Source organism: Ascaphus truei, chromosome 1 (assembly GCF_040206685.1).
Source record: "Ascaphus truei isolate aAscTru1 chromosome 1, aAscTru1.hap1, whole genome shotgun sequence".
NCBI classification, from domain to species: Eukaryota; Metazoa; Chordata; class Amphibia; order Anura; family Ascaphidae; genus Ascaphus; species Ascaphus truei.
The window spans coordinates 441,764,071-441,836,159 of record NC_134483.1 but is presented as its reverse complement, the minus strand read 5'-3'; the positions used below and the strand labels follow the sequence as shown (position 1 = coordinate 441,836,159).

Sequence of the window (72,089 nt, the reverse complement as noted above, 5' to 3'; positions counted from 1 at the left end):
CCCACGGCAAAATCGGACGATCAGCCAATGAGCGAACAAAATACGTGTGACGTCATGTTAAGGCACCGTGAAATGCACGCAAAGACCCCTCCCACTGAATGAACATTGGCCTCCAGCGCTGTGCACGCACCGCCCCACCGACGCGAGCACATGACACACTGCACTGACCGTAACAATAAGCTACGGGCATAGCCAATACTGTTTCACACGGGCACGTCGGTTGGGGGTGGGGCTTGCATCGGTAACCTTTTTAAGAACGCCTTGGGACATGACCACGTTCCCACGTCATATGTGGGCGACACTTTGTTTTTATATGTTGAATGCTAAACAATGAGGTGTGTGTGTTACAGTTAATGTAACATGTTGAAATGATACTTTAAAAGCGATAATAATCTATGATTTAGGACTCCGTCACCAATGTGTAGTAATGGTTCGTCATGTAGTATATTGTTATAGGAAAGAATGTCTTTGTGCACGTTACATGTATGGCTGTCTGCAATGTTAAGCTGTATCCACTCATTTGGCTAACAAATGCTGTATATTATTAATGTACACATATATAATGTGAGTAAAGGCATAACGAAATTTGTATTTACCATTCTTGTAGAAGTCAAAACTGATTTGGCTGCAACAGCTCGCTCCAGGAAGGCACAACAGTATCATCCATGGTTGAGGCAACCGTTGAATCCTGAATCACACACATCTCCATGAGGCCGTCATATCGATCTGCAGTGGCTTCTTCAAACAAGACGTCCGGAGGTACGTGCAGTTGTTGGTTGTTTGCACATCCACATTGGTATTGGCCATATAAGTTTTGATACATATCATAGTAGTTATGTCCATCTTGCATCTGGTCTTGATGAATGGAGGGTGCCGGTATATCAGCAGACGCGACAGTCTGTGCGGCTTCAATGTAACTGGTATTGGGCAAAAATATGCTATTTAACAGAAGATAGGTTCCATGTTCCATGGTAAGTTTAAATGATGGCGCAACATGCCAGCATCCATATCGTTGATCTTGCCGATCATGGACACGGTCAAAACATTCATTTGCGGATAAAGTGAATCGTACAGAAGTTTTAAAATTTCGTTGTTTGTCAGGTTCTTGGTAGTATGGATATTTGTTTTGGATCAAGTCATAGATTTGCCCCACGGTTGCCCTTTTCTCTGGCGTTGACTCGATTGCTTCATAAATCAAAAATTTGTATGATTTACGTGGATGGCTGTGCAATGTGGAAGCTTCTGCCATTTCTTCTCTCTTCAAGTGTACAGTGTCGAAGTTGAACGCATACGGATGTCTGCTGAATGTGTGAATAGTTACATGTTATCTTCGCGGTTTGTTCCAAGGTTATAATACAACCTAACTGTTATACGCCTAAGTTTTCTCCCACAAGAAATTTGTTACAATAATTGGCTGAAATTCTTTGTCTAAGATACCCTCTTTTCACAGGAATCGAAACTTTACTTTCTGCTTAGGCAATCAACATGTGCAAAACAAGTTTACTGTTTTAATTACAATAACAATGTGTGTGAAATCATCTACAGTGCTATGATGAACAGATTTCTGCTTACACTTAGCTAAAATTAACCATACACACATCTCTCTCTTTGTCTGTTTTTCTTTTTTTTTTCTCTCTCTGTTTCTCTCTCTGTTTCTCTCTCTCTCTTTGACTCTCTCTGTTTGTCTCTCTTGATATATACATAGATATAGATATATATATAAAAAATATATATATTTAGATAAATATATATGTTGATATATATTTATATATATCTATACTGTATATATTTAACTATATATTGTGTGTGTGTGTGTGTGTGTGTGTGTGTGTGTGTGTGTGTGTGTGTGTGTGTGTGTGTGTGTGTGTGTGTGTGTGTGTGTGTGTGTGTGTGTGTGTGTGTGTGTGTGTGTTTGTGTATATATGAGATGCAAATGAACATACAGTAATATTTACATTTGCTATATATATATATATATAGTATATGTAGAGGTATCAGTACCGTGTTAGCCGAGCTTCAATAATCAAAAAATAAATAGATGATACCGTTCTGTGGCTAAAGAAATGCTTTTATTTGTGCGAGCTTTCGAGATACACTGATCCTTTTGCTTCATTCATTGTAACATCGCCGGAAGAAGAGATCAGTGTATCTCGAAAGCTCGCACAAATAAAAGCATTTCGTTAGCCACAGAACGGTATCATCTATTTATTTTTTGATTATATATATATATATATATATAAATATATATAGAGATCTTGCTACATTGAAGGCCTTGTTGTGTGCAAACAGGCCTTGTTGTAATTATCTTAACTGTTCATTACAGTTTATAACATTACTGGGTGAGTATGTTTGAGGGCCTAATTGAGTTAGCTGTGTAGAAGTTGTATTTAACAGCAAACAAGGCCTCTTTGCAGCCATGAAGGCCTGTACTGTTCATTCTGATTATATATATATATTATATATAGAGTGCTAGACTAAAGGCATTGATGTGTGTAAGCAGGCCTTGTTATAATCATATTCAAAGTTAAATACAGCTGAGTGAATTAGGGGCTCACTCATACTGATACCATAATTGTAGCAAGTGTCCTAACATTTATATCTCATTAACACAAGGCCTGTTTGCTGACAACAGTGGCAGATATATATATATATTTAATATATATATATATATATATATATATATATATATATATATATATAGTGCTTGACAAATCACCCAAAAATCTACTCGCCGAACCAAAAAATCTACTCGCCAACTGACATATGACTGACTGGGTGGGGGGTGGGATGACTGACTGGGTGACTGCGTGGGGGGGTGGGATGGGTGACTGCGTGGGGGGGTGGGATGGGTGACTGGGTGGGGGGGGTGGGATGGGTGACTGGGTGGGGGGTGGGATGGGTGACTGGGTGGGGGGGGTGGGATGGGTGACTGGGTGGGGGGATGGGTGACTGGATGGGTGACTGGGTGGGGGGGTGGGGTGACTGGGTGGTTACCTCTGGTGTCCTGCACACACACATTCTCTCTCTCATACACACACACACTCAATCTCTCTCTCCCATATACACACAAACACTCAATCTCTCTCTCTCTCTCACACACACACACACACACACACATTCAATCTCTCTCTCCCATATACACACAAACACTCAATCTCTCTCTCACACACACACACACACACACACAATCTCTCTCTCCCATATACACACACACAAACAAACACTCAATCTCTGTCTCATACACACACACTCAATCTCTCTCTCCCATACACACACAAACACTCAATCTCACTCTCATACCCACCCACACACACACACACGGGAAGGGACGTGCGCGGAGGGGAGAGAGGAGAAACACCCTGCTACTTCCTGCAGACCCGCGCGGGTAGCGGTAGCACCGGAGGGAGGGGGGAGGGAGAGAGAAAAGCCCCGGCTACTGCAACATCTTCAGACCCGCGCGGGCAGCGGTAGCACCGGAGGGAGGGGGGGGAGAGAGAAAAGCCCTGGCTACTGCAACATTTTCAGACCCGCGCGGGCAGCGGTAGCACCGGAGGGAGGGGGGGGGAGAGAGAAAAGCCCCGGCTACCGCAACATCTTCAGACCCGCGCGGGCATCGGTAGCACCGGAGGGAGGGGGGGGTGAGAGAGAAAAGCCCCGGCTACTGCAACATCTTCAGACCCGCGCGGGCAGCGGTAGCACCGGAGGGAGGGGGGGGAGAGAGAAAAGCCCCGGCTACTGCAACATCTTCAGACCCGCGCGGGCAGCGATAGCACCGGAGGGAGGGGGGGAGAGAGAAAAGCCCCGGCTACTGCAACATCTTCAGACCCACGCGGGCAGCGATAGCACCGGAGGGAGGGGGGGGAGAGAGAAAAGCCCCGGCTACTGCAACATCTTCAGACCCGCGCGGGCAGCGGTAGCACCGGAGGGAGGGGGGGGGAGAGAGAAAAGCCCCGGCTACTGCAACATCTTCAGACCCGCGTGGGCAGCGGTAGCACCGGAGGGAGGGGGGGGAGAGAGAAAAGCCCCGGCTACTGCAACATCTTCAGACCCGCGCGGGTAGCGGTAGCACCGGAGGGAGGGGGGGGAGAGAGAAAAGCCCCGGCTACTGCAACATCTTCAGACCCGCGCGGGCAGCGGTAGCACCGGAGGGAGGGGGGGGAGAGAAAAGCCCCGGCTACTGCAACATCTTCAGACCCACGCGGGCAGCGATAGCACTGGAGGGAGGGGGGGGGAGAGAGAAAAGCCCCGGCTACTGCAACATCTTCAGACCCGCGCGGGCAGCGGTAGCACCGGAGGGAGGGGGGGGGAGAGAAGCACCCCGGCCTATTAGAGTATGTTAGGTCCCGTGCGGGCAGCGGGAGCGCCGGAGAGAGGGGGAAAGATGTACCAGTGTATATATAAATATTTAAAGTGTATTAAATTCCCCCCACCTCAAGCATCTGTACAAACTCCTCCATGGCCGGATCAGTGCAGGTCTTGTAAGGAGCTGACACAATTATACAAGAGGATACTATGGAGGAGGAGGAGACACGCACGAGGAGGCACGCACCCCCCCCCCCCACCCCCCCATTACTTACCCATGCAGAAAGGGCGGTTTGAAATCCTGGCAACTCCATCCCGCGTCACAGCCAATCAGCTCTGATATTTTTTTTTCCCGATTTTTTTTTTTTTTTTTTCTTCGAGCAGGGGATTTTTTTTTTAGAGAGCAGGGGAAAGGTTACTGGCCACGAGCCAATATCCGATCGCAGCTGGCGAGTTGGCGACCGGGTTTGTCGAGCACTGTATATATATATATATATATATATTTATCAGTTAATATATATATATATACACACACAGACACTGTGTGTGTGTGTGTGTGTGTCTTTATTTATATAGCGCCATTAATGTACATAGCGCATCACAGTAGTAATACATGTGGTAATCAAATAAATAACAGATAATATAAATAACAGATCATGGGAATAAGTGCTTTAGACATAAAAGTAACATTTCGGAAGAGGAGTCCCTGCCCCGAGGAGCTTACAGTCTAATTGGTAGGCAGGTAGAACGTACAGAGACAGTAGGAGGGAGTTCTGGTAAGTGCGTCTGCAGGGGGCCAAGCTTTATGTATCGTGTTCAGAATATCCACAGTGCTATTCATATGCTTCTTTAAGCAAGTGTGTCTTAAGGTGGGTCTTAAAGGTGGATAGAGAGGGTGCTAGTCGGGTACTGAGGGGAAGGGCATTCCAGAAGTGTGGGGCAGTCAGTGAAAAAGGTTTAAGGCGGGAGAGGGCTTTAGATACAAAGGGGGTAGAAAGAAGACATCCTTGAGAAGAACGCAAGAGTCTGGATGGTGCATAACGAGAAATTAGGGATGAGATGTAAGGAGGGGCAGAAGAATGTAAAGCTTTAAAAGTGAGGAGAAGAATGGAGTGTGAGATGCGGGATTTGATTGGAAGCCAGGAGAGGGATTTCATGAGGGGAGATGCTGAGACAGATCTAGGAAAGAGTAGAGTGATTCTGGCAGCAGCATTTAGGATAGATTGTAGGGGAGACAGGTTAGAGGCAGGAAGGCCAGACAGCAGGAGATTACAGTAATCAAGACGGGAGAGAATGAGGGCCTGAGTCAGAGTTTTAGCAGTCGAGCAACAGAGGAAAGGGCGTATCTTTGTTATATTGCGGAGGAAAAAGCGTCAAGTTTTAGAAATGTTTTGAATGTGAGGGGCGAATGTGAAAGAGGAATCGTGTGTGACCCCTAGGCAGCGTGCTACTGGGTGAATGATTGTAGTTCCAACAGTAATGTGGAAGGAGGTAGTAGGGCCAGGTTTGGGAGGAAGTATGAGGAGCTCTGTTTTAGCCATGTTGAGTTTAAGGCGTCGGAGGGCCATCCAGGATGATATAGCAGAGAGACATTCAGAAACTTTAGTTTGTACAGCAGGTGTAAGGTCAGGTGTTGAAAAGTTTATTTGTGTGTCGTCGGCATTGAGGTGATAATTAAACCCAAAAGATGTTATTAGGTCACCTAGAGAGAGTGTGTACAGAGAAAAGAGAAGAGGTCCCAGGACAGAGCCCTGGGGTACCCCCACAGAGAGATCAATAGAGGAGGAGGAGGTGTTAGCGGAAGAGACACTGAAAGTACGATGGGAGAGGTAGGATGAGATCCAGGATAGAGCTTTGTTCCGAATACCTAGAATATGGAGAATGTGGAGGAGAAGAGGGTGGTCCACTGTGTCAAATGCTGCAGAGAGGTCGAGTAATATGAGCAGAGTGTAATGACCTCTGTCTTTGGCAGCATGGAGGTCATCAGTTATTTTAGTGAGGGCTGTTTCGGTGGAGTGAGCAGTGCGGAAGCCAGATTGTAGAGGGTCTAGGAGAGAGTATGTGTTGAGAAAATGGAGCAAGCAAGAGAATACAAGATGTTCAAGGAGTTTAGAGGCAAAAGGCAGGAGGGAGACAGGTCGATAGTTAGAAAGACAGGTAGGGTCAAGCTTGCTGTTTTTGAGTAATGGTATGACTGTTGCATGTTTGAAGGAGGATGGAAAGGTTCCAGAGCAGAGGGAGGAGTTAAAAATGTGTGTGAGTGTAGGGATTATAGTAGGAGCAAGAGGTTTTAGGAGATGGGAGGGAATGGGGTCGAGAGGGCAAGTGGTAGAGGGAGAAGAGGCGATCAACAGCGACACATCCTCCTCTGAGACAGTGGAAAAAGAGTCAAGGAAGGCAGGAGGAGAGTTAGGAAGAGGTGTAGGATGGGAGGAAGAAACAGAGGGGATGTTCTGCCGTATGGATTCCACCTTTTCCTTAAAATAGTCAGCAAAGTCCTGAGTGGAGATGGAAGAAGGAGAGGCAGCTGAGGGTGGTTTGAGTAGAGTATCAAAGACAGAGAACAGTCGGCGTGGGTTAGACTTGTGCATGTTGATTAGTGAAGAAAAGTAGGCTTGTTTAGCTTGCGAGAGGGCAGAGTTGAAACAGGATAGCATAAATTTGTAGTGAAGGAAGTCAGCGAGAGTGTGAGACTTCCTCCAGAGGCGTTCAGAGGAACGAGTGGAGGAACGCAGCATGCGCGTGTGGGAATTTAGCCAGGGTCTAGGGTTAGAAGGGCGAGTGCGGCAGAGAGAAAGCGGGGCATGTAGATCAAGAGACGAGGACAAGGCAGAGTTGTAGTTCCTGACCAGGTTGTCAGGGTCTGTAGCAGAGCTGAGAGAGGAGAGGGAGGAGTGTAAAGTGGACTCAAAGTCAGGTAAGTGAATAGAGCGTAGGTTTCTGCAGAACCGGGGGGTAGATGGAGGTGGAGAAGGGGAGAAGCGAGATAGAGAGAATGAGATGAGGTGATGGTCAGAGAGAGGAAAAGGGGAAATGGAGAAATCAGAGAGAGAGAAGTTTTTAGTGAAAACCAGGTCTAAGTAGTGGCCATCCTTATGGGTGCTGGCTGCAGTCCACTGTTGAAGGCCAAAAGAAGAGTTTAGAGAAAGAAAGCGGGAAGCCCAAGGGAGAGAGGCGTCATCAATGTGGCAATTGAAGTCCCCAAGGAGAAGAACAGGGGAGTCTGAGGAGAGAAAGAAAGAGAGCCAGGATTCAAAGTGAGAGAGAAAGGCAGAAGGGGGATGAGTAGAGGTAGGTGGGCGATAAATGACCACCACATGGACAGGGAGAGGAGAAAAGATCTGGACAGTGTGAACCTCAAAGGAGGGAAAAGCAAGAGAGGGGGGAATAGGAAGGGTTCGGTAACGGCAGAGAGAGGAGAGCAGGAGCCCCACGCCTCCACCCCTGCCATCAGGGCGCAGAGTGTGGGAGAAGGAAAGGCCACCGTAGGAGAGGGCAGCTTCCAGAGCAGAGTCAGACTGAGTGAGCCAGGTCTCAGTTATAGCAAAGAGAAGCGGGGAGTGAGAGAGAAAGAAGTCATGTACAGAGAGGAACTTGTTAGAGAGGGAGCGAGCATTCCAAAGGGCACAGGAGAAAGGCAGAGAGGAGGGAGGGTGGCAGGGGATGGGTATGAGGTTGGAGGGGTTGACACCAGAAGGAGTAGAAGTTGCATGTGGGAGGCAAGGACGAGAGCAAGTTGAAATAAGACAGAGACCAGGATTGGGAGAGATATCCCCAGAAGCAAGGAGGAGAAGCATGGATAGAAAGAGGATGTGTGAGGATGATTTGTAGGGGTGTTTTTTAGTGCAGGGTATATAGCTGTGTGGTGTCAGAGGATGCAGGTAAGAAAGGAGTTCATGTGAACTGAGGAGTGGTGAAGGAAGGAGAGATGGAGATATATGAATAGAGTTTGAGACATACTGAGGCTGGTAAAAAGAAGTGCATAATTTGAGAAGAAGTGAAGTCACAGCAAATATAAATGGTAAAGGCAGCATCACAGCAGTAATGATGCAGTCTGGTATTAATGATATCCTCCTTTCCAGCGTAGTTCAAATGCAGGAATCAGGGCCAGTTGGGGTATCCACTTCTTCTTCACTTCTTTTGAACTTCCTTTTAAACTTCAGTTGTTCAGTAGTCTTGCCACTTATAATGTGCCACTTGGATATGTGCTGCAGTGTGTGTGTGTGTGTGTGTGTGTGTGTGTGTGTGTGTGTGTGTGTGTGTGTATACATATATAGATAGAGATACAGAGAGACTACAGATATATTCATACAGGTTTACAGATTTGTTATTGTAACCAAAAATCATACATGATCACATGCCAACATTATGAACTATGAAAGAAGATTAAGGTAAGTAATGTCTTACAGAGTTAAGACACCATAAAACATAACATTAAAATGTATGCTGTATTATGGGTACTTACTTAAAGTTGTATGTTATTAATATTAGCATGAAATGACTATCTGCATTACCAAAATAACCCACATACATCTCATCTTGAACAAGAGCTAAGTGAATGTCATCTTCTATTAACATGCCAAGTGTGTAATAATGTTGTACCATGAATCAATTGATTCATACGCGTTTTGTGACACGTGGTCACTTCGTCAGGGGTTCCCTTCGTCCCCTGACGAAGTGACCACGTGTCACGAAAGGCGTAGGGAGGAGGAGTCTAGTCTTTTGAGCCATCCCAGCAACCATAGCCTTTGCAAGGAGAGTTCCCAGCAGCGGTGACGTCACACGCTCAGTCTACCAGCGTGTCTGCATGCAGGGAATCTCTGCATCCTACGGGCAGAATTGCAAGCTGCGGACGGCATTTTGAGCAATACCAATCGTTATTGCACCATGTGAGTGTATTTTACTGTGTTTATTTAGTGTTTTTAGCTAATTAAAAGTGTTTCAAACTACACCATATTGTGCCCATTCCTTCCCTCTTCGGTGGGGGTTTCGTAACGGAGCCACCCCTGACGCCATTGTGGATTGAGGCCACCTCCAGTAAGCTGCCTGCACGTGGGGTTGTGAGAGGAGCTGAAAGAAGGGGAACAAGCACAGATTCTCTCCACTGAATACATTGGCGTTCATCATGTGAGTAGGAATCTTCACTGTCTTAGATAGGGATCTGATTGCTAGAAAACGCTGCGCAATCAGGTGTGCCTCTCATCTGTATTTCAGACGTGCATCCATCTATTCCAAGGACACATCCCATCTGGAACATTTTCAACAGAGCCCAGCTATCATCTTTAAGATCAGAGACTATCTGAAGATCACGGTATCTTGGACTTTAGCGCTGGGGACTTTAATATTGTTTGTGCACTTTTTGTATCAGGTTTGGAATAACCTGACATTATTGTCACCTAGCTGCTTGCTCTTACAGCAATTGTTAGAGTATTTGTTGTTTTAGCATATTATCGTTTAGCACTTTATTCATCACACCTTTAATTTAGTGTAGGTAAGCGCTTTTGGAGGGGTTATTCTCTTTGTTTTATATAGGGCAAAGATGTTGAATGCTTTGTAAGGTAGAAGGTTGCAGTGTGTGTTATTTGGAAGATCATTACACATAATCCCTTCATGCAGGTCAAGTTGTGTATGTTTACTCATAATGATGTCATCCACGATAGCTGAGCCAATACATGTTTACAAACACACATATATATATATATATATATGTATATATATATATATATATATGTATATATATATATATATATAATTGTTTTAGTTTTTTTTAGGACAACTATATATAAATATATATATAGATAGATAGATAGATAGATATATAGATAGATATATAGAGAGAGAAAGAAACATATATACAGATATATATGTAGGTATGCTTATATTGGGAAAAACTATAAGTTTCAGCGGAAATATAGATAAGAACTGTAACATACGACACGCGTAGTACAGTAACATTTGTTACCTGGTGGAAATTGAGCCGAATATATTCCGATATCTCTGTCCCCTGCCAAACCCTCCACGACGATAGGAAGAAATTTTTCCCGCATCTGCTCCTCCAATTGAGTTAACATTAGAGCTTGTGCTGGCGGGCCACCTCCAGTGGCAGAAGCATGCATCCGTTGTGCTTGGATTTTTTTCTTTAAGTTTGCCCTGATATTATCGAATCTCCTCCGACAATTTCCCGGTCCCTGACATGATTCCCACACGCAGACACAGCCAATGTTATTTGATCCCACATTTCTTTTTTTGATGCTGAACTTGTCCGCCCTTGAAATACATACAAAATATATGACGTTAATTATTATTAGAAAAACGAGCAGTTTCCTAAACTGCTACCTGTTCCAAGAGATACCAAACATGCTGGTTTAGGTTGAATATGTGTAGCACATGAGCATTTACGTGGAAACATACAAATCTAAGGAAGCTTGCATGAATATTGTATGAACTTTGGCAAACTTTTTAGACTGATTGTTATGGTCGTTATAAAGCATGAAGGATTATGTGTGTAACAATTAACTTTAATTGATAGATATTAGAGAATTATAGCTTGATATTAAGACATCTCACATGACCTAGGATAACATGTCTTTGAACAATCAATGCAAAGATAGACTTACCTAGTAAATGCCCATACAGAGAGTCATAGTGCTCCAAAATCCGCGTGACAAGAACTCTGTTTTCCTCTTTATTGAAACGAGGATTACGTGGCCGCTCCACACGTTTCCTCCGAACACGTGCAGCCCCAGAGCTTGGCTGCTGCTGACTGGACTCTCCTTCCAATGGAAGAGACTCCAAAAGCAGCCCACCACCAGACACCCCAGCAGCAGCAGACACCCCAGCAGCACAAGCAGCAGGCACCCCACCAGCACCAGCAACAGACACCCCACCAGCACCAGCAACAGACACCCCAGCAGCACCAGCAACAGACACCCCAGCAGCACCAGCAACAGAGCCACCAGCAGTACTCACACTCCCAGCAACACCAGTCGCACTCCCAGCAACACCAGTCGCACTCGCAGCAACAGCACTACCCTGAATCCTACGTTCACTCAGATGCGTACTCACACGACTACCAGTACCACTCACACCAGCATCACTCTTCCCACGCCTTTCGGCAATACCTATAGCACTCACAAAGAACAGAAAATAAATTTAAAGACAATCGCACTGAACACTTACAAAGTGAAAACAAGACAAAGATGTTAACAAAACAACACAGGACAAACCTCTCACAATACACAACAACTCCCTCAGTCAATATGAAATATGTAAATCGCCCAGCTCTGTGTGTGTGTCTCTCTCTCCCAACAACACAGAGAATGAATAAAAATACACGCTGCCTTTAAATGGGCCACTCAATCAAAAACATGCTTGCTTCGGCAGATTCAGCAAGAAGTTTCATTGGCGAACCTAACACCACCCCGCCATGCACGCCGATACACCTGTGTGTGATCGGCAAATCATCGGCAGAGTGGGAACAAATGTTTTCGGCTTGATTCGGAAGGGATTCGGCACTTATTGCATACGGCGAGGGAAAATCGGCAAAATCATGCCGATAAGGAACACTTGGCGAGAGGACTTTTTCGGCGCTTACTGCATAGAGCCCTTAGTTAGGTAAGTGGGAGGGTATATTAGATCTTTGTGGTGGTTTCATGCTGTATTAAATACTCTCTTTTGGAAGACCGAGTGCCTGGATTATTTCCTTATCTATATGACACAAGATACATGCACCATACACAAACGCACGCACCATACACAGACACCATACACAGACACACACACAGCAGATACATGCACTATACACAGACACATACACACTCTATACACAGACACACACACCAGATACGCGCACCATAAAGACGCACGCACCAGATACATGCACCATACACAGACACACACACTACACACACACACACCATACACAGATATACACACCTGAGGCATGCACCATACAGAAACACACGTACCATATACAGATGCACACACCATGCACACACCATACACTGATGCATGACCACACCATAAACAGACACACACACACCAGATACCCACAGCATACACAGACACACACCAGATACATGCACCATACACAGACACATGCACACCAGATAAATGCATTTTAGAAGAAAAAACAAATATTCTCATTCTGTTCTTTGTATTTTCCTCTTGTCAATGATTTCTTTTCTTCCACTGTCAAGACCGTATCATTCATTTAAGTGCCACCCAAAACTAATGTGAATTTAGCAATGCCTCTTGGATTAAAGAAAAGACAACACATTGGGAACAGAACAGCAGAGGGCAAGATAACAAAGAAAACAATAATTATGCAACCAGTTTCTTTGGTTAGTTAAGCACATGTACAGTATGTATGTCTTTATTTGTATAGCGCCATTCATCTACATAGCGCTTCACAGCAGTAATAGTTACAATCATATACATAAAAAGATATAAATAACAAATAATAAGATATAAATAACAAAAAGGGAAGAAGTGCTTCAGACTTAAAAGTAACATTTAGGAAATGGAGTCCCTGCTCCGAAGAGCTTACATATCTCCTGTATTCAGGCTAATTATAAATACTGAAAGCAGCATATACCTAGTTATATGCTTTGTCGCCAGATACCACAGAGACTTCAGCCGTGCAGAGGCTGAGGGAAAGCGGGTGCTTTCCCAGGCCTTAGACTGCGCGCCGTCCGGGGGCGTGTCGGGGGGGGGGGGAGTGGGCGAACCGCTCACGTGACCGGCCCTGCGCTCCGGTGAGCACAGAAACTAAAAATTTCTTAAGACACATGCTTCCGCACGCTTGCGGAAGCGTGCGCGAGCCCCTGCTAAAGCCGCTCTCATTGCGGCTGCAGGGGCTCACTGCCGAGCAGCAGCGCGCCTCAGCACAAGTCAGCGCCTAAGCGCTTACCATGCCCGAGGCCTTAGAAACCTTGTCAGATACTGTCTCTCGTACAATACCTATGATACCGTAGTGCAGGGGGGCGCAAACTTTTTTCCCTGCGCCCCCCTGCCGGCTGTCCCCTCACTCCCGCGCCCCCCCCAACCCCAACTTACCCTCGCACCGGCGTAATGACGTCACGTTGCCATAGCAACGTGACGTCACATGACCTCGCAGCGTCATTTTGACGCCGCGTTGCCATGGCGACGCCGGGAGGAAGCCGCCGGAGCCACGGGTAAGTATGGTTTACAGAGGCCCTGCAGCTCCCCCGGCACTTAATTTAAGTGCCTTCGGGAAGCGCGCGGGGCCTCTGTAAACCCCGCGCCCCCCGTCGGCAGTCTCGCGCCCCCCCTGGGGGTCGCGCCCCACAGATTGCGCACCGCTGCCGTAGTGAATGAAGTAGTGAAGAAAATCTCCCTGGAGTATCCCTCTCCGCCTTTTCTTTCTCACAAAACGAGGAACTATAAATGTCTTTAATTAGTCAAAGACAAACAGATGAGCAAGTACCTCTTTCTGTCAGGCATCACAAACTTATAAATGATTACCCCTTAAACCCAAACAAACAGAAAAACAAGCTAATTCAGTTTAACTGCAATGTAAGAGTTTAAGGGCCTAATGCAGAGAGCTGCGAGAAGCCCTATCTCGCCAGTTATTTGCCAAATATGCCTACAGCAATTTAGTAAATGGCGAAAAACTGGCTAGATGAGGAAAATTCGCCAGTTTCTTGAAAAAAAACCTCGCTGCGCGGGTGGCGAGAAGCAATATCTCGCCAGTTTTAAAACATACCGTATTCAGGTAGCTCCGATCAGCATCTCGGCGCTGATCTCGCCAATAAAATGGAGAGTTTTGCTCCAAATCGCCCCGCCAACAAAAGTTGGCAAAAAGCTGGAGTCGAGTGGCGGTAGCTGACATTAAAAAAAAAGCAGGCCTTTTCCTAGCTCGGATTGATGCAGGGGCTCCAGAGCTGATATCCAGGAATATCAGCACCGGAGCCCCCCGGCATGCATCCGAGGCAGAAAAAATGTATGTACAGCCCACTTCATTACCTTAGCGGCTAACCGCAAAGGCAATGAAGGGGTTAACCCACCGTGCCAGCTTTATTGTCGGTAGCGGGGGTGGGTGAAGGGGGTATTTAGCCCTTGTTGTGAGTTTAGGGTTTGCGGGGGGGTTGCGGGTACACTTAACCCCTTCACGACGGTAGCAGTTAATACCGCTACGGTCATGAAGGGGTTAACCCCTTCTGCTACCCCCCGCAAGCCCTAAACAACCACCGTTGGGGCTAATACCCCCTTCACCCACCCCCGCTACCCACAGTAAAAAAAAAAACACACACAGCAGCCCCACAATAAATTAATAAATCTAAATACATAAATAAATAAATGCATAAAAATAAAAAAATATATATATATATATAAATAAATAAAACAACCCCTATACCCCCCTATCATACACTTATATGCACATCAATGATACTATAGGCCGGCGGGGGCCCTCGGGTGTTACCCGCAGGCCTGCAGTACCAATTATGTGCCCCCCCCCCATAAATTAATGAATAAACACATACATACTTTTAAAGAAATAACCCCCCCCCCCCTTAACACATACAATATAGTAATGGCCACAGTTACTATTATCCACAAAGGGATAATAGTGAATGTGCCCATTTTAAATACATAAACAGCAATAAATACATTACATACATATAGTACTCACCCATGTCCACCCCCCCACCCCCAGTACCCACAATATAAACAATACAGTGACACACAATCAACATCATTATATTTAATAAATATATTACCCACCCCCTGTGCCCCCCCATAAATACAAGATTTATCCTTTTACAAACAGGGTTCATAACGCAGCCCCACGCGAGTCCCTGGTGGGCTGGCGGGGCACCTGACAGACCTACAGGGTACCAGCAGCCCTTTTCAAACAGGTTCTGGAGGCCTGCTGGTGGGTCCCGCCAGCACCATGGCCCCCAAGTGGTCTCCTTGGGTCACCGTGGTCCACAATTGGGTTCCCATGGTAGGCCCAAGGATGTCTGGGAGCGCCGGGTCAGACTCACAGGTGTCTGCGGGGCCTCGGGTGGTTCCCACGGGGGTCTGGGGAACTCACGAGTGCTCACTACGGGTCCGCGGTGCCCCCACAGAAAGTGGCACCACACATCTTCATCCCCGCACCTATGGGTCGGCGGTGCCCCCACAGATGTGAGGCCACCGCTTCATCCCCGCAGACTACGGGTCCGCGGTGCCCCCACAGATGTGAGGCCACCGCTTCATCCCCGCATGTGTCACCCGTGGAACCACCAGCCTGATACCCGTGAGATACCCGAGGAGACCCGCAGGTGGTCTCCAGAGGTCCCACGCAGAACCACGGAACAAACCCTGAATGTAAAAAAAATAAACCTGGCCTATACATTCAATACATTCCCCCCCCCCCAACACCTACAGTACAATAATGTGGAAAATAACTATTATCCAGATAGGGATAATAGATTATTTGCCCATTATTAAAAACATTAACTAGCATATTCAAATAAATTAAGTACTACTGACCTTATCAATAAGAAGTCTCAGTCGCCAGCAACATCCTTGTCTTACCCACAAAAAACATAGCCAATACAAAGCCAATACATTGCAATTACATTCAGATATCAATTAACCACTTAAATACCATATCGGATAATAACCGCAAAGGTAATTAAGGGGCTAAGCCACACTGGCCCGATACCCACCCTTCACCCATGAATTTGTACATTGGCTTCATCATGCAAATATATATATATATATACATACAGATAGAAAGAGAGATATGTATATATACACACACATGATGAACCAATATACAAATAAAAGTAGAAGGGTTATCAAGAGCCAATCAGAGTAGGGATTGAGTTCCCACGCTCTGATTGGCTACCGTACCATGTGTGGACGGCCATGTTTCTTTTAATGACGTCATCTTAAAGGCAATTGAAGCAAAGCCATTCTGATTGGCTGTGCTTTCATTGCCTTTAAGTGACGTCATCATTTTTATTTTTATCGGCCAAAACACATGGTTTTCACGGCCCAATCAGGGCCGTGGGAACCATATGACGAAAATGTGACGTCATAGGCCTTTAAAAGCCTATGTCGTCTCATTTTTAAGCCAGCCGCCGAGGAGGAAGGACCTCCTACTGAAGAAGAAGGCCAGGGCGTGGCCGAAGACGGGAAGAAGACCCCGGAAGAAGATAGAAGAAAGAAGAATACAGATGAAGATGGATTAAAATTAGAAGACCCGTGGATTGATTTGGATTTTTAGTTTAATGTTTATTTTTTTATGGTTTGTTATTTTATGGGTTCCTGTGCCTGGTGGTTTTGATCATGAGTAACCAGTTCAACGGGAGTCGGTGGGGGCAAGTAATGGTAAGTGAACTAAAGAAATGTATTTAATTGAACTTGTTAATTTTTATAAACTCTTTTCTTTACATGTTTATTTAATTATCTGTGGTATATCATTTCTTGCCACTGTATGTATGTATGTATGTCTAGAGAGATATATACATACAGGGTAAGAAATGATAGTGTTTCAAAAGCTTGATTTGATGTGTTTTTAATTATTTTGACTATGCATCTATGCTTAAATGTGTGTGTAAAGTCTTTTAAAATTAGATAGATGTAATCGTTGCTATTGTATGTTGTATTAGAGGTCAGGGTTAGCCTTGGTTGTCAATTTTTTATGCTTGTTGGTACTTATATATTTTCTCAGGCTACATTGCTCAGTTGCAGGTTTGAATTAGTTAATTGTTTAATTGTTAGGGATGGAATGTAAATTGTTTAGGGATGGAATGTAAATTGTTTAGGGATGTCATTAATGAATGGTAATTGATTTATGTTTACCGGATTGGTTACAATAGTATATTTGTTTGGAGTTATCTGTATTTTGCTTGCAATGTTATTGTTAACATTCATTTGCAGAATGTATATGGTGCATAGATTGTATGCATCATATATGCAATGTAAATGCAATGTGTTGATTGTGATTTGAGGTTTTTGATTGGCATTTGATCTTTTTGATTGTAATATCAGTTAGGCTTATGAAAGGAAATTAATTGTATTGTAGTGTGTATTTATGGAGAACTGTTATTTTGAGTACAGCATGTTTTTGATAACCCTTCTACATTTATTTGTATATTAGTTCATCGTGTGTGTGTATATATATATATCTCTCTCTCTGTATATATATATATATATATATATATATACATATATATTTGCATGATGAAGCCAATGTACAAATTCATGGGTGAAGGGTGGGTATCGGGCCAGTGTGGCTTAACCCCTTAATTACCTTTGCGGTTATTATCCGATATGGTATTTAAGGGGTTAATTGATATCTGAATGTAATTGTAATGTATTGCCTTTGTATTGGCTATGTTTTTTGTGGGCAAGACAAGGATGTTGCTGGTGACTGAGACTTCTTATTGATAAGGTAAGTAGTAGTTAATTTATTTGAATATGCTAGTTAATGTTTTTAATAATGGGCAAATAATCTATTATCCCTATCTGGATAATAGTTATTTTGCACATTATTGTACTGTAGGTGTTGGGGGGGGAGGGAATGTATTGAATGTGTAGGCCAGGTTTATTTTTTTTACATTCAGAGTTTGTTCCGTGGTTCTGCGTGGGACCTCTGGAGACCACCTGCGGGTCTCCTCGGGTATCTCACGGGTATCAGGCTGGTGGTTCCATGGGTAACAAATGCGGGGATGAAACGGTGGCCTCACATCTGTGGGGGCACCGCCGACCCATAGGTGCGGGGATGAAGATGTGTGGTGCCACTTCTGTGGGGGCACCGCGGACCCGTATTGAGCACTCGTGAGTTCCCCAGACCCCCGTGGGACCCACCCGAGGCCCCGCAGACACCTGTGGGTCTGACCCGGGGCTCCCAGACATCCTTGGGCCTACCGTGGGAACCCAATTGTGGACCACGGTGACCCAAGGAGACCACCTGGGGGCCATGGTGCTGGCGGGACCCACCAGCAGGCCTCCAGAACCTGTTTGAAAAGGGCTACTGGTACCCTGTAGGTCTGTCAGGTGCCCCGCCAGCCCACCAGGGACTCGCGTGGGGCTGCGTTATGAACCCTGTTTGTAAAAGGATAAATCTTGTATTTATGGGGGGGCACAGGGGGTGGGTAATGTATTTATTAAATATAATGATGTTTATTGTGGGTCACTGCATTGTTTTTATTGTGGGTACTGGGGGTGGGGGGGGGTGTTCCCCGGTGTTCCCCAACGGTATGTGGGTAGGCCTCCCTTGTGGGTAGTGGGTGAGGGTGGTTAAGCCTCACGGGGTGGGGGGTTAGTGTGGGAGGGTATGTAGGTGTTCCGAGTGGTGGGTGAGGGTGGGTTAACCCCTTAATGACTGTAGCGGTTAATAACCGCTATGGTGATTAAGGGGTTAGGGGACATTACTTTGGATGTTTTCATTCTTGTGTCTGTTTTGCAGCAGCGGAGGGGGCATGGGCAGGATGAAGATGAGGATGGCCTTCATCGTGGCAACCGGTAATGGGTAAGTGCTATATGTATTTAATGTATTTATTCTTGTTTTTGTATTTAAATACACAGGGGGTGTATGTTGTTTATTGCAATGTTTATTGGGGGCAATTGTCCCCAATAAACATGCTATTCTGCCTTAACCCTTCATTGCCTTAGCGGCTATACGCTATGGTAATGAAGCAGCATTTCTGTATTTTAATAATATTGTGCAGGAGCAGGGGGCCCCCTGAGCTGAACCGCATTGATTTGTGGCTCAGAGACCCCCTGCTCACAGTACACTATTATTAAAAATACATTAATGTTGCTTCGTTACCGTAGCACATAGCCGCTAAGGTAAGGAATGATTGTGTATTGATATGTGTGTTTTATTTATACTGTAGATGTGCAGAGGGTCTCCGGAGCAGAAGCACTTTGGTTTTAGGTCCGTGGACCCCCTGCTTCCCGAGATACAGGCCCCTTTATGGGGTGCCGTATCCCTCTGCTTTGTTTACATTCCGCGGTCACGTGATTGGGACCTTTAAATGCAGAGGGATACCGGCACCTCATAAAGGGGCCTGTATCTCGGGAAGCAGGGGGTCCCCGGACCTAAAACCAATGCGGTTCAGCTCCGGAGACCCCCTGCACATGTACACTATGAATAAAAATGGTTTTTAAATAATTTTTAATGTGCTGATGTTTGCGCAGAGAGAGTGGCGGATCTCTCTCTGCTGCAGACACAACTCGCCAGGGGACGGCTTCTCGGCAGTTTCTCGCCAGGCAGCCGTCTCGCCACTGGTTACTAGCCATTATTTCAAATGGTGGTGGCGCATTCATTCGCCAGGGATTCGGCCCTCCCTGCATACAGCGAGGTTAACACGCCAAAAACCTGGCGAATTGAAACCCTGGCGAATGCCATTTTTCGGCCCTTTCTGCATAGGCCCCTAAGAGTCTGGGCTCTGGGGCATTTGAGTTTGATGGTGTTGATTGTTGCAACTCTCAGAAGAATACCTACTTTTTCATTTGCATTTATACTAGATTTAAAATTATTGGTCACTGAAAGGCATTCCAGTAAACGTACTGCATCTTCCAGGGACAAAGAGGTGAACATTGAGAGAATATGTTTTTGTCTCTATTCAGTGTGCTGCGAATCTACATTCCTTTTGCTCAGAAAGATATCAGACCTAGTCATATGAATTGGGAAGAAATCTTTCCAAGCAAGGGGCCTTATAACCCAAAGCAGGACTCTTCAAATGATGTCCAGCAATCTGGAAGCTTCTTCAAAGGAGGTTGGATTGAGCTTCCAACATTGCTGATTAAAACAGGCAGGAATTCACCAACAATACTGTACAATAAGAGCAATGGAATGTCGCACAAACTATAAGCAAACAATATCAGGATATAATAACATTTCAGCTTTTTACTGGAGGCATGCCAACACGCTGCACAAATATCCAGGGAAGAGAACTCTCATTCATTGTGTTTGAGAATGCACCAGAAAGAGAAATCGAGTAAAGGAGATCCCCCAAAGGCACAACTAGCAAACAGTTTGGCTGCATAGGGCTGTGCTGGTCTAATCTATTAAAAGTAATGGTCATTGTCATTTAGTTGACAATTTGAGAGATGATCACCGTAATACAGTAATATTTATATATATATTTATATATATATTACTGTATCTCCCACTTTTCCCATGACTAAGGGAACTACGCATGCTGGGTACCTGTCTGGCGTACAGGAGGCCTGATCCTCCGCAACAGGGAGCCTGGGGTGATCACGTTCTTTGGTACACAGCGCCTCCACCTGGGAGGGATCCTTGCACAGCAGACTAACCCCTCGCAGGAACAATACTGTCAGTAATTAAAGGCACACACAGGTATAACCAACTATATTTACTGACACATATAACCTTAACATACAATAACAGAACAGGCCCCACCCATAGTGCAATAACCCAACACCACAATAATGAGTCCCCTAAAGAACTGATGGTGCACTGGGCACCTGTAACCTGATGTCCACAAGAGCAGGCCCACCCAAATGTGAGGAGTAGCGCTACCCCTTGTGTGTGTGTGGCCATTGGTGCACATTGGGTACCTTTCCTGGTCTCCGGTCCAGACCAGGACAACCTGAAGATGGTGATCCGTCAGACCGCACTGTGATCCCATGATGCGTCTATCGGATCCTCGTCATCCGCCAGGCGTCCGCCTCTGGAGGGCTCTCCCGTTGGAGTGTGTCCCTGTAAATGTCTCTCAGTATATGCCTGTGGTTTGGTTCGAGACCGCAGGCCGTGCTCACCACGGGGCGTCTGTCACTGGTGCACTAACACTAACTGTGGTGAGTTAAGGGGAAGCGTCCCTATCTGTGGGCCATCCCTTTAGTACCACAAGCTGCAAGGGACTCAGGGCCTAACTGGGGCCTGCGGGGCAACTCTAGGCCTAGTCCATGGGACCACTGCTCTCTGAACACTACCTACTCTGTTACCGACCTGCTCCTGACTGAGCGTGCAGTCCTGAGCGTGCCAAATGTATCTTTTCTCCTCAGCCTCATCCCTGCAAACCTATTGGCTGTGCTGCACCATGTGGTAATCAGCCCCTGGGGCTGCTGCGACATGTAGTCCCGTGCAGAGCCCTTTAATGGAGGTCGCAACTAATAGTGCACTGCGCATGCGCGAAGCGTCCATTGTGCATGCGCGACTAATTGCAAGATAGTGGCCCCCGCTTGCCGGGTGCACCGCGGAGCGCTGGATCGCCCTCACTATTGGCCACAGCCTCTCTGCCTCCCGCTGGGACCGCATGCATCTCAGCAGCAGCCTCCCCCGCACCCACACCCGCATCTGAGGTAAGGGGGCTTAGCTACATATATATATATATGTAAGTATGTATGTATGTAGGTATATCTACAGAATTCACACTTGCAGCAGTTGCATACAGTATGTGAATTCCATTATTTAGGTGAATGCCAATTTCTTTTAACGTTGGAGAATTATATTTACTGTAAATAAAAAGTAAACTGTAAATATCTTATCTTGTTGATATATCGGTAACTACTTTGTGTCATTAATGTCTTTTATACATGTCACTTAGTTGGTAACAAATGAAGATGAACATCTGTAGCCCATTGAAATTCCCCCAAGCCATCTGTACCTTCTGTTCCTGCCATGCCATGTCCCAGTCCAGTGTGTTAGGCTTAATCTCACCATGTTACTGCTACTGTCAAGGGCACATATCAAATCTTCTAGTACAGTCAGTTTGTAGTGATGACCCAGTTTTGAGGGGAATTGCGAAAGAAACCCGTTTACAGTTGTGAAATAAAATAGCCACTTTATAGATCTGAGTCTCTTGCTTTTTCGAAGATGAATTTTTGCAGAAGTAAAAAAGAGTTTACACCGAAAAAAATATTTCTGCGGGACAAATTCACAGAAATTGTGTTTTCAGTGAGGTATTCCTTCTAGCAGAGAACTTTCTATAATGTAATTTGTAACCTTCCACTTCAGTTTATAGCGTTCACTATTCAGTTAAAGCACAGGTGTATACAATTTAATTTCTAAGTGGATGGAGAAAGATAACATATTGAACGGCAAATCCCTGAGGAAGCTAGTCACCTGGTGAAACGCGTAGGATTTGTGAACTACTTAGGACATCATACCCAGTATGTGGGTAAACCCTTTGTTGGCAGACGTTTTGTTCTCCTGGAATGGCTGGATTAGTGTGGAGGAGAACCTGCAGTGTACAAGCGTCTCTCCGACGGCGTCCGTATTCCACTCTTCTGAACGGGAGACAAGGAGGCTGGGGTGTGCCGTATACTAAATGAACCAAAGGCTTATTTTCATATGACTTCTTGTGAGTGCAATATACCACCTGTGTGTCTCTAGTGAACATAGATTTACACCACTGTGTTGCTCAATCTTTCTGAAGCTATTTGGAACACTCTTCCAGTTTTCATTAGAAACACATATTGTGTACGATATACTCAGAGCTGTACTATGTTGTGGTTTATTCCCTGTATTTTGTGAACTTGGGAGTCACTGTGAACCTCATCATTCACTCAAAGAATATCGAAGTGCAACAAGTGCCGATATTGACTTGCGATATTGACTATAAAGCTCATGAGAAGTCACAGTGCCTTGTTTTTCTTTTGAGATATAGTTTGTGATCCACAGCAGCTATGTTTTCTACAGTGACCGTAGAATATTTGTAATGGATTAAATGTTTTTACAACCTTTATTATCTCATTGAAAAAAATGTACTGCGGTCAATATTTTTAAAAAAATATAATTTAGCTATTCTAAGAATATTATTGTTACTATTAAATTGGCAATGGTCAATTATATGAAAACTAGGACTGTGTGTATTTAACCTGATTTCACATCCTGTGGAGCATGAATATTGCATATCTGACAACTGACTCCAGCTGTGTAATAAGAATCAAGTCCTAGTTTTGCATTTCGATTTACGGATGTTTTCTGCTTTAGGAGAAAAGTGGAAGATTTCTATCACACAGATGACTTGAAATCACTAACAGGTATGATGTTCTATGAGAATTCTGCAATGATTGTATGTTCCTGTACACACTATTCCTGAAAGAAGAATGTCAGTAACACCCAACTACCTAAAGTGCACCTGTTCTAAATTGTTTGAAGGAGAAGATGCTCACCCCCTCCCAAATATTCCCCCTAGGTGGCAAGCAGTGGGTAATTGCGAGAGCTTTACATTCGCCATTTTGGTAGCCCCACACAGCCCAGCCAGAGCTGATACTGGCACCCACTACAGAGGTAAGTATTTTGGGAACAGGTGATCAGAAGAACAGCCGCCCCGTGTAGGAGCTGAACTCACCAGCCAAAAGGTAAAGTTCAAAAACTCTTTATTAAACGACATAAAACAGATACTACATCCACACACAAGAAAGGAACCACCTCCCACGCGTTTCACGCAACAACTGCGCTTTCTCAAGGAGTATAATGACAGAGGGGGGATGGGTACTATTTAAACCTCTCCTCCGCTAATTACAATCAACATCAAATATGTGCAAAGAATTAATACATAACAAAAAATACTTACTTGAACATAATTGGTGACTTAAAGAAAATGGGAAATTGAGAATATAACAGGTGGGTAGGGTTAATAATAAATCTGACTAAAGAAAATATAATATTTCAAATATATGGAGTGTTGGTATAATGAAATCCCCTTCGGAATAGTAATGAACACATGATCACTGATTAAACACTATTCACAATCCATAATATTGATCATAGCCAGAAATAATTAAACCCAGATACCCACCTGTATAATATTCAGTAATAAGACTATATATACACATACATACAAAAGGTGTACAATTGTACATATCCAAAAAATAATTGGAATAATGACAACCAGGTTTGAACACACATATGTAGTTTGGCAAATATCAATATACAAAAAGTATAAACCTAATAAATACATCATGAGACTACAAAAAGAACCTTAGGTCCCATTCTGTATTTAAGCCTTTTATATATGTAGCCCTGTTTCCCCCCTCCTCTGGGAGATTCTACCTGCTGCTACATGGTTGGTGTATGTATGGTGCTGAGCATACCTGTGAGGTCAGGAGATACTGAGTAGCCATGATGATATGGGGCAACAGGACAGGCTTTTGGGGTGGTCTTTAGTTCTTTACTCGTTGGTACAGCGCCTCCAGCCGTGATAGGATCCTAGGGGTAGGATATCAGCTCCTATCACTGCATTCAGTCTCCCTCCTGCCCAGTAAATGACACCCAGGAAAGGGTATGGTGAACAAACAGCTTTATTATTTATCCTGCAGAAGCTCCTTCTTACAGCATAGCATACTGTCCACGGTTCCAGGAACTCTGGATGGTGCTCGCCCAGTATCATGGGTTTAGTCTTGGAGGTCTCTAGGCCAGCCGGCCTAGAGTTAGCATGCTTTCCCCACCATGGGGAAGACTGACAGCTCCTTCCTCACTCCTTGAGGAGCAGAGGAAAAGACTCTCCCTCCTCACACCATGGGGAGCAGAGACAGACCCCTAACTTTTAGCTACTCCCCTAGAAAGCTCTAGAAGGGGCGGGCTCATGGACTGTACCCACCTACAAGGGGTTGTACATAGGCCATGAGTCACCACCTACCTTCCTTCACTTTCAAGGGAAGCAGAACGGGGGTCACTGGCCCATAGATTAACCTGCTAATGCCTGGAACTTAACAGGACTTACATAGTGTATCTGCTATGTGGGGAGAAACAGGTACTATGGAACAAACCATGTTATATATAGAGAATTGGATCTATCTCCCCCTCCCTTGTGGGGCCTGATGTATTCTATAGCTACACATCTAAAGTTTGTTAAGCTGCCTTGTTGACATTGACTAAAGTGTTTAGACACTGGACGTGTAAGGTCTCTATTTGTAATATTTCTCATGTATTCTAGCATTCTGATTTTAAATGCCCTTGTTGCAAGCCAGGAAATAAATATTTTGTTTTGATCTTTGATACTTTTTGGTACGCTTGGTGATATGATGTTACCTTAGTGTATGTGATCTCTTAAACGCAAATTTTGGATCAAACTACACAATATCCCTTAACAACGGATCGATATTTAGAATATTCTAATGTTTTCTAATGATGGGATTGAATAATGGTAGTGTAACAGGGGACTTATCCCTGTTCAAAGATGTGCCTCTAATCCAGCAGTGTGGTGGTTAACTGCTGGTAGACAATTGACCAACACCACCTGGCTGATTACAGGTGTCAGAAAAAGTCTGCCTCTGGAAGGAAGACAGGAAGGGAGATTCTTCCTGAGCTCACACTGAGTTGACCCAGGAAGCAGAAAGACCAATGATTTCCTTAGTCCCACACGTGGAGCTGAGAAAGGAAACACTGCACACACACAGATGTCTTGAGCCTGCCAAGAGAGATTGCACGCTGCCAGCAAGACACAGGGGACAATACTTCTAAACCTGGATCCTGACATTGCCTTATCGCACAAGGGTGTGGACACCAGGAGAACAGAGGAGCCTTCCCCTACAACTACAGAGACAGATAAGGCTTTTCTTATAAGACTGTTATCTATGTCTATATATATATATATATATATATATAATGTCTCTATGATTTGGGCTGGTGAATCGCTGGGCTAACCACACAGTTAAAGAGAGCTGGACTATAAGTGTATATATACTCCAAAGTGGAGCAGATTTTTGTTTGCTGATTTTCACGTTTTCTGTGTTTAAAGCAACGGGCGCAATAAAGCCTTATTTTAATTTCACCTTAAAACAGTCTCCATTGCATACCTATGCACATGTCCTCTTACAGGTAGCTTGACTGCTGAACTGTGTGATGAAAAGAGGCGGGTCACGACTCCTAATAGATGTGTTGCGATTGTATCCTCCATATTTTTTACTGTTATTAGAGAAACTGGAAGGATCTGAGCTGATCAAGTCCTCTCTTGGTCTATCTCGTGCATTTTGATATGCCTCATGTATAATTCTAGGATTGGATCCTCTAGTAAGAAATCTTTGGGTAAGTTCTGATGAACTGATCTCAAAGTGTTCCATAGTGGAACAGTTTCTACGTAAACACAGAAACTGTCCATATGGGACACCTCGAAAAAGAATTTAACTGTGACAACTCGTGGCATATCACCAAGCGTACCAAAAAGTATCAAAGATCGAAACAAAAGATTTATTTCGTGGTTTGCTTGGCTGCTTTCTTTGTGGTAAATGTAAGGTTTGTAAATATGTTCAAAAAACAAAACAATTTATAAATAAGGATGGGACAAAAAAGTACAACATATTGTCCTTTATTACATGTACACTGACCACGTTATCTACATGCTTTCCTGTGGCTGCAACAAAAGGTATATTGGATTGACAACCAAGGATATTGTGTCTTTTGATCCAAAATTTGCATTTAAAAGATCACATACACTAGGTAACATCATATCACCAAGCGTACCAAAAAGTATCAAAGATCGAAACAAAAGATTTATTTCCTGGTTTGCAACAAGGGCATTTAAAATCAGCATGCTAGAATACATGAGAAATATTACAAATAGAGACCTTACACGTCCAGTGTCTAAACACTTTAGTCAATGTCGACAAGGCAGCTTAACGAACTTTAGATGTGTAGCTATAGAATACATCAGGCCCCACACAGGAGGGGGAGATAGGTCCAATTCTCTATATAAAAGAGAAGCATTTTGGATATTTACTATGGACACACTGGTACCAAAAGGCTTAAATACAGAATGGGACCTAAGGTTCTTTTTGTAGTTCCATGATGTATTTATTAGGTTTATACTCTTTTTGTATATTGATATCCTCCAAACTACATATGTGTGTTCAATACTATTTGTCATTATTCCAATTATCTTTTGGATATGTACAATTGTCATTGTGGGGTGTATTTCCCAGATTGACAACCTATATTTGAGTCTATATAAGTCTTAATATGGATTTTTAGTGTTTTATACACTTCTATATATGTTTGAAGTATTCATGATTATGTTTGCTACAGTTCTCTATCACTTTTATTATAAATTGTGTTGGAGTTCGTTGTGTATGGACTAAAAATGGGGCTCCTGACATCTTAGTGCTTTATGCACATTGATAGTTCAAACAATTTTTTTGTTTGAATGAATTATTACCATTCCATGATGGTTCAGATGAGGCATATGTTTTATTAATATTGCAGTAATTCAACTACACCTTTTTTATATATATATATATATATATATATATATATATATATATATATATATAGTGTTATTACTGAATATTATACAGTTGTATATCTGGGTTTAATTTTTTCTGGCTATGGTCAATATTATGGATTGTGAATAGTGTTTAATCAGTGATCATGTGTTCATTACTATTCCGAAGGGGATTTCATTACTATCAACACTCCATATATTTGAAATATTATATTTTCTTTAGTCAGATTTATTATTAACCCTACCCACCTGTTATATTCTCAATTTCCCATTTTCTTTAAGTCGCCAATTATGTCCAAGTAAGTATTTTTTGTTATGTATTAATTCTTTGCACATATTTGATGTTGATTGTAATTAGCGGAGGAGAGGTTTAAATAGTACCCTTCCCCCCTCTGTCATTATACTCCTTGAGAAAGCGCAGTTGTTGCGTGAAACGCGTGGGAGGTGGTTCCTTTCTTGTGCGTGGATGTAGTATCTGTTTTATGTCGTTTAATAAAGAGTTTTTTAACTTTACCTTTTGGCTGGTGAGTTCGGCTCTTACATGGCTCCTGTTCTGATCACCTGCTTTGCTCCAGTTCTGCCGATCGGAGAGACGCCACAGAGGGACGCTGATCACCTACCACTTACGGTGCACTGCGTGGTTAAGAGGAGAGGGGATTGGTGATTCATCATGAGTATATGGTGTACTCCACACCGGACAATTACACTAATACACGGGCGTCTATTACAGTTGCAGCTGACTTGCCGTGGAGGATTTGCCTCCCGTCATTGCAATTAAAGTCAGGTATTGCGGATCTGTACCTGGTCATATCCCCGTCTTTACCTCTCATATATGGCACGTTAAACTCTATTTATGCTCCGTTTTCTACTTTCATATATTGGAATGGATTAATATATCTATAGCTATTTGTTCAGCTGTTTGGGGTTTATCACTTTATTATTGATTTTGGGGGGTGTGTATATATATCCTGGTTTTTGTTTTTGGCACTATGCCTTTTCACTTGAAAAAGACCTACTAAGGTCAAAACGGTCGTTGTGTATAGCGCAATAAATTTGTTACTTTTTGCAAATCCGTGGATGCTGGATCCTTCCTTTTCATATCCTGAAAATGGAGTGGATTACGGCATACCTAAGTGAGAAATCACATACATTTGCTCAAGTGTGGGAACCCTGGCTGACACGAGGGTGGCATGGGGCTTGACCCAGAGCTAGCAATGCTGTAAAAATGGATCTTATGATTTGGAAAGATCTAAATTGAGAGGAGATTCAGGAGATAGGGAAAGGACGAGATGCTGAGATGTAATTCCAAGAATACTGTGATAGTTCTCCCCCCCCCCCCAGTTGTTGTGTTCTATCCTTCATGGATGTCCGCCCCTCTCCCACCTGCCTCTCTCTCCCACTGAGGGACTGACCTATACAATTTTCATACAGCACTACGACTACGAATGTCCAGTAAGTTAAGCTCCATATGTGAAAAAACAAATGTCAATATATTGTAATGCTTTTCAACTTTCCCCACCCTTTTTCCCTTCGGTACCCCAATTCTACAATAAAAAAAATATGTTTTAAAAATATATATACTGTATATATATATATTTTTTTTTAAACATATTTTTTTTATTGTACATTGTTATTTGTTTAATAGAGTCCCCAATTATGCTGTATTATTGATTTATTTCAGTTTCTTAACATAACACAAACTCTCAAGTGTAGCAAAATGACGGTTTGTTTTATATTGAATTAATTCTATAATTAGAGTTTACCAATATATTTAAAATGTTTATGTATTTGATATGATCAATCACATAAAAACAAGGAGTGTCTATTTTTATGGTTGTAAGTGAGTCCAAACAGGGAAAAGCTAAAAACTGAAACATTTGAACAAGTTTTTGAAAATTGCCGGAAACCGTGACGATTAATAAAAATACAGCTAAACCAGGACGTATGGTCACCCTAGCGCTAAAGCCATTCATTTCAATTACGCAAGGCTGGTTTAGCGAATGAGGGCTTGGATGTGTGGTTTAAAGTAAATATAACTAGATATGTAAATCATGTTGAGTCATTTAAACAGTAATATGCTTTCCTGTGTTAAAAAAAAATATGTTTGAGGCAACTTGCTAAAGCTTGTGATTGTGTTGCTCAATATTCCAATGACACAAGGAAGCCTGCACACAGAAGCACCAGCACGTTTAGTTTCCTCTCAGGAGAGATACTTTATTTTATTCATTACTCCTCTTAGAAAATAAATGACTTAGACTCAGAAATACCAACAACAAGACTACAGAAGTGTTCACACACATTTCTTAAGTACTGTAATTTGCAAAGTGTAGAAATGTTCTACCCAAGGCAAATGGGTACTTCCTACTTCTTCGTGGAAATGTGTGCAAGCCTGTGACGTTTTCCTTTTTTTTTGCCAGTTTTCATCCAAAAATGTGCCAAATATTTTGCAAAACTTGGGGTTATATTACCTCTCTAAGCAAGATATTTGCAGTTTTCATTCCTCCAGTCACAGAGGTGGCAAAACATTGCAGTGCAATCTTACAGGAGAGCTCCTTCACAAACAACATCTGACATATGGCAAGTCCATTAAAATGAATGTCTTTACCACCATTTCCTCATTGATGCATTGGCTGCATGAGTGCTCCTCCCCAGTGTTAATCAGGTTATTCAGCAATAGCAGATAACATAAATATTCATTTACTTAACCCTTGAGGCAGTTTCACATGTTCCTTTGTTGTTCGGTCCCAGCCTGCTACCTGGCTGCTAGATTCCTTGATTGATTATGTAATAAACTACCCAAATCCCCAATAAGACAGACACCGTATTTCAATATAAACAACCACAGCATTTATTAACATAACCATGCCAGCTCCATAACACAAACATAAACCAATTTGAACCTTAAGTGCCAGCAACTGACCCTAAAGTCAGATGGACATGTAAATCCATAATCAACCAGAAGTTAGTGACGCCACCCATGCCGTGAAGCTGAAGGCGTTGTGGCTTCCTTCCAATGCCCCATTTAGGTGCAACACATCAGTTCAGTTCCCATCTCATGCCTTAGCTGGCAAGGACACCTCGCGCCGCTGTGCCAGACATTTGCATATTACTTATGTATTATATAAATAACAGTGAGACAAGTTTAAACAATACTTTATACCATTTTTTTCTATTGGGAGGGAAACTTCTTCCACGTGTTTTTGCTAAAATAGCTGAGTGCCCTGAACGAGCTTCCCACTTTATAACATTCCTGTTACCGCCCCTAGCTCCCTGCCCCATCCCACTTGATTCCTTTGAATCAAAACAACTCTCTTCCAAACTCGTCACTGCAGTCAGGCCTCGTTCAGGGTGCTGGCTTCGGAGGGAGGGCGTGCTGACGTGCTTGCTGCAGTGAGAAACAAAGTATTCCCCTGTCGGCAGGGGATGATCGGACGTCTCCTACAAAAGTAACGCGCGCTCTCGCGGACGCGCGCCCTCCATATCCCAAAGCAGGCACCCTGAACGAGCCCTCATGCGTCCCATTCACTATTATTCCATGGGATCTTGCTTTCCCTTGAAACAGTGACGATGTTTCATGGGACAGTAAGAAATATTATACATTTAGTGTAGGTACATTCTTAAACAGAGTTTACCTTGACGTTGGTAGCAGGCTGAAATCATTTTTTGATGAAAAGATGCAACTAAATGACTCCCATGTTCAAATACTAGGATCAAAATGCAAAACATTCACTAATAAAATGCAAACCAGTGAGGAAGGAGCGCAGGGTTTCTGTATTCGTTATCCAGCAAGTGATGTTTTTAATCCCCTTGGATGATTTGTGTGTGCTGGACTAAGACCAATAAATTGTTCATTTTCCACTCTCTGAAATTTTTCTCTTGGAAACCAACTTCTTTTTCAGGAGACAAAAAATAAATGAGGCTTTGTAAAACTAGACAGCTTTCTTTTACAGCCAGTGTTAGTGCAAAGTGCTAGCAATAGATAACCAGCAAGTAATTTGGTTGGGTATCCACTTTCCCCATATTATGAGGTCTATCCTTACTGCGCCGTAATATAAATGGAATAGAAGTCCCAGGAATCTTAACACGTAAATGGCAATGCAAGAACCGAGTCTGCATGTGGCAATGTTGCGTTGCTGGTAATTCCATCGGTGAAGGTCTAATTGTCTGAAAGATTCTGAACAGATCACAGTGTTTGGGCAGGTTACATTTGTCCTGCTTTACAGGGTTAGGTTTGCCCTTCTATCCTGTGTGAAGTGGCATGGGCAGGATCAGAGGTCCTGTTAACTCGGAAGCTTGTTGAGCGTCCAGGTTGCAGCATCACATTGCTGGACACCGAGTCCTTCATCTGCCTGATCAAGGCGAAGATCAGCAAGAGCAACAAAAACAGCAAAAGAAAGAACAGCGCCACGTATAGCAGCAGATTCATATCCCAGTCCATGCTTCGTTTTTGTTATTATATACACAATAGCCTTATCCACCAGACCATCATGCGGTACCACAATGAACCTGCTGCTTCTCTCCTGCCGGTGAAAGCGAAGTCTTCAAACCAGCAACACACTAGTCTTCTCCAATATTTGTGTGATAGTTTTATTGCTACTTAATGTAACAACACACAAAAATCATCTTTGCTTTAAGGTCTGCTAAGTGTCAGATGCTTCTTACTGCCCACAGCTCCTGTGTCCTGTTCCTTTGCTCTTGGCTCAGTTGGGTCTCAACTGACAGCAGTCTCTTGTACAGATTTAAGCATCAAGCATTTCTTTTATTTGTATTATTAAGGAAATTAATTAGCAAAGACAGTGAAATACCCGCAGGCAGGATTCAGCAAGGACACTTTCTGGCTTCTTATAATATGAAGTGGTGAGACATCTGTCAGCAGCAGCAGCAACCCCACATCCACTGCGTATGTTGGTCACAAAATGTGTCCCCCTGATATCATTCATGCATTTCCCAGTGCTCGTGGCTCATAAACTGGACAGCTTTGCACAGGAGCTGTAATACTGAGATAAGAAGATGTGGCATGCAGTGCCCGTCTGCTTTTTGTTTACATCTCATACTGGCACAGGAAGCTTTCCTCAAACTTTCAAGGAATTCCTAAAGGTAATTATTCCTTCAGACAGGAGCGCAGTATTTTATAGCACTGACAGGAGGTAACAGTGTTTGTATTCTTGCTGTAAGGGATCGGGGGACACGCGCCTCTCAGCGGGTCCCCGTCACCCAGGCTCCCAGTGCGGCTGCTCGCCCCCAGACCCCCTCCCCGTCGGCTCCTTACCTCCTCCGGTCGGACGCCATGCTGCTCCTCCGCGGCGCACGCCGCATCCTCCCACATGCAGCCGGGGCGCGCACGGGAACCTTACAGGGCGCGCGCGCACCCGATCCTCTTTGCCGTCCTCCCGCACCGCTGGGTCTCTCTCCCATCAGCTACAGGCTGTCTCTACCACTCACCTGGCTGACTCCCACTCTGGGCACCTGAACCTATCCCTGGGCTTACTCAGACAGGCCTCCGCTCCACCTCTTGCTCTCATTGGTCCTCCTGCATATATAACCCCAGTCTGCCCTCTCCTTCCTTGCTCTGCATAGTTCTTCTGTGGCTTCGGTTGTTCGGTCGTCTATGCCCGGCTCTCTTCTGTATTACAGCTCTAGTTCCCTTCCCTGCCCCCGTTGGATACCCTTGGATTTGATCTTGGCTCTCGTTGACTTTGTGTACCTCGCTACTCCCTGGACTCGGCTTCGGACCTTACTACGCTGCTCTCTCCTGCCCCTGACCTACGGCTCTCGGATCTCAACCCTCGGACTTCTGACACCCCGGACACAGCAAGTATCAAGTTAACCCTTTCTCACCAGGCCCGTCAACGCATCATACCACACTCCGGGCACACCCTCACTGATGTGGGTGCGTGTTATACCCTTACCCACCTCACTATTGGGGACTGGCCAGGTCTGCGGGCATACAGGCGTTACACTTGCGGTAAGGGCAGAATACTATATTTTGATAGCATAGAGCCCCTCCTATTTAATTATTGTAAAGTAAAGGATCTGAAAATGTCACTCTACAATGTTAATACGATAAAAATAAAAAGGAGCAGAGACACAAAAGAGATAACACTGGAATTCAAACTGAGTACATGTGCTTTAGTCTGTGACTTTACCACCCCTATATAAACAGTGCTCTATTCCACCAGCTCTCAGCCTGATGAACCATGGGAGGTTCCACCACTTCTGTCAGACACTTCCACAAAATGGACCCTCTTACATCCTTTTTTGTCCAAATATTCAGTTTGTAGATGTAGTGGGGTGCCCCTCCCCCCCCGGGTGCCCCTCCCCCCCCCCCCCCCACCCAATCCCCCCCACCCCTCCACCTGGCTACTATTCTGCCCTAGGGCTGGCAGTAAACCCTGGTAATATCAGGATGCCAGTAGTTGGTACAGGGTTTTCACCTTCCCCTTTGGTACTGCACTTGAGTGACAGCAGGGGTTGGTACATCCTGTTGTAGCTGGGACAACGGAGTGCCCGCCTTCTGGCTGTACTTAAGGGCAGGACCGCCCAAAAGTTAGGGTTGTCCCTTCCCTCTGAGGGAGGCAGGTCACACAATTGGGAGCCTGAGATTGGGACCTACCCATGTGCTCTTCCCTTTGGGGAGAGTGAGTGTGGGCCATACCTCTGCCTCTGCTAGGGAGGTGGGGAAGAGCTAGGATGGCTGCGGGTGCCCTCGGCCCGTAGTGGCGGTCCAGGGACCATCATCCAGTGAATACTGACACACTGTATCCGGCAGAAGACAGCTGTGTAACTGTTACTGCAGAGTGTAATAATAAACCCGTTCCTGTTTGCAATATACCTCCTGCCTGGTGCGTGACCTTATTGGGGGGAGAGGTAATAAGTTCTACCATCCGCGGACGACTCAGCCCTCCTGTTGCCAGCAGGTATATGCACCTTACACCCTGTAATGGCCCCTATCTGCGATTGGGTGGGGGAAACACCGTTACATAGATAATGCAGACTGTATGCCATATCCACACCAGAGCGTCGACTTGCTCTTTCCTCATGACAATAGTGGCATGGCCATGACGGGGGATATACGCTTTCACGGCACGCTCAATCCACTGACTCGGGAACATGATAACAATGTCCATAGCCCCCACAGGTACATAAGGATACTCATACCCCCAAGTGTCCCGAACTCTGTCATGTCAGTTCGGGTCAGCCATGTCAGGTGTCTGCAATACGAGGATAGAGCCCAAACTAACAGCTCTTTAGGGCTCTCTGCCAACACCACAGCACATCCTCGCTATAAAACATGGGATCGTGTATGATATTAAGGCGAGTTTGGTAGACCTCTTCCTCCTCCTTTTAACATCACTGGTCAGAAGACATACAAGGGTGTGGCAATCCCTTCTGCATAGTCATCTTACATCACATGATGTAGTAGTCCCCAGAGGGGGCAGGTTACACTCACACAGTGTAATGGGGGGGGGGGGGAAGCGCACAGTGTGGGGGGTGCACAGAATGACACAGGAAGGGGGCACAAAATGACACACAGTTACAAAGGGTAGTGGATACTTAAAAAAGACAAACACACAGAAAACGATCTGTGGCTGGATTCACACCTGCTGGTGCCTCCCTGAGAGACCTAAACCTCTCACAGCGGGTTGGGTGAGGAGGACAGGAGGTACCGGTGCCTGGAGGAAGGGGGTGTAAGACTAGTGGAAGTGCATCTCCGAGAGAGTAAAGACTGCCGAGCTGCAGGAGGAGAGGAGTGAGTGGAGAAGCCCAGGGAGGGTAGAAGGAAGGGAATCCAGAGAAAAAAGGGGAAACCCCCAAGCTGATGCTACAAACACTGCAAAGTCTATGTCATAAATCGGTAAACATGAAAAAATAAAGCAATGAGTGTCCCGTGAGTAATGCCGATGGTATGTGTGAGGCCAAATCAGCTCCCACCTCACCTGTGCTTCACCGGTGTGCCCTCAAGCCGATCCGATGGTACACTCCCCCCGAAACAGACGGGGTGAACCCTCCTCACTTGGACATGTGGGGACGGCTACCCGGTATAGAAGGACAAGCTGATGGTAGTAGAGACCTGCAAGCAGAGCCTCCCACCGCCTTACCGGGTGCCAGTTGATGCTCCCGCGGTGTAACTGCCCAATGCTGTGACGGGGGTGGTGGCTGATGGGAAGACGGAGGGCGATCCACTCCTCCGCAATGGTCGTCTCCGTCAGCTGTGTTCTACTCCCGGTGTACAGGTAAGGAACTGGAGTGCCGACCGCACACTGGCTGAAAACCGGATCCACTCAGCAGCTCTTAGAGAAACTCCTCCAGATGGAACAGCTGCTCTGCAATTGCATGTACTGGTGCGTGCTGCTATACCAATAAGTAGTGCAAGATAGGTAAAAAAGAGAAGGTACAGCTATATCAAAAAGCGCCTCCACGGCGGGAAACGCGTCAGAGTTTTAAATCGTATGTTTGTCCTTTTGGCTTATATGCCTAATAAATAATTGTTATTTTTTGCCCCAGCCCTTTGATCTCCTTTTTGGCAGTGCTCTACCTTCTCTTTTTTACCTAGAAGGAAGGGAAGCATCAAGGTGTAACGAGGCAGCACACTAATACGAGATGTCTGGGAGAAGGGAGGGAGCCGAGAGGACATACTCGCCCGTCATAAATTGCCACTTACACTGGGCGATGTTTGAACTATAGTTACTAGAGCAGAAGCAACCCTAGCCAACAGCCAAACCCTGCCTGCAACACAATGGCTTAAACTTGAGACTCCACCCCTATTTATATACTCCTCCCATAATAATTCAGTTTACAGATTCTGGATTTTCAGTGATACAAAAAAAAACTAATTTGCTTTTTTGAGACTCACCCGTAGAATTCCACAGCTGAGAGGAAACGGCCAATCCGAGGCGGATTCAGATTCGGGTGAAAATTTTCTAGTGGTATATTTTGCTAAATTGAACCTTGAAAGTGGCAAAACCCCAGAAGCATATCTAAGTGTAATTCATATAATGTTAGTATTTTGCCCCCATATCATGTCCTGCTCTTTCTTTTAAAAAGAATGCTGATTTCCTAATCACTAGCTTCTGAGGTTACTGCGTGGTATTGATGGTTCTTAATGAAATTATAATTTTCAGGGACTCAGTTAGAGCACGGAGTAATTATAGATTTATTATTCGGCTGAATATATACGTTGCACGTTATCTCACACTGAGGGGGTAATTCATACTCTCAATCTGCACATATTTAGCACAAACTGTACCTATTTTATGTCCCATAACTCTTAACCACAGGTGCACCTATTGTACCCATTTGAGGGCTGAGGAGCGCTCTTCTGCCTACCTCCCATTAGTGGAAACTCAGAACCCTCAGTTAATTAAAGCAGCTTGAAGATTGATGACTGACTTGATACATTTACATCTTGTGTAACCCTGTTTCCCCCCCTCAATCTCATATAGGGTCTATCATGGGGAAAATTGTGCTGGTAACTCATGGTAGTGTGGTGCATACCTGCTGATAAACAGTGGCCCTGAGTCTCCCGCATGGTGTTATAGGGGAGGTCAGGACAGGCTTCTGGGGCCTTGCCCGAATCGTACTCACGGTGACAGCGCCTCCATCTCTTGCAGCCCCAATCTCTGCAGGAGACAAAGCGCCCTGTGCGTGAAACGCGTCAGAGTACCTGCCAGGACTACCCATGTATCTGTTTTTTAATCATTAAACTTTTTCATCAGTCCTGTGTTCACCACGTTCTTTTGGGAAGCTGTGCTCCGATATTTCCTTTTGGACTTCCTCTAACTGGCCACCAGGAGCAGTCTTTGCTCTTCCCTTACCCTCTGGTTGGGTAAGGGGAATAGTCTTCCACCACTCCCCGCATGGAGGGCCTCAGTAAGCAGAGTCCTGCACTACTGGGTTGGATAGACCAGCCTCTCTCAGTGGTAGAGGCAAATGCTAAATTGAGGAAGTGCAGCTCCTTAAGTCAGTTCCAGTAAGAACCAGCCCCTTGTCCCTGATTGAACACCAGGCCTTCTCTGACTCACTGAGCTGCAAGGTGTGGGGAAAACCCATGATTATTCCTGGCGACCTACCATTACTAGGGATTACTGCCAGGAGGAGGGCAGACTTGGAGCCCCAAACCAGCCAGGGCTAAACTTGTAAAAGAGGCAACCCAAGGTGGTGGATTTTTAAAAATATTTATATAGGGTTGAAGCAGGGGGTCCCCTGTAAAAGAGGCAACCCAAGGTGGTGGATTTTTAAAAATATTTATATAGGGTTGAAGCAGGGGGTCCCCTGTAAAAGAGGCAACCCAAGGTGGTGGATTTTTAAAAATATTTATATAGGGTTGAAGCTGAACCCCTTTAATTTAAGCTCCGGGGACCCCCTGCTGCCAGAGATACTTACCTTCAAATTAGGTGCCGGTAGCTGCTCTCCTCGGCTCCCAGGGCTCACAATATGTCTGCTCTTCAACGATTTCCCGCCTACGGACCAATAGGAAGCCTTGACGTCATCCATGCTGCTTTCTATTGGCCCTTTAAACTTGAAAGCCTTGCTTGTTGAGCTGGAGCAGCTACCAGCACCTACTTCGGAGGTTTCTCCAGAAGCAGCAGTTCCCCGGTGCTGAAATTAACAGGTTTCAGCTCCAGAGACCCCCTGCTTCAATCCTATATGTAAAAATGTAAATTAAATAAATTGCCTCCTTGGCTTGCACCTTTAAACATACGTTATCACTATTTCTATCTAATAACTACATTGCAATATTACAAAGTATCCAGAAATAAAAGTGTTTGGCAAAATGGTTGTTGCATAAAATACAATTGCGGTGCTAGGTTAAATACAACCTCTCATTTTGTACAATTCTGCTTTCTGGGATTATTTATGACCCATTTGCACAAGTAAGTAAACTATAAAACGGTTGACGTTTTCAGGATGTTAAAGATGATGAATCAATCCCAAACATTTTACACACGTGGTCAGAATGCCTGGAATATACAGGTATGTTCACTCAAGGGTTAAGCAGCAAGGTACATCCCGCAGTGACGCAGCTCTCTCTCATTGGTTGCCCGCCGTTCCTGGACCACGCCCCAATTCCACCTCCTCACTCGCTCTCCCCGCTGTGTTGAGTTTACACGGCGCGCATGCGCATTCACCGCTCAGTGTGACAGCCAGCGCTGTGACACGCCTCTGCTGCCACACAGCTGTCTGTGAGCCTGATGACAGATGGAAGGGAGAAAGCCTCGAGCTGCCCGCGCGCCGCGATGACGACACGTGGCGCGCGGACCACGAGGGAGACAAGGAGGTGTGAGGAGAAGGAGAGCAGGACCTTGCAGACATGAGGGAGACCCCGCTTTCCAACTGCGAGAGGCTGTTCCTGCTGCAGGCCATCACCGAGAAGAAGGTGCGAGGAGGGGAGAGACATGCACATTAACCGGGCCCCTCCAGCGGGTGAAATCATTAGCTGAACGGTTTAATGTGAATAGTGTGATATAAATTACAGATGTTTAAATATGGGTATGAGATATACATACACAACACACACGTCCATGTCGTGTATGTATATCTACTGTATATAACTAGCATGTCTAAAATGTGTGTATATATGTATGTGTGTGTGTATATATATATATATATATATATATATATATATATAGCTATGTTTATATATATATATACACATATACACACCCCTGTATGTTCTATATTGCACTTGTATGGTGATTAAATATGCACTTTGTTTTATCTCTGCAGCGCCTTGATGGCAGACAAACGTACGATTACAGAAATATCAAAATTACATTTGGAACAGACTATGGCTGCTGTATTGTTGAGCTTGGAAAAACTAGGTACATTTTGTTTCCAAAATCCTGTCTTCTTTACCGCCCTGTAACTTCTGCCATGTAGACATGACTAGGACAGTCGGTACATTAAGGGAATAAGTGAGATGCTTAATGAATAGTTGGACTACTGTACATCCAACATCGTGCCTTTCTAAAGTTAGAACAGCAGTTTCCAAGTGTAGCTTTATACTGAGTAGTATGACGGACATAGAAATAATTTTCTAAATGTTTGATAAAGAATAACAATCCCGCTGCAAAAGCTTCACCAAGTGCGCAGACTCAAATAGCACCATGTAGATTTGTTTTTAATAAAAGCCAAACACAGGAAAGCAAAGTCACAAATACAAGTATGTTTAACACTTTTCTAAATGACATTTACAAAAAGGTTCCCAATATGATGCACTCACAAGAGCCTCAACAAAATATAAAAAATATATAATTTTAATCTAATTAAAATGAGGAGATAACTGGTTAAAATATTTAAGAACTACTAGAACTGCGACTGTATAGATTAATACGATTTAATCTGATGCATGAGGGCAAGACTTGATATCACTGAATAGGTATTTAGTCTGAACCATATAGTGTAAATATGTGTGAAGCAAGGTGCTGGGGTGCTATAAGATAGTCGACTAAGGGATAAGTGTTAAACAAAACAAATTGTGAATACACACACACACATTCAGTGAAAAGTGCAGAGGAGAGAATGGTAACTCAATATGTGTTCCCATTTAAAATATAAGTGGACCAGAAGACTATCAATAGCTATATGTTAAACATTATACATGGACTGCTCGGAGCCTGAGCTCTCAATTGCTGCTCCACTATATCCACATATAGTAACTATAGTAAATGTCTTTCCAATTGCTACTATAATCTACTATGCTACACTCTGAGACATGCGTCTGTCGCGTTCGTGATCTCACAAAGTCTGACATCACTGATACCCGACGTGTGTTTCATTCGACTGAACTTCTTCGGAGTGTGTGTGTGTGTGATTCAGTGCAAAGTGCCTCTGAAAAAGTTCTGTCGAATGAAATGCGCGTTTGGTAACAGTGATGTCAGACTTTGTGAGGTCACAAGTGCGACAGATGCATGTCTCATAGAGTATCATATGATACTAGTAAATTATAGCAGCAATTGGAAGGGCATTTATTATAATTACTATATTTGAAAACGGGAGCACATCTTGAGTTACCACTCTCTCCTCTGCACTTTTCAGTATGTGTGTTCACGTTTTCTTTTGTTTAACACTTATCCCTTAGGCTATCTTATTAGCACCCCAGCACCTTGGCGCACACACATTTACACTATATGGTCCAGACTAAATACTTATTCAGTGATATCATGTCTTGCCCTCATGCATCAGATTAAATTGTATTAATCTATACAGTCGCAGCTCTAGTAGTTTTTTTTTTTTAACTATTTTATTTAGTTCTCTCCTTATTTGCTTATTATTTTAATGATTAGATTAAAATGTATATTTTGTTGAAGCTCTTCTTGAGTGCATCATATTGGAAGCCTTTTTGTAAATATTGGTTAGTCCAACAGTTCCCAGATAGCAGCCCTCCAGTACTAGAATTTACACAGGGCTAAGCAGGCACCCCTCTCAAGTATTGCATAACTCCTTTCCAGTCAAAGAACCGCCCATTATATTTTAAACATCACAACCAAAGGATGTAATTGTATAAATATATCAATACAGTATAGTGTGTGTTTATAAATACATCAGAAACCAGAAAATTACACACAGGTAACACCGCAGTACTAGTCTAAACAAAAATATATATTTTAAAAGTCTGTATATAAAGCATAATGAGAGCTGATGAAAGTGAACATAAACATACATTATTTTTAATATTGTTTGTTTTTTTTGTTTTTCAAAACACCATGTCTTTTAAGGACATTTGTCCACCAGGCACTGTTACAGGTGGAACCTGTTTTCTCTTTAGTCTTGGTTTTCTGATTCTTATTTTCCATTTTGTCAGAGTACTTGGTCAGGTTTCCTGTGAACTTGTTGCCCCCAAGATGAACCGACCCACTGAAGGGATCCTCTTCTTTAATCTTGAACTTTCACCTGTGGCATCGCCATCTTTTGAACCTGGGAGGTAAAATCTGTCAATTCAATTGGAACAACCAGCAACAGATGACAGAGCTGCTTGTGTTGCAGATCAATGCATCATTCCAGTGCTGAGATAGGACTACTGCACATGGTTGCAGGATTCACCAACAGCAGTAGTTGAAAGTCTAATTTCTGCTAAATGTCTCGCAGATCTGTCCAAATTCAGTACAGGCATACCCCGCATTAACGTACGCAATGGGACCGGAGCATGTATGTAAAGCGAAAATGTACTTAAAGTGAAGCACTACCTTTTTTCCACTTATTGATGCATGTACTGTACGGCAATCGTCATATACGTGCATAACTGATATAAATAACGCATTTGTAACAGGCTCTATAGTCTCCCCGCTTGCGTACAGCTTCGGTACAGGTAGGGAGCCGGTATTGCTGTTCAGGACGTGCTGACAGGCGCATGCGTGAACTGCCATTTGCCTATTGGGCGACATGTACTTACTCGCGAGTGTACTTAAAGTGAGTGTCCTTAAAGCGGGGTATGCCTGTACTGCTTAATTAATGTATGAACTTTGCACACCTATATTTACAGGCTCCTGAAAACTTTGTTGGGTTCAGAGTAAAAGAGACTGACCTTCACATATCTCAACCACTGCATATTTGGGCTCTTTTCTGTCACACTATTAATACTTAATCTTCTGAAATAAGTCTGAGGTTTTTAACTTCTGACGTGATCTTTTATGTTAACATTTTTCATATGAAGGCATTCAATTAAAGGATGTATCCCTTTATTGTTTTGTGAGTAAGCCACAAAAGCTTTTTTAGGATAAAGAGGCTATTTTGCACCTAAAATGCAGTTATGCTGACCACAGCAAATTTATCTAAGGCAAAATAAACAAAACTTTGTATTCACATGTCTGTATATTTTCATGTTTTATAATGCATGTTACAAATATGTTTGTCGATATCAAGCATCACAGATTTGCAGCTTTCCACTTTCACTGTATTTTGTTATAACAGGCCATCTGAACTTTCGGTAAAACTGAATCGATTACTGGAGAGGTGTCTGAGGAATTCGAAATGCATCGACACTGAATCCCTTTGTGTTGCTGCAGGCGAGAAGGTGAGCAGAGCAGCCACAGCTCTTATGTTAAAAGCAGGGTGCAATAATGACAAAAACACATGCACAGGTGTATCTACATGTCCCCCCGCAAGTTACCCCATTGCCTTTTAATCTCCAAAACATCAGTGTTTAACTGCAGATATATTCAGACTCTGGGGTTGGACACACAGATGAGCGCGCTCAGTATGTTACTCGTTTAGCTTCAGACATTTATTTTAAGCACAAATCTCCATAAAGTTTCAGGGCCTCATGCAGAGAGCATCGTTATTTCAAAACTCGCCATTTTTTGTTCAATTTCGCGCAGAAAACGGCAGAAAATGGCGAGTTACGAAAAACGCGCCAATTTTTTTTTTCTATGTCTAAAACTCGCCTCGCGGCTGGCGAGAACCTCCATCTCGCCATTTTTAAAACTCTCTGAATGCAGAGAGGTGCGAACGGCATGTAGCGGCTGTTCGCACCAAAAAATGGCGCGATTCTCGCATTTTTACCGCGCCAGGAAAAGATGGCGCTCGCCGCCTATAGTAAAGGGGGAAAAAAAGAATTTGTTTTTACACGTTTCTGAAGCGCGCATCTCGCCAATTTAAACTCGCCACACGCATCCATGTTAAACATAGCAGAATTCGCACTTTTCTGCATATGGAGAATAAAACTCTCCAAAAAGCTACTTTTTATGAAATTCGCCAATTTTAAAATTCTATGCTCTCTGCATGAGACCCTCAGTGTGCTGCGTTATACAGACTGTACAATCAAGCTCTGGTTAAGGAAGTACAGAACCAGCAGGATTAACACTTCTAGCCCATCCAGCATTGAAATAAAAAATACTTTGTAGCCATATAATGGTTACTAATATCATTTTAGAATCTATTAGCACAGTCGCCTCCAAATGGTGGTACGCGGTGCACGTCGTTATACAATACACTGGCACTGCCCTTAACAGCTGTATCTGTCGTTGTGTGCGTGCCCATCATCGCTGTTGTGTGTGCAACTACAGCCAGTTTGATGTCCTGGGGGATTTGAGAAGGACTTCACAGCAGCTTCTTCTTTTTTCTGATCATCATAATAATAATAATAGCATGTTCTTGTATAGCACTTCTACTTTTACGCAGCGCTTTACAGAGACATTTTGCAGGCACAGGTCCTTGCCCAGAGGAGTTTACAATCTATATGTTTTTGGTGCCTGAAGCACAGGGAGATAAAGTAGCTTGCCCAAGGTCGCAAGGAGCCGACACCGGGAATTGAATCAAGTTCCCCTGCGTCAAACTCGGTGCCAGTCAGTTACTCTCTGAGCCACTCCTACTTAAGGATACTTTCCTCATGTTTATTTTGTATTCTGTAATAAATAATATTGTAATGCCCCTTTTTAAAAATGTTTTATTCATACATATTGTAGCATGTTTAACATGTCAGGCCTGCATAGTATTAACCGGCCCTCCAATTGTATTTTTTTTTTTTTTTGCCTGTCCTTTTTAGGCAAAAGATTGGAGACCGATGTATTGGAGCTTCCCCAATAAGAAATTGTGTAGAAATGCTAACTAACACCAACTTGACCATTTCAGTTTTGTCATCTGTGGTCCCACCTATTATTTTTATTGTATAGTGGTTTTTTTTTTTGTTTTGTGATCCTAGATAGAAACATAAACGTAAAACCCCAAGAGAAAAGTGTGTAAAACGTATTTAGTTTTTTTTTTTTTTCCTCCTAATCAGGTGTGGCAGATACGTGTTGACCTCCACTTGTTAAATCATGAGGGTAACATCATTGATGCAGCAAGCGTTGCTGCTATTGCAGCTCTGTGTCACTTCAAGAGGCCAGATGTGTCTGTCCAAGGTGAAGAGGTCACTGTGGTGAGTGTTGGATTCTACATTTAATTTTCTCGCTCATTGGGCATCAGTGTTGTGGTAATGCGAGACCAGTTTATGTTGTTTGGAAGGTGGTTTGAGGGAATGTGAAGAATTTATCCTAGAAACATTCAGATACCGTACAGTATACGGAAAAGAAATGCAGGCACACGTGGTCATGCACTGAATTTAAAATGCAGGTCAATGTGAGAAATGTTTGGTCTTTTTTTTTTCTGAAAGACCGTAATAGATGCAAGAAGCAAACTCCCGGCAGATGTGATAATAAAGGAAATGGGATTTCAAATATGTTGTGGAGAGATACCAGGTTACCTTATTTAGTGCAAAGCTAGGGATCTGATATGGTCTTTACATCATGTCGGGAAAATTATGAGACTAGGCTGACCACGTAGTCTTAATCTGCTATGAATTTCTGTGTGTTTGCAGAAACGAATACTTTCTCACACAAATATTAAATATGGCCGTAACACAGGAGCCCTCTTGCTGGGTTATGGTCACTAACTTCTCCATGCCCGTTCTCCTAATTCACAAACTTAGTGTGTGTGTGTGTGTGTGTGTGTGTGTGTGTGTGTGTGTGTGTGTGATCTGCAGCACTCACCACAAAGATGTATTCAAATAAGAATTTTAATTCACATCATGTGAAACAACCAATAACTGACCGAGCGACGTTTCGGAACACTCGGGATCCTTTCTTATCCCGAGTGGTCCGAAACGTCGCTCGGTCAGTTTTTTGTTTCACATTATGTGAATTTAAAATTCTTGATTGGATACATCTTCGTGGTGAGTGCTGCAGATTTTTTTTATACGTTATATTTTCTTGGACTGGTTTGGGATCCCAGTCTTTCTGCGTGCATCCCATACTGAATAGCCTAGTATATATCTAGTGTGTGTGTGTTTGTGTGTGTGTGTATGTATCCATTTACCTTTTGGAGGACTGACGCCATGAATCGAAACAGCTGTTTACGTAATATCACTATTTTATTCATATAGTATACTCCAGAAGAGCGTGACCCTGTTCCTCTGAGCATCCATCACATGCCTATATGTATCAGCTTTGCCTTTTTTCAACAAGGGTAAGTAGCTGACAGAAAGCCCAGATAAAGGAATATGGGGGAGAAGCGTTGCATAAAATAAGACGGAACCTGATGAGGAATATACAGTAGCTCCCTTGGGGCCTTAGTCTATATACTCTGAGCAGGCTGTTTATGGACGCAAATCCCCATTAACTTTGATGCTTTTGGAGTATATAGAATTTAGTCCTTAGTAAAAAAACTATCATTTGAGCCTGTGCTGAGCTTGATGGTGTTCACACACACCACCCAACCCCGGAGATAACTACTATGCACATCTGCTTAAGCTGTAGAGCAGAGGCACGCAAAAGAAAAGTATACATAGATATTGAAGGAAATTAACTGCTGGTTATTACTGTATGAGGTTACTACCACATCATTCACTTTTGGGACCAGAAACGGTTCTGCATGACGCAGAATATTTATGCATTAAAGATTCATAAAAGCAAAATACCTTGTGTATAAAATATTTATATGACCATACCATTTATTAAACAGTCCATTTGTATATTGTTTTATTGATTATTGTGTCCTGCTTTTAATTTCTCCAGTGATATATGGGTGTTCAGCAAAGTGTATTGCAGTCTTCTCGAGCACCTAAACAAGTTTATTCTGCTCGTTGAACCCCTTTGTTCAAACATGTGGTTCATTTTGAGAACATATATTTGCACTTGAAAAAATGTAACCTTTAAACTTAACATGTAGATCTAATTGTTATATTGGTTTATTTTGGCTAATGTGGATTTAGGACATTCTTGTTGGTGGATCCCAGTGAACGTGAAGAGAGGGTTATGGATGGTCTTCTGGTGATTGCTATGAATAAACACCGGGAAATCTGCACGGTTCAGTCCAGTGGAGGGATCATGCTGCTGAAAGAGCAGGTAAGATGCACAATGTGTGCCAGGCTAGACCTCTTGCAAGCTGAAGCTCGAGAGCTCTCACAACACAGTGTACTTCATTGTAAAGCAATTGTTTTTGCTGTTTAGTGTTACCGGATAGCAATCTATTCTAAACTCAGAAAGGGTGATGTGCAAAACTGCCTTCTTCTTTTTTTAATGGATGTACCTGTTATGCGTTCATAGCATTCTTTGATCACAAAGAAAAGAACCGCTGACATTTTAATGCAAATATTAAACCTTTTGTCCAGGAGTTGCAAGCAGAGCAAATTTTTATTTAGTTTTTGCCAATCATTTACATTTTCTTAATGACTCATTAATATGCAGAAAAGCATCTCTCAAACATGCAGCTTTTGACTGGGTACAGTTTAAAGGAGCAATCCAAGCCGGTTTATCTTTTTATTTCATTTTTATACAGGTTTGGAGCAGGGGGGCTTCAGAGTTGAACCCCATTAATTTGAGCTCCACGGATCCCCTCTTTCCAGAGATAATTTGGAAAGGAAGTGCTGGTATCTCTCTGCAGTGTTTAAAAGCTCCCACGTCATGTGGGCCAATAGGAAGCCGCACCGGGTGACATCACGGCTTCCTATTGGCCTGCAGGGCTTTGAAAAGCCACCATATTGTGAACGTTGGTGTGGCTACCAGCACCCACTATGGAGGGAAGTACCTCTGGAAGCGGGGTCCCCGTAGCTAAAATGGATGGGATTCAGCTCTGGAGACCCCCTGCTTCAATCCTGTATAAAATGATAAACTGCATGGATTGCCGTTTTAATCCACATGCAAAAAGAATATTCCAAGTAACCGTATCATTCAGCAATGAAACCTCCAATTATAGAAATGTAAAGCTTAGTAATGCCCTATTGACCCAAATAAAAGATATTGGCCCGTAGAAGAGACAAACCAAAGTAAGGTAGCGGCGAGGTTTTTAATGACGAACTAGTGGTTAAAATGCATGCAAGTTTCTGGGACCACAAAGGTCCCTTTAACATCTGGCTAAAGAAGAGTGCTCTGCGGTCCCGAGAGCTTTCACTGTTTTTTAGCCACTAGTTGGCTATGGAAGGGATTATTTCTACCTTACTTTTGCTTGTCTAATTTCATATTCAAATGTTATTGTTTTCTGGACATCTTTGTAATTACCACTGATGTGGGATAATAAATATATGCAGAATTCTGATGGACCTCTAGGTTACAAGTCCACCTGGGACTATAAGTGTACATATACAAATGACCCATAGCAACAATTGTATTGTATTTTCCCCCTTTCATTTGAAACACACAGGTTCTGAGGTGCAGCAAAATAGCTGGTGTAAAGGTGACAGAAATAACAGAGCTCATTCAGAAGGCCCTGGAAAATGACAAAAAAGTCAGGTTCGTTTAGAACTGCAACATAAATGTGCAGTTTACTTTGAGACGAATGTGTATTCCAGTTGCAGTGTGGATCTTCTGTTCATTTCTTTTCTGATGGGTTAATAGGAAAGAAGGAGGCAAATTTGGATTTGCGGAATCCCTACCAGGTCAACGAATAACTGCCCTAAAAATGGAAAAAGCCCCTGTAGACACATCGGATGTGGAAGACAAAGCTGAAGAAATCCTCTCCAAAGCAGAGCCCCCATCAGATGTGTATCCTTCACAGACAAAAAGAAAATCCACCTGTAATTTATCCATGCTGATTGTAGACATTCCCTGTATCTTGTTGCCAAACCCCTGTGAAAGTTTCACATTTGAATCCTCATTTTAAAATGGCATTGGATAATTTCATATTTAATGTGTTCAATGTTTAAAATTGGTCTCCAAGACGAGCACCACGGTCACTCTGCTGCTGCAGTTTCAAACAGCGTGTCACCGTAATCACAAGTTGGGTGTTTTCAACCTTTCAAATTAGGATATGCTTTTATATACGCGAATATTGAGTTAATTCCGGTTTGCTTAGTGCAGTTTGATGGACCAACAATCGTCATTTGGAGACCATATTGCACACCAGAAAGCAAGAACTCTTTGTACTACAAAGTGTATTGTACGTGTCTATACCAATAGCCTATTTACAGTGTGGGTCTGCTTCGGTTGTGACAGCTTATGTGTGTTTTTTTTTTTTTGCCTTCCAGATAATACTCTAATATAATTTCCTTCTCGGAATTGCAGTGGTGTAAACTTACTTATACCTCGTGTCGTCTTCTATGATCAAAAAGCCTCATGGCTGTGCAACACCATCATGTTTGATGTTTACAATGACACATATTGTTTAGCACATTATTGTTAGCACTTAATAATTAATTTTAGTGTAGGTTAGCGCTTTTTGGAGGGGTTAATTCCTTTGTTTTGTCCACCATCATGTTCAGTTGATTATCTGTGCAGTATTTTAGAACATGTATTGAAATGTGATCTTGGGTTATCATACGAGACACCCCGCAGAAGACTGCAAACGTTTGTTACCTGTGACTGGAAAGATGATTGGCCCCTTGTAATTATGGGTACTGTTGTATTCATTTCATTGGCATCTTTTTATTACCATTTTTTTCAGGACTACTTCATTTTTTGCAAAGTCCACCTTCTTCACTTCCATGCTATCCCTTTCAGTGGCCCCCCAATCCAGACTGAAGGAGTAGCCTGGTGGTAGTAAGAACACTGCCTTTGAAGTGGGTGAACTTGGTTTGCATGCCAGTGTCTGCTTCTTGTGACCCTGAGCAAATCACTTTGTCTCCATGTACCTCAAGCAACAACATTTTAATTGTGAGCTCTTTGGGCTGGCGCTTGCAAAATTAGATAGAAGATAAAATTATTGTATTCCTTGTTCATAACACTTCAAATTGAGACAGGGGAAACCGATGAACCTCACATTGGTGGGGCTTTATTTTTTTTCCTTGACCCTTATCCTTTTAGTGTCTCAAAACCAGTGGTTTGGGCGGCAGGCACTGCCCAGATTGGAGAAGGAGTGGGGAACTCGTGGGGGGAGCTTGAGGAATCGGAAGATGATGATGGGGAAGATGCTGAATGTGCTCCTGTAGCAATAGAGAGCCCCAAAGTCACGGGGCAATCTGCCAAGAAGAAAAACTCAAATGGCAAGTATTGGCACGTGCTTCGATGTAGACCAAGGCTCTGCAACTAGATTTCCGATCGGGTCGGACCAGCAGGACCGCATTATTGTAATGTCATTTTTAGATACATTTAACATATACATGTGTGCAAAATGTTGATGTATAATAATTGTTTACATCTGCACCATATTTACATTTACAAGTAAGTTTTTTAGTGTAAACATTGCATTTAGCTGCTTGAGCAACTGCTATCAAATTGGCATAAGCAGGCAATCCAAGGGCCACCGTATGTGGTCTACGGGGGGGTGGGGGGGCGCCAGTTGAGGATTCCTTGTCTAGACCTTTTTTGCACATGAAAACGGAAATATTTCAGCACATTTTTGTTTTGTTGAGCAGCATTACATGGTGGTTTAAAAAAATGTTGAAGGATTTAATTTTTTCTGATGAAGATCTCTCTGGACTGAGTTGTTCAGGGTGGAGCTTACATGGAAAAAGTCAGTGAGCAGAGCTTGTCCTGCAGACTAATTTCCATTTCTGTAGGTGATGTTATTATCCTGTCTGACAGTGAGGAGGAAGAGGTGATAATACTACAGCCTGAGGTGATGCTATCAGAAACCAGGTAACAATCTTACATTCTACAGCATGCTGAAAAGGAAATCTCTGTATTTTCATCTTCTATTGTAAATACTACATTGATTTCCGGGTTCTAGATAGGATCCCCAATTCTCCAAATGCTCGTAACCATGTACAACCAGTTCCACTCAACACCAAATGTAGGAATTCAAAAGAAAAAGCAAACCCTCCCCCCCCCCCCCCCCACACCCCACACATTACTGTATATGATCTGTAATAACTATTCAAGTTTACAGCAAATAGACACGACTTGCAGTGATGGGGGAGGTGTTTGAGCATTTTGAAAATGACCAATGGTGGCCATTAATGACCCTAAAGTAGTACAATATTTTTCTGCAATAGAAAACTGCTGTGTGCGATAAGTGAAAGTCCTTCATACAAAATGTATTTTTGCATGAATGAAACACAGGAACTTTACATCTCTAACAAATTAGAGGTATTTGAGCTCTTGCCTCATTCTGTGATTTAAAAAGTCGTAATAACAACCTCTTAGGCTGTGATTATACCAAGAGCGGAAGGCGGCAGCGCTATTCTGTGATGTCACCATGCACTGCTGCCGAGTAGGATCTTGATTACAGGCATACCCCGCTTTAAGTACACTCACTTTAAGTACACTCGCGAGTAAGTACATATCGCCCAATAGGCAAACGGCAGCTCACGCATGCGCCTGTCATCACGTCCTGAACAGCAATACCAACTCCCTACCTGTACCGAAGCTGTGCGCAAGCGGGGAGACTATAGAGCCTGTTACAAATGCGTTATTTACATCAGTTATGCACGTATATAACGATTGCCGTACAGTACATGCATCGATAAGTGGGAAAAAGGTAGTGCTTCACTTTAAGTACATTTTCGCTTTACATACATGCTCCGGTCCCATTGCGTATGTTAATGCGGGGTATGCCTGTGACGAGACAGAGGCGCAGCCGTGAGCAATTCTTGTGGAGCTGAAAACAAAACTTGCTCAGGTGCAAGTACTTGAGGACTCTTTGGGGAGAAAGGCCAGAAAGAGTCCACTGAGATCAGGGCTCTGGTAGTCCATCCAGTACCCAAAACAAGGCTGGTCAGCTGAAGGGCTCTCAGACAAACTCCTTACAAAGAGATGTCTTTGGTTCATGGTGCACCAGCATGTCAGACAATCCCACACTGACTCGCAGGCAAGTTCTGAGTACTAAAAATTAAAAAAAAAAAAAAGCTTCTTACCAAAAGGTCAGACTAGGGGCAAAAAGAAAAACTGCGTGGTGCAGTCCTCCAAACTGTCCCTAAGCCTGGGAGTAAGGGGCCCAGTGCAGTTTTAAAATCTTTGAAAAGTGTGTGTGCCACATGTGCTCTATGCATAACATGCCAAACTTGTGTTCCAGCGTGACATCCTTCGTGGTGGTTAGCGTGGTCCATCTTCATCGGGGGATGGTTGTTAATACACCAGTATATTCTGGTTCATAACATGTTACCACTTTGGTGTTTTATTTTATAGGGTGACTGCTTCAGTCACAGAAAAGAAAATGGGTTCTGCTAAGAAGAGATCCAGCAGCAGGAACAAAAAGAAGAAATCTACCCACTAGTACTGGCAGAATATTTTCCCAAGCCAAGACCGTGATGGAATAGTTTTGCTTGAACTAGTCTGCTCTAGGTAAATGCGTTCTTAGTCTAAACCCAGATCTTTATTTAATGCTGTGCATTAAGGAACAAAGTGTTGATTCATAAAAGTAGACATCAGGGAGCTGCACACCCCAGCTATTTTGCAGTAACCGCCTGTATTGGTTTTTTTTCATTAAGCCAAATGTTGAATATTTCCTTACCTGATAAAAAGTCAAAATGTACCACACAGAAGTTTGAAGCCCTTAGGCTGCGGTCCCATTAATGTCTGTGACACGCGCGCCGGCGGCGCGTGCACAGCGCTAACTGCGATCTGTGAGGGAGAGGAGAATCTTGCGACGGGAGGGGGCGTGGTCGGGGATTTGCAGGGGCGTGGCCATCACGTCACGCGGCTGGTTCGCCCTCATTGGGTGAACCGCCGGTGGGGGCGTGGCCACGCCTCCGTCGCTAGGAGTAAACTCGATTTAATTGAGTTGGGAAAAACCTTGCAGCACGGCGCGGCTGCACCTTCTGCGTGACGGTGCGTACTGGGCCCAGCCCCATTGAGGGGCGGTGCTTACACGCACAGTGCACGCTGCGCCGTGCACACAGGCTGTTACTGGGACCGCAGCCTTACTGAGCAATGTGACTACAATTCAAAATACAAACAAAACCTGTTGGTCACCAGTTGTACTATTTTTGGGTTCAAATGTTTGATTCTTATGTAATTTTCTTTTAAATCTTGGCAAACCATGAAATTACTGCTATTGGTAAAGACCGTGTGGTTACAGCTGAAACTCGAGTTTGTATTCAACTGTAAGTTTTTGTTTTAACGTTTCTCAGGTTACCAAACAACATTGGGATTAAAGCCTGAATACAAACCCATCCATGAAACATTGGTTTCTGAAAACTCAGTTAATGTATATTTCTTTCTATGTAAAAAAAATTAACTGTGTGCTGTTACCTAAAGAGTAATTCTATTACCTCCATCTATATTAAAGTGTACGAAGGCTTACAAATATTGTTACTATTAATAAATACCAGTTAATTATTTCTATTTACAATTGTGAAGCGCTCTTGCTTTCAGCAATCGCACCTCTCTTAAATGCTAGTTGAATTTGGGATGCTCGTTGCTGAAAATGTCCCTCCTTGGGAGGTTTAAAATGGCCACTTGACAGGTTGTCCTGTTTTGTAGGGTAATCAACAGGGGAAAATGCAGCAAACAAGGTTAAATGAAGGAACTGATAAGCACGTGAACAAACCATGTGTTATTTGTTGAGGGGAGGGAGATGAGCTTGTTACTCCAACAATTTAAAACTGGAAAGCTTTAGGCTTTAGAGCCATATTGGTGATGAAAACCAGCAGTCAACATCTTGCTAGAAAAAATGTCAAGATGTTGTTGGAAGGACAGATTAAGCAAATTTCTTATTGCTCTAGTTTTTAAAAGTGCATCTCCTAAAAATTAATTTGCTGAATGTTCATGGCTAGAACCATATTAATTTCCCAGCATGTGAAACCATGTATATATTCAGGGTACAGCTATAGAATTTAAAAGGTGCAATCCCAAGTCAGCCAGTTGTATCTCTTAGGGGCCTCAGAACAGGACCATGTGAAAGGCTTTCTTTTCCCTGATCACCCTGTCACTCGAGAACTACTAAAACGCTAAGGTGACTCGGGCTATACAAGCACTTGCTGATCACATACAAAGGGAGTAGTCAAAAGCAATCACTCCCAAATCTAACTTTAAACTGTCATTTAGGTTTATAAAATAAATAAATAAATGCCACAGAGGAGACTTAGGTAGGTCACTGATATTATCAAGGTGGAACAAGATGGTATTGTCTCTTAAATAGTTCATATAGACAAGCAAGAGGGAATTGCTGCTATTTGTGATGCAGGTGGGGTATCATTAGAGACCAATATTTACCAAGCAGTACTATTGCATAGTAACTTCAAATGTGTTGTGGAATAGCAGCACTTATATATGGGCCAAATGTCCAATCATTACCATCACTTGGCCCTTAACAGGGAAAGTGGCAAAGTGTGCAGTTGGCCAGTGTTACTTAGTGGCTTCATAATTTTCTTAACAAACAAGAAGCCAAGACTTATATTCAGTGTCCAGGCTGTTATTTTTAACAGGTTGCAAAAAGTAAAATTACATGGAGTGATTAAGTTTACCTCTTTGTATTGTTGCTTCTTAATTTAGAGACTATGTACACATTCTTAATGACAACAGGTTCCCATTGGACTGCTAACACCTACAGTATTAGTGATGTTCTTACACAGCAATAGATGAATGTATTAGTTGACAGTAGTGTACTGTCAATGATACATCTCAAATGTACAGTATAGAGCAAAACCATAAATATGATTCCACACCCACATGCAACCATTTGCTAATGTTTTAGATTGTTGGTCAAGGTTCAGCTGCATAATCCTCTGCCAGTATTGTCTACCTACCAACATTTGAAATAGCCCACAAGGTGCTGTGTTAGTCACTAGTGGGCAACCCAAGCCAAAATAGTAAACAATTATTACATAGTGTTTACTAAGCATCACAGATAGTCCCTCCCCATGTCAAAGCACTCCCCCCCATATCTTAAACAATATAGACCCTTGTTCTCGCCAGGACTGAAAAAGCCCAGCTTTTAGTCTGTTTTGACCAATGGCAGGCATGGTTCCTGCAAGCAGTGCTACCTTGCTAACTGGAGGTTTCCATGTTAAAGCTCACAATGTCTTACATCTGCATGGCATTATGGTGCATGTTGCCAGAAGCGGCTGCAGTGATTGGCAGCTATACCCTGTACGGCAGCGGTGCGCAATCTGTGGGGCGCGACCCCCAGGGGGGGCGCGAGACTGCCGACGGGGGGCGCGGGGTTTACAGAGGCCCCGCGCGCTTCCTGAAGGCACTTAAATTAAGTGCCGGGGGAGCTGCAGGGCCTCTGTAAACCATACTTACCCGTGGCTCCGGCGGCTTCCTCCCGACGTCGCCATGGCAACGCGGCGTTAAAATGACGCTGCGCGGTCATGTGACGTCACGTTGCTATGGCAACGTGACGTCATTACGCCGGTGCGAGGGTAAGTTGGGGTTAGGGGGGGCGCGGGAGTGAGGGGACAGCCGGCAGGGGGGCGCAGGGAAAAAAGTTTGCGCCCCCCTGCTGTACGGCATGGCACCTTAATAGGTGAACAGGAACCTACTATAATAGCTGTCAGTCAATATTTTCTGAAATACTAGTGCCAGGCACTAGCCCAGGGAGGCAGTTGGAGATTGTTAGCCATGCATTAAAGTAGTGTAGGAAGGAGGGTTGTGGGCACTGGGACTCCTTGAGATGCAATCTTTGCTAGGGCCAGATTGTAACACAATGAAGAGGGATCTTCTGTGCTAGGTATGATAATGTTAAAAAAAAGTTGGAGAAGATTTTAAATTAGGATGGGGGGGGAGGGAAAAGAAACAGATAAACTAAATAGAATAGGAAAATAGCAAGGGGGCTATGGAAGTAGAATGGGGAAAGTGCAAGTTTGACAAGCAGCAAGACACAGTAAATACTAGAAAACTTCTAAAGATTAAACCCAATTGGTGCAGAATGGGGAGGAGCAGATAAGATCATAGTACAGACTAAATGCATGCTTGCTAATGCAAGAAGCCTGAGAGTAAATGGGGGAGCTTGGATTAATAGCTGCAAGGGAGCAGTATGATTATAGATGTTACTGAAACATGGTGGAATGAAACTCATGACTGGGCAGTTAATTTAGAGGGTTATTCCATTTTTCAGAAGAATTGAGCAAAAAAGAGGTTGAGTATGCTTATATTAAACTGGATCTATAACCAGTTGTAAGGTTATAGGTTTATGAAGGGAATTGTGAAAATGTAGACACCTTGGAGGAGGTAGAAGTTGAGGTAAAAGTATAAAGAAAATGTTTGTAATGATATGCTATATACCATCAAATATCAGTGAGATTGAGGAAGCTAAAATACTTAAGCAAATGGAGAAGGCATCAAAACTATGCCATGTTTGCATAATGGTAATCTTAATTATCCAGACAGACTGGGGCAATGAGATTAGCATAACAAAAGAAACAGGTTTTTGGGGGTACTTAAATACAATTACATGACCCAAATATTGAGGAACCAACCAGGAGCAGGGCAATACTGGATTTGGTCATACCAAACAATGTAGAAGCAGTAACAAATATTCAAGTCTGGGAACATTTGGGTAACAGATCTCAACCATGTCTCATTTTAAATTAATCAAAAATAAATTACTTGAATTAAAAAAAAAAAAAAAAAAAAAAAAAAAAAAACTTTAAATTTTATAAACCAAGGTAATTTTATAAACCAAGGTATAAGTGGGGGATGATTTCACAGGGGAAAATGTGGAAGATAAATGGGCAGTCTTTAAAACATTGTTAGAAAAGTGCATTTGGTGTATACCCTTGGGTAATAACTATAAAAAGCAGTCAAAACCAATGTGGCTAAACAGGTCAGGGAGGAAATGGAAGAGGCAGGTATTTAGATTCTTAAATCACAAGGGACAAAGGCATCGTATCCGAATTATAAATGAATGTAACAAATTGCCCCTTTTGCAATCAAATTAGCAAAAAATGGATAATGAACAAAAAGGAATTGCAATAGAAAGGAAGATCAACCTTAAGTTATTTAAGTACCATAAAACGAAAATAAAATTCAAAACCCTTTCAGCATGATGAGCAGGCAGATTGAAGACAAGGCAAAAGCAGAGGTATTAAACAAAAATTTGCCTAATTTACAAGGCAAGCATACATTTCAATAGTAGTGCTGCAGGAGGAAGGCAATCTATATTAAACAATTGGTTAACTGCAGTTGTAAAGCCTTGATACAGTTCAACTAAGGTTAGTGTACAAAATAAAGCAAATTGAGCTCAGTAAAAATATATGCACCTGGATTGAAAACTGGTTGAAGGATAGATGGTTGTCATAAATGGAACTTTTTCAGGTTGGGCTAAAGTTGTGAGTGGAGTACCTCGGGGATTGGTACCCCTGCTTTTTAACTGGTTTATTAATGACCTTTAGGTTGGCATAGAGAGCAGTGTGTCCATCTTTGCAGATGATACTAAATTGTTTAAGGTTGTAGAATCAGAGCAGGATGTAATTTCTGTCCAGAAGGGCTTGGAGAGACTGGAAACGTCAGCAGGTAAAAGGCAGATGTTTAATACAGATAAATGTAAGGTTATGCATTTGGGAAGCAAGAACAGGCAACATACAAAATTAAATGGTGATAAATTAGGGGAATTCTTGAAGGATTTAGGAGTGTTTGTAGACAGCAGGCTTAGCAATAGTGCCCATTGTCATGCAGTAGCTGCAAAGGCAAAGAAGATATTATCTTGTATTAAACAGGCAATGAAGGGAACAAAATGATGTCCCTTTATAAAGCATTAGTAAGAACTCCTTGAAGATGGAGTACAATTTTGTGCATCACTCCTTAGAAAAGACATTATGGAACTAGAGTGCAGAGAAGAGCCACCAAATTAAGGGGATGGATAATAACTTATGAGGAGATGCTAGCTAAATTAGATTTACTTATATTAGAAAAGGTTCCTAAGGGGGGGGGGATATGATAACTATATACAAATATTCAGGGAGTGTACAAGGAGCTTTCAAAAGAACTATTCATCCCACGGGCAGTACAAAGGAACTCTGGGTCATCCCTTAAGGTTGGAGGAAAGGAGATGTCACCAGCTACAAAAGGGGGTCAGTTAAAATGTGAAATTCATTACCAATGGAGACTGATGGATACAATAGAGTTAAAAAAAATGTTGGACAGGTGGATACAATAGAGTTAAAAAAAAAAGTTGGACATGTATTTAGAAAGGAAAGGTATGCAGGGATATACCAAAAGAAAAACATGGGAAGGATGTTGATCTGAGGCAATTCTTTGGGTCGGGAATTTATTATTCCCTTTATGAGATCATTGGATGATTTCACTGGGGTTTTTGTTTGCCTTCCTCTGGATTATAGTGTAAGTACGGATATAGGATAAAGTATGTCGTTTAAATTTAGCATAGATTGAACTTGGATGCGTGTCTTTTCAACATCTACTATGTAACATGGATTTCTGGCCCCTGCCATTCCATTTCTGGGCAAATCTAGACTTCAAAGCACAGCTCTAGATGTTTGACTGGCCATTAAGAAATTGAACATTTAAACCTCAATACATTGTTATTGAATCAAATTTTAGTGGACTGGAATGAACCACTAGCTCCATGGGATACACGAGAAAGGGGTACATCATACCTGCCCTGTAATTAAAAATGCTCATTTGAAACCTGCTTAATGTGATGGGTGTACTTTAACATGCATCTCTTCACACCCACCTCAAACAAACACCTACACATTGCATGGTTTGCATAAATGTAACAAAACATAACTGCTGTGGTTAAGGATTATCTGCTATTCCCACATGTGTCAATGTCGCACTGCACAGAGTTAAAGCCCTTTAAGATCAAGTCATGGCAGACATGAACTGCTGTTTAGTTAACATTTATTCTCAAAAACAGTGATGAATATACAGAGCCAGATAAACAATATGCTAACTGCCTGGTTAAATCGAGTCTGCCCGCAATAGCTTCATAAAGAGGAGCATAGCTAAGCCAATATATCTAAAACAAGATTGCATACACAAATTTACAATTTAAAACCATAAAAACAAAAAGAGAACTTTGTTTCATAATTCTTGCATTCACCACAGATCATAGCAGTTCTGAAGTTTGATTGCGGTAGAAAAAACAGTTTATGCCTCCATAGTAAAAAAACTGTACATCATGTGCTTGTATCAGAATATACATTATAAAAGTCCATTTCTTGGTATTATAAAAATATAGACAGTGTCTCTGGAGGATCAATGACCGATACACCATGATACCTAAAAATGGAAAAGAAGTTTTAGATCCTGTTTTAAATGTGCCCAGGGCAGAAAGTGTTACATGTGTACAAAATGATGCAAGGCATGTGGTCAAATTACTCCAGAACTAATAAAAGCTAATTTAAAAAATGATAGCAAAGATTAACATGGTCCCCCATTAATGGCGTCACTGGTTACTATCCGACTACTCCTAAATACTAGTCAAGAACATTATGCACCTGTGTACAGTAAATAGCTTAAAAAATGATGCATAGATCCTCCTATAGGACAGGATCTTGTACACAGAAAGGTGGGTACAATATTTGAAACTGATGTTGCAGTTTACTATAATCCTCTCACCAACTGACTACGGCAGTGGTTACCAGCAGGAGTTACATGTGCAAGGGGTTCAGAAAACAAAACAAGTAATGGCAGTTCCCAGGCAGTATAATGGTTTCCAGAGTGTGTGAAGATTGCACACTTAGCAAGGACCCCCACCCCCAACAGCATTTTAGCCTGGATTTCAGTTACAGCAGGAGCGTCCAGTTACTCCCCACAGTGCTTTATATTCACAGCAGCAAAGCTTTGTGGGGTATGACTGAATTTGGCAGCTACTTTGCTTGGGATCGGTCAAACTGTTGTCGAGAAAGCAAGAAGGTTAACGGTTTGCAGAAAATGAAATGTATAAAGTTGGGAGCCACTGGACTACAGAATAGAGAAGGGTTGCGCAAACTTGAGCTGCGCTCCCCTGTCCGGGAGTGGCAGTATTCACCCCCCACCATCTCCAATGACTCAACGTCAAATGCCGTCTCGGGTCATGTGACATCACCCCCGACGCATCATTTGGTGTGTTGCCATGGCGACACATGACCATTGCCAGAGAGAAGGTAAGCGAATTACAGAGGCCTCCCTACATTTCAGATCACTTACTTTGCATGCTTGTACTTCTCACGCACAGCTTGCTGTTGGTGGGTTGCTGCCGCGAGGTAGGTCTGGTGTAGATCCAGAATACAGTGTTTGAGGCTTTCAAGGTTGTATTTAGTGAGCAGGACCAGGGAATCTGGCTAATGTTGGAATCAGAGTTAACATTTAGTTAGAGCAATGTCGCACAATAAATTGTTTGAGAAACATGGCTATTACAATTTTGCTACAGCCTCTACCACTTGTTTTAGAATTTAACAAAATACTGACTTGACATTGGTTAAGTATGAGCTAAACTGAAGCTCAATCACACAGCATCAGACTGGCACGGAGTTTGAAGCAGGAGAAACTGCTTCAATTCCAGGTGTCAGCTCCTTGTGACCTTGGGCAAGTCACTATCTCCCTGTGCCTCAGGCACCAAAAACAGATTGTAAGCTCTACAGGGCAGGGACTGTGCTATACAAGAACAAATTCTTATATCTAGAAGACAATAGTATGAGGGAAATGGTCACTTCCAACTAACAGAACCATTGATTTTACAATGAAGTTGGCGACCAAGCAGACTAGGAAAGTATTGCAACCCCTTGTGACTGGGACTTAAAGTTGGCAACACATTGCTATGCACCTGTATCCCAGGTGCAGACATTAGTTTGCCATGTAATAGGATTATGTTAAAGTGGTTCCTGTAAATATATTACAGCTTTCAGCTCCCCTCAAGTAAACCCACATTGTAGTGATGTGGAAAAGGAACGTATTCCCCTTGGTTATACACAAAGCAGGCAAGGCTGGGGTTTCCCAAGGAAAGTGATGAACAATTGTAGGTATAACCACAATTATAAAATTTTACAGGCTAAAGCTGTCTGGATAATTGTGGTGTAACATATTTAAAAGAGCAACCCAGGTTTGTTTTTTGGGGGGAAAAATTAAATTACATTTACATATTAGAAGCAGCAGGTCTCTGGAGTAGAGCCCCGTTAGTTGAAATTAAGGGGACCCCCTGCTTCCAGAGATGCTCGCCTGCAAAGGGGGTGACTAGCTCAACCGTATTCAGCTTACTCGTCACCTGGGCCAATAGGAAACTGCACTGGTTAACATGCCGTCATCTTCCTATTGGTCTGCAAGCTTTGAAAAGCAGCCATATAGTGAACCCTGGAGTGGCTACCGGCACACACTACGGAAGAAAGTACCTCTGGAAGCAGGGGGTCCCTGGAACTGAAATTAATGGGGGTCAGCTCTAGACTTCCTGCATTTAGCACAAAAAAATATTTTTATTTGCCTCTTTAAAAACATCATGTGATAAACAAAAGCTACACACTAAAGACCATTGAGCTAGGGTAGCAAAATGTGCGATTGTGTTTCCATTACACAATATGGCAATGGTAAGAGTGATATATTTTTTTCACACCTGCCAGTAGTAGGCCAGCAGAAAGTTTAAAAAAATAAACAAAATAAATTGCCCAAAAGGATTTTTTGTGGTCCTGAAAGCCTTCACCCTTTTAATCAGGAGTTACCCACCACTTCTACCTGCCTTTTCTTTGCAGAGAGACAGAAACAAGAAATGTATTCATAGGTAAAGCTCAGACAGGTATGTTGGTTTCTTTTAAAAACCAACCAACAGCTAAACACAAACCAGAAGACTTACCAATGTTGAGCCATTGATTGTGTAGTTGGCCAGGACAAAGGCTGCAGCAGCAACAACTGATGGCAAATATTTCAGGAAAGACTCTGAATCAACCAGGCTGAGTTCTCCCAGGTACTATGAGGGAACAAATTAAAGCAAGTGTCAAGCTGAGGTTATTTAATTCTTGGAGACGAGCTTCATGGTCAGTTACACCTTTAAGCTATAGGAGCTCTGTCACAGGAGTGTTTCCCCTTTACCACCCACTATATTTTGTTATTTAGCACATTATGAATGCAACATTACAACTTGACCAAGTGCTGTTAACACTTAGAACTATTTGCACAGAACCATTGAAGATGCTACTGGATGGAATTAAAGTCAGAAAAGAGTTCCTAGAACCCTGAGCTAGATTGATTTTACAGTTACTAGAAGGATTTAGTAAAGTCACATCTACAACCAAGATCACAACCAAAAATGATCTCATCTATATCCAAACCGAGTATAAAATTGTTTTAGTCACCAGTCTCATCAAATTGATATGGTAACTACTTTATGATCTTGCCAACCACTAGTAATATATAAAAGGAATTCTATTTGTGAAGTTACCCATTTACTATAACTTAACTAAACCATACAACTGTAGGGTCCAGATTCCTTCAAGGTTGCACCTTCTAGGTCATGTGATCACTAGTTTAGTGCGCACATGACCACAATCTGCACCTGACATTCCAGCTCAGAGTTGTCGCCATCCCCCAACACCAGGCCCTTTGATAATTTATATGGGAGATGTCAAAGGATTAAGTGCTAGCAATTGAAGTCATGGGTTTAAGTATACATAATTTTTTTTCTTTTTTCTTTCTTACCATACTTAAGCTTTCCACTTTGAGAGCCACTGGATTACGTAGAAAGTACTGAGTGAGGTACTGCTGGATGGTAGGAGCAGCAAGGTCAAAGGAGAGGACTTTGAGTACCAAATGCTCCATTTTGAGAACCTGTTTCTTGGTGTATGTGTCATCTGTGATGTAAACAAACTCTGCTACTTCTGGTGGATAGATTTCCTCAAATTTTCTACAATGAAAAAAAATATTCAGTCAACACTACCAGAACTATGACAAACAGGTAAATCTTAAACACCCAGTTGTATCTGCAGATATTAATACCTCCCAACTGAGATACAATAGCTAAAAAAATAACCAGGACTGGCGCTCAAGTGTAGATGATAACAGAGTGAACAGGAGAGAACAATACAATGGTGACACCCACTGGTAACCAAGAAAACTGAATAAATGAATGAAGTTACCCACAAAAAGGAAAATGCCAGGATAAATATATGAAATATACCCACTCAACCTAGGCAAAAAAAGGAAAGTCTTTGTTTCCCTTGGAACGTGATGAATGGATGTAGCAGGGAGCGGGAAACCATACAAAAAGAAAAGGGAAAAAATAGTACAGCACTGTTTGGCAAAATAAGCAGTTTATGAGCAATAATCTGCACACGTTATACTCACATGCAGGCAGTGAGTGAGAGCATGTCACAAAGTGTACAGGAAGAGTGGTCCCACGTAGAGGAACCTGAGGACCAGGTTAGAAGGATAGAGTGCACTAAAGCAGGGAACGGAGAAACACCATAGCGCAGACACTATAGTTTAATTAAGTTAAACGCACTTCACAAGTGCGCACTTACAATAAAACAGTGAATATCAGGCAGTGAGAAACTGGGAGGTTCAGGCAAGATACAATCTCACCGCTCCTTCCTCTCCAGGGATAGCGCTTGGTGGGAGTGGGGACGCTCCGCCACCGGTGCTCCTAAATGCGGCCGCAAGAAACACCAGACAGCTGGGCGTCTTTCCTCAATGTGGGACCACTGTTCCTGTACACTTTGTGTGACATGCTCTAACTCACTGTCTGCATGCGAGTATGTGTGCAGATTATTGCTCATAAACTGCTTATTTTGCCAAACAGTGCTGTACTATTTTTTCCCTTCTCTTCGTATGGTTTCCCGCTCCCTACTACATCTATTCATCAACTGAGATACAGGCTGGTCTTTTGTAATTGAATATTAGTTACTGATTCATGCCCTTTAGACTAGGTCACCAGAGGCCGCATGCGCGGCACATACAAGGTACGGCCCTCTATGGGGCCTGCCCCAGTAGCTGCCTGCAGAAAGATTGTCTTTTCTGGTGGCAACGGAGTGCTGGCCACGTCAGCCAATGAGGGCGAACCAGCCGTGTGACATTGCCGCGCCCCCTGTCGCACGCTGTCTGTAGTCCAGGTTGCGCTGCCGGGAACATGCGCCGCCAGACACCCAGACGCGCGCACTGGGGCCTTAGCCCAACTCGTGGAGTTCTCAACTGAATATCCAGGAACGTCTTTTTCTACTTGGCCTTTGACAGAAATTCTCACCCAGTTCTGAAATGCTTCTTAATTGCATTTTAGGCACACGTCTAGATATTACCACATCGTAGCCAGCCAGTTTATCAAATAACCTGACAGAGGGATTTTTTTTTTTTTTTTTTAAATCAGACACATGTAGGTTACTTTCTACCTTCATAAGCAACCATAAGCGTTTCAGAATTAGTTGACAAACATGTGCCCACAGTTCAGAAAATGAGCATTTCAAATCATTGGCCCAGTGTTACTCTACCTTCTGCTTAGGACACAGCCAGGCCATGTTTTAGGGATAACCATCTTACGGCATATCCACAAAAGTGCAAATGTGTGCCTAGTAATGCAGTGCATTGTCTTGCCTACAAAAAAAGGTACTAAAGCAAGTTAGGACTGATCGAGAGAAGCTGTGTTAAGGCCATGTTTGAAAGGTTTGGTTAAAAATAAATAAAGTACAAACATTTCATTTTAATTATTTTTTTAGCGTAGTTAAATAAATAGCACTCAAATATCAGCCTTTCAATGTTCTACATGCGGAAAACACTTAAGGGATCTTTGCAGGAGTGGTCAAAGTGGCTGCAAAGTTAACTTACGATGCCAAGAGCATAGCAGCAGTGCCAACCAGCTGAAGCTTCCCCCTCAGCACAGACATGGAGGAAAGGAACCGGTCAATATAATTCACAGCCAGGTACAAGGTCTCGTTCTGTAGCTTATACTCTTCACCGACCTCCACCAGCCAATCAACGAGGATGGCCCGCATGCTGTTTGTTATGTCTGGTTGTTTCTTCATGTAATTAACTTTTGGCTTACATTTCACCTAGGGGGGGGGGGGGGGGGAATATATATATTAGATTGCAGAGGTAAAAAAAAAAAAACTCACAGTCCATATGCACACTGAAGAGTTGAAAAGAGGTTGCATACAAACAAAAATGTTTAGTTATAGGGAAAACTGTATAGAACAGCTACATGGTGCTTACAGTCAAAGGGATCCACAATATCAGTCCTTTACACCCACATCCTGGAGGAACAGAAACAGCCATACATACAGCTTGGTCTAGGAGGCTCAATGCCAAATTTAATCATCCATTCTCACAAATCTGAGACAAGTTCTAAAACCTGCCATCAGACAGGACAGCCATTTTAGTCAAGGAGGGCGATTACCTCCATTTCCCTTAGATAAGTGTGAATGTCGTCCGCGTAATCTGGCACTTCATTACTTCTGACAGGCTTTTCTTCGTCAACTATGATTGACATATCCATAGGGGAATCTGAAGGCAAGAAACAAAAAATTAAAAAGTCAGTTAGTTGGTAGTTTTAATCCATAAAAATAAAAAAAGTGATGTGTTGATATAATTTAGCAGCAAGCCAATCAATTACACCACCAAAAAATGGCATGCTGGATTAGGGATACTATTAAAACTTCACTTCTGCACAATTAGGTTGCTAAAGTTTTTATTTTAGACAATTCAAGGTACGTGGACTAAACAAGTACCTTGAATTGTCTAAAATAAAAAATAAAAAACTTTAGCAACCCAATTGTGCAGAAGCGAAGTTTTAATAGTACAACAAATTTAATACGATGTAGAGGGTATGTTAAAAGCATGGCAGCACACTAGGCCCTATTTTCCCAACTCAAGAAAATAATTGATATTAAGAGATCTTAAATTTAGATTGCCCTTTGGATAGACGATCTGTTTTTGCTTGATTATACACCAGGAAGGGAGGCTAAAACACTTTGGTTATTCCCATGACAGGCCAAGTCAAAGGCAAAAAAGGTCTCAACATGAACTTTTGACAAACTAAGTAGTATTTAATAACTTATCAAACCTACCAAAACTAACATCCATCGAAAACTCAATAGGCACCAGCGGTTTCCTGGATCCAAGAGATGTTGCTAATGAACTTAATCCAAGAAGATTTCCATCTAGGACAGCCTTTTTAGAAACGGGTCTCTTGCTTGCGCAGTCCGGCTCATCGACATGGATAGTGAAAGCAGGCTGTTTGCTACATACTTTTCCGGGTGGGATCGTGCCATAGTTTTCATCATTGGGGCCACAAGTCTAAAGAATAAAAAAATTCCAATTAGAAAGCCCTAAATAAGTACAGAGTGTCGCCACAGAACACGGAAGTCATATGCAGTGGAAGCGTGAATGTGAATCACCAGACCTGCACACATTGCCAACTGATACACAACATACAAGGAAAGTGCCTGATAAGTGGAGTACCACGTTTGAGGGTAAACCATACCCACAACTCTTAAAAATACTTAAAGTGCCACAAATGTGCATAATATATTTTATATGTGCGTTTAACGCCTTCCTAGTACTGCAGACTAATGGCCTATTGACTTAGTGGTGTTCATGGAAATCGCATTGCATTAGAAGGAAATGCACAAAATGTAGCTGTAGATTAAACTGCAGGACAAGTGTAAAAATCAGATATGGCAACACAATGCAGAAGTCAGTGGGGCATTGGAGACGGGACAAGGTACACAAGAAAGACCTTGTGAGTTTGCATGGCAACAGCCAAGGCTACTTGGGCACATGCAGTAGCCGGTGGAACAACAGCCATTTGTAGACATGACTGTGCTACTCTACACAATGCAGTGAATAGGAGATAAGGTAACCCATACTAGGACCTAAAGGGATCAGCACAGGGTGCTTGGCGCCACACAGACACTTTTTTTAAAGTCCGATTGATGTTATTTTCAGCAGTTCTCTTGTCCAGAATAGGCAGGACAACAACTGCAGACAGGGTATCAGGCAGTCAGGGGAGTAGACCACACTGCCCCTTCTATAATAAGGCTGCTCTTTGGGTCAAGACCCACAGGTCACAGCTCATCTGCATTTCTGAAATGGCGGACTAAAGACAAGATGTAGTGATATATATCTATATAGCCATCTAGACACTTTAAATAGTTTAGATATCATTTTAACCACCAAGAGCAGAAGCCCAAGCTCGGAGAACCCGGGCACCAGAGCTCCATAGTGCAATCAAAGTGCATAACACGGAATTAAAAGTATTCTGTAGGATGCAATCCAGTTATCAATCAGGACGGGACATGATTGAGCTTTATTGGAAGTGAAATTGGCGGGATTGATCTATTGGTTACACCGCACCCTCCCAGGCCAGAAGTGTAACCTCACTGCTGGGGAGCTGCAGCATGGTCAGCGTGTACTGGGCATGTACACCCTTACAGACATGCAAAACAACAGCCATGATAATCAGAAACCAACAAAGGTTGGGACGGAACAATTCGCTGCTAGAGAAAGACTGCACGCTGCACTGGTAGGGAGATCGGGGTGGGGAAATAGCAGCAGGGCCTTGCCCTGAACCCCCACCCCCCAAATACACAGGGTGATCAGACCGCTGCACGCACCTGGCTTTGCTGCTGCTGCTGCTGCTGTTGTAGGGTGTGCTTGGCGCTTCTCAGCGCCTGCACCCGGCCCCGCTGGTTCCCCTGCAGCACACCCAGCACGGTGCGGCCTGCCGGGCCCGAGTTCAGGGAGGCGATGTGCTTCCTGGGCTGTACATTCTCCTGGTTCTCATCCCGCAGCAGCGGCCCCGACATACTGCTGCTGCTGCTGCTCCGGGGGCGAGTGGGGGATCCTCCGTGTGTGTGTATATATATATATATATATATATATATATATATATATATATATATTATATCCCTGTACCGGACGCAGGGCTGCCCCGAGTTCTCGTTATTCTTATATACAGTATACACACACTCCCTCTGTACTGGCTACAGGGCCCCCGCTCAGCACTGCTTCTGCGTCCTCTAATGTCCCCGCGCTGCGCCGTTCACCGCTTTCTCAGTTCAAGTAGCCCGCGACTATTGAAATTAGCCAATGGCAGCACAGCCCGCGGAGACGTCATGCAAAGCTACGGCGGCCGGGAGGGAGGAAAGAGGATCGCGAAGAACAGCTGCCCTCTTGTGACGTGATAATGGTCAGTCTTGGAGCGTTCCGAGCTGTTTGTGAGCGTTCTGCGAGGGGCTGCCTGCACTTCAGCAGATGGCAGCGTCTAAACAGCTGAAGCGGCAAAACGAAAGGGATAAGAAAAACTAAAACTTGTGTGGGTCAGTCAAAATAAGTTACAAATAAAAGCAGTGAAATAAAATAAAACAGAACCTGAGTTATAAAAAGGTAGACATTTTTTTTAAACGGAGGTTTGTTTTAATGCATCGCTTTATTTTCTGTTTGCATTTGCTTAAGATGATTTTGAAAAATTGGGAAGTACAGATATCATCACCCCCAAACAAATAGAAAAATATAATATGGTGCAATATATTCTCAATAAAGTGTGAACCAACAGTGGAAATCTGAGAAGGGGGCACTCGTATTCTCAATAACTTCCATAACAGTGCCAAATCCCATGAAGAGGTTACTGGAATCACAGATAAGGTGTCTCCAAACTCCCTAAGGCCTCGTCCAGGGTGGGTAGAGGCGCTCCGGCGCTGCGCCCTGCTTGGCCGTGCTTTTCCTGGCCGGCTGGGTGTGCGTTCGTCTGGGGGCGTGGCCTCTACGTCACAGCTGATTTGCTCGCTTGGCAAGCGGCTGAGCGCCAAGCAGACGCAAACACCTGCTCACGCAGACCACGTGCATTGTCACAACGTGTCGAGCGGGCGCGCCCGCTCAGCGCCACCCTGGACGAGCCCTAAGTCCTCGTTCAGGGTGGCGCTGAGCGGGTGGGCATGCTCACGCTCGCCACGATAAGACACATTGCGACAATGTGTGTGGCCAGCGTGAGCGGGCGGGCGCACCTGCTCGGCGCTTAGCTGCTTGCTGAGCAAGCAAATTTGAATTTGCTGCTTGCAAGCGCGTCATGTGAGCGGTTCGCCCAATGAGGGCGAACCAGCTCCGTGACACCGTGGCTGCGCCCCCAGACACGCGTGCACCTAGCCGGCAATGAATCGCCCGGCCGAGCAGGACGCAGCGCATGAGCACCAGCGCGCCCGTTCCCTTCCTGGCCAAGGACTAAGGCTGCGTCCATGGTTACTGATTGCGTGCTGAGGCGCGCGGAGGCTGAGGGAAAGCGGGTGCTTTCCCTGGCCTTGGACCGCGTCGTCCGGGGGCGGGCCAGTGACGTCACGGAGCTGGTTCGCCCTCATTGGGCGAACCGCTCACGTGACCGGCCCTGCACTCCGGCAAGCGCGAAAATTAAAAATTTTGCTAAGACTTACGCTTCCGCACGCTTGCGTAAGCGTAAGCGAGCCCCTGCTAAAGCCGCTTTCATTGAGGCTGCAGTGGCTAAGTGCCGAGCGTAAGCGCGCCTCAGCACGGGCGCTGACCATGTCCGAGGCCTAAGGCTGAGCTTATAGTGACAGCGACGTGACGTTACGGTCACAGGAAAAATAAAATTTAAGTGACTTCCAGCGATTGCGACCAATCCGTCGCGTCGCTCCTATAAGCGCACGCGACGGCTTCAATACATTTGTTTTGAAGCGACGTTGCTGTCGCTGTTGCTGGCACTATAAGCGCAGCCTTAGGCTTGTTATATTGTAGGCGCTGGTTCGCGCGCAGGTGTGCGCCCGGCGTTGCGTGTTTGGTTGTTAGGGTGCACGCGGTTAAGCGCGCGGTTAGGGGGCGTGACTGACCTCACAGCGTTAGGCCGCGCTGTGATTGGATTGTGGCGTGGCAGCAGCGCGAATATACAATTTGATTGTATTTTCCCTGGTCTGCCGCGCCACCGCACACAGCTGTGCGCGCGAGTCCCTAGTATAGAAGCGTCTGGCTAACACAGCCAATTATAATTGACGCCCACGCACTATTTTACACGCCTAAACCTTCAGTATGACGTATATATGAGGCAATCGCAGTAAAAAAGAAAATTGTGCGAACCATACAAAAATATGTATATCTTAAAAGTAAGGCTCATATGGATGCACACTTACAAGGTATCCAAGTAAAAAACACATGTATGAAAACACAATGGAATAGATATGGGGTTACAGCGATCTCACCGCTGCCGCTCTGCTTTGGCGCCTCTCTCAGTTAATCCTTCCCAGAAGGATTGTCACAGTGTGGTCCTTGCTTCTGATTGGGACTTCCGCAGCATTAATCTTACAGGGTTCTAATCAGTCTGTAAGGGCAGCACAGAGAGATCAGAAAGAAGCAGTCCCTCTCTCTGTGTCTCCAAGCGCAACTCTTGCAGCAGGTCTCATTATTTTTATTATTATTTTTAGTACATTGGATTGAAGCAGGGGGTCTCTGGAGCTGAACAACATTCATTTCAGGTCGGGGGACCCCCTGCTTCCCAAAGTTCAGGCCTCCGTATGGAGTGCCAGTATCTCCTGAAAGTTTCAATCTACTGGGTCAAGGCCCATGTGACCGGGACATTTAAACTGACCCAGATACTGGCACCCCATATGAGGCCTGTATCTCGGGAAGCAGGGGTCCCCGGACCTGAAATGAATGTTGTTCAGCTCCGGAGACACCCTGCTTCAATACTATGTACTACAAATACATGTGGCTAATAGTGATTTAGGGCATTAACCAAAATAAAATACACATACAGTAATTACCAAAAAAATAAAATACATTTGAAACATAAAACCATTGATTATCACTGTAGATTTGGAGAGCCTAGATATCCACATTGGCAATCAATAATTAATTTAGATTAATTAAGAAAATACAAGCTGCGGATACTGGTAGTAGAGGTCATTTTAACAGCGCCAAAGGAATACAGTCCAGCACACACAGTCATTAGCGTGACTAATGCTTCCTGCTCTTGGCAACACTCAGTCCCTCCCCTAACAAACCGGCAGGAGTAGGGCGTAGCCCAAGCTGTCCTGTGTCTCCAGACTGTCTCTGGAGAGTCTGAGGAGGCTGTGGCCGTACATTTCGTACCACTGCAATGGGCTCCGCATATCATTGCTTCCATGCACTCTTGCATCCCTGGTGGGAAACTCGTCGCTCTTGACTTGGTGGGAAACTCTGTTCCTTTTAACTTGAGCAAAAAATGTCCTGGTAGCGAGGAGTTGGGCTCACTACGATTTTGATGATACGTGAATATATGAGCCCCTTTTTGGGCAGAACACAGGCCCATTAACGTTTTAATTACATTATCTCTTTTATTCCGAGGTCAAAAAATCTTAAAGCGGATGCCTTATCCCGCCAGTTCATAGCCGAAGACAAAACTGAGTGTCAATCCGAGACTATTCTTCCATCTAAATACATCCTGTCCGCCAATTCTTTCGACGTCCTGGATGACATATTTGCGAACCAATCACATATTCCGGAAGGTCTCGAGCAGGGCTGCCAACATACGGCCCGCGGGACGCATGCGGCCCGCTGGGGCACCCCTTGCGGTCCACGACGGACCCCCTTCAACCCCCCCCCTTTTTCACCCCCCTTCCCTGGTAGGGAAAGAAGGACGCGCTCCAGTAGGAGCGCTCTCCAGCAGTGTCTGTGCGCGCTCTCCCCTAACCTCCCTCCTCCAGCACGGGGACACGCTCTAGCTTCCGGGTCTGCTGCTAGAGCGCACATCCCTCACGCTTCCCTGCCGCTGCCGCCACCACCACCATCACCAGGTAAGCATGGGGGGGGTAGTTCGTTCATGCGGGGGGCTGCTGAAATGGAATGGGTTGGGGGGCTGCTGACATGGGAGTGGGGTGGGGGGCTGCTGACATGGGAGGGGATGGGGGGCTGCTGACATGGGAAGGGGGTGGGAGGCTGCTGACATGGGAAGAGGGTGGGGGGCTGCTGACATGGGAGGGGGGTGGGGGCCGCTGACATGGAAGGGGGGTGGGGGCTGCTGACATGGGAGGGGGGTGGGGGGCTGCTGACATGGGAGGGTGTGTGGGGGGCTGCTGACATTGGTGGGGGGCTGCTGACATGGGAGGGGGCTGCTGACATGGGAGGGGGGCTGCTGACATGGGAGGGGGTGGGGGGCTGCTGACATGGGTGGGGGGCTGCTGACATGGTATGGGGGTGGGGGGCTGCTGACATGGGTGGGGGGCTGCTAACATGGGAGGTGGGTGGGCGGCTGCTGAAATGAACTGGGGGGCTGCTGATATGGGCTGTGGGGGGCTGCTGAAATGGGCTGTGGGGCCCGACTCTGTTTTCCTTGTGAGGGGAGAGAGTGATGTGAGTTGCAGGGAGGGGAGAGTGATGTGAGTTGCAGGGGGGGAGTGATGTGAGGTGCAGGGGGGGAGAGTGATGTGAGGTGCAGGGGGGGAGAGTGATGTGAGGTGCAGGGGGGGAGAGTGATGTGAGGTGCAGGGGGGGGGAGAGTGATGTGAGGTGCACGGGGGAGAGTGATGTGAGGTGCAGGGGGGGAGAGTGATGTGAGGTGCAGGGGGGGAGAGTTATGTGAGGTGCAGGGGGGGGGAGTTATGTGAGGTGCAGGGGGGGGGAGTGGTGTGAGGTGCAGGCGGGAAGAGTGCTGTGAGGTGCAGGGGGGAGTGATGTGAGGTGCAGGGGGGGAGTGATGTGAGGTGCAGGGGGGGAGAATGATGTGAGGTGCAGGGGGGTGGGATGTGTGTGGTGTGCAGGGGGTTATTGTGTGTTTGATGTGGAGGGGGAGTATTATGTGTGTGGGTGAGGGGGAGAGATGGGGGTATGAGAGATAGATGGGGAGTATTGCAAAGGTTGATAGTGAGGGGTTCTGGGGGAGATATGAGGATGATAAGGAAGGGTGCTGGTGGAGATATGAGGATGATGATGAGGGGTGCTGGGGGAGATTTCTGAGGATGATGATGATGATAGGTGCTGGAGGAGAGATGATGATGATGATGATTTT

General features: G+C 43.9%; 2 protein-coding genes across 3 annotated transcripts; one reads left to right on the top strand and one right to left on the bottom strand.

Annotated features, from left to right (window-relative positions):
• Positions 1–38,632: 38,632 nt before the first annotated feature.
• EXOSC9 (exosome component 9) lies at positions 38,633–52,598 on the top strand. 2 transcript variants are annotated; one of them, XR_012804047.1, is made up of 13 exons: positions 38,633–38,838; positions 39,189–39,283; positions 41,266–41,385; positions 42,372–42,474; positions 44,179–44,316; positions 45,319–45,401; positions 46,147–46,279; positions 47,574–47,662; positions 47,768–47,914; positions 49,172–49,350; positions 49,867–49,945; positions 51,434–51,589; positions 52,378–52,598. XR_012804047.1 is itself a non-coding variant. In XM_075616058.1 (12 exons), exons 1-12 carry the CDS (start codon positions 38,773–38,775, stop codon positions 51,519–51,521), a joined length of 1,320 nt encoding a protein of 439 aa, XP_075472173.1. In that variant the 5' UTR covers positions 38,634–38,772; the 3' UTR covers positions 51,522–52,598. The 2 variants fall into 2 exon arrangements, 1 of the variants encoding a protein (XP_075472173.1); XM_075616058.1 differs by having other exon boundaries at positions 38,634–38,838; positions 51,434–52,598.
• A 4,028-nt stretch (positions 52,599–56,626) lies between these two features.
• On the bottom strand, positions 56,627–67,186 carry CCNA2 (cyclin A2). Its single transcript, XM_075616046.1, has 8 exons — positions 66,718–67,186; positions 65,170–65,398; positions 64,500–64,606; positions 63,932–64,155; positions 61,817–62,021; positions 60,975–61,088; positions 59,342–59,475; positions 56,627–58,432 (listed from the first exon to the last, which is right to left on the bottom strand). Exons 1-8 carry the CDS (start codon positions 66,907–66,909, stop codon positions 58,378–58,380), a joined length of 1,260 nt encoding a protein of 419 aa, XP_075472161.1. The 5' UTR covers positions 66,910–67,186; the 3' UTR covers positions 56,627–58,377.
• Positions 67,187–72,089: the final 4,903 nt, after the last annotated feature.

Coding starts and splice junctions, on each gene's coding strand:
- CCNA2 (XM_075616046.1), bottom strand. CDS start 66,909: ATGTCGGGGCCGCTGCTGCGGGATGAGAACCAGGAGAATGTACAGCCC. Junction 59,476..60,974: donor CAATCAATGGCTCAACATTG/GTAAGTCTTCTG, acceptor TTCCAACATTAG/CCAGATTCCCTGGTCCTGCT. Junction 58,433..59,341: donor GAGAAGTACAAGCATGCAAA/GTAAGTGATCTG, acceptor TTCCATTTTTAG/GTATCATGGTGTATCGGTCA.
- EXOSC9 (XM_075616058.1), top strand. CDS start 38,773: ATGAGGGAGACCCCGCTTTCCAACTGCGAGAGGCTGTTCCTGCTGCAG. Junction 41,386..42,371: donor CCATCTTTTGAACCTGGGAG/GTAAAATCTGTC, acceptor TTGTTATAACAG/GCCATCTGAACTTTCGGTAA. Junction 42,475..44,178: donor GTGTTGCTGCAGGCGAGAAG/GTGAGCAGAGCA, acceptor CCTCCTAATCAG/GTGTGGCAGATACGTGTTGA.